This window comes from Oryza glaberrima, chromosome 1 (assembly GCF_000147395.1).
Source record: "Oryza glaberrima chromosome 1, OglaRS2, whole genome shotgun sequence".
NCBI lineage: Eukaryota > Viridiplantae > Streptophyta > Magnoliopsida > Poales > Poaceae > Oryza > Oryza glaberrima.
The window spans coordinates 22,842,832-22,901,203 of NC_068326.1; the positions used below are offsets into that span (position 1 = coordinate 22,842,832).

The 58,372-nt window shown below is 43.9% G+C and overlaps 7 protein-coding genes, 1 long non-coding RNA gene and 2 pseudogenes across 15 annotated transcripts; 7 read left to right on the forward strand and 3 right to left on the reverse strand.

The window, feature by feature from the left end:
* The first annotated feature begins 2,372 nt into the window (after positions 1-2,372).
* On the forward strand, positions 2,373-3,150 carry LOC127781461 (probable carboxylesterase 2; annotated as a pseudogene).
* Positions 3,151-5,230: 2,080 nt separating this feature from the next.
* On the reverse strand, positions 5,231-8,703 carry LOC127759950 (transcription factor bHLH144-like). 2 transcript variants are annotated; one of them, XM_052284161.1, is made up of 4 exons: positions 8,396-8,703; positions 7,736-7,856; positions 7,456-7,645; positions 5,231-6,786 (listed from the first exon to the last, which is right to left on the reverse strand). In XM_052284161.1, the coding sequence occupies exon 4, from the start codon at positions 6,502-6,504 to the stop codon at positions 5,767-5,769; it is 738 nt and encodes a 245-aa protein (XP_052140121.1). In that variant the 5' UTR covers positions 6,505-6,786; positions 7,456-7,645; positions 7,736-7,856; positions 8,396-8,703; the 3' UTR covers positions 5,231-5,766. The 2 variants fall into 2 exon arrangements, with proteins under 2 accessions (XP_052140121.1, XP_052140122.1); XM_052284162.1 differs by having other exon boundaries at positions 7,736-7,859.
* A 1,016-nt stretch (positions 8,704-9,719) lies between these two features.
* On the forward strand, positions 9,720-11,003 carry LOC127760687 (uncharacterized). 2 transcript variants are annotated; one of them, XR_008015120.1, is made up of 3 exons: positions 9,720-9,932; positions 10,055-10,184; positions 10,827-11,003. It is a non-coding gene; the product is annotated as an uncharacterized LOC127760687 (long non-coding RNA). The 2 variants fall into 2 exon arrangements; XR_008015121.1 differs by having other exon boundaries at positions 10,845-11,003.
* Positions 11,004-13,143: 2,140 nt separating this feature from the next.
* LOC127760432 (cytochrome P450 CYP72A616-like) lies at positions 13,144-17,019 on the forward strand. Of its 4 annotated transcripts, XM_052284689.1 has the most exons (7): positions 13,144-13,548; positions 13,770-13,839; positions 13,932-14,286; positions 14,494-14,717; positions 15,001-15,248; positions 15,906-16,293; positions 16,393-17,019. In XM_052284689.1, the coding sequence occupies exons 3-7, from the start codon at positions 13,947-13,949 to the stop codon at positions 16,822-16,824; spliced, it is 1,632 nt and encodes a 543-aa protein (XP_052140649.1). In that variant the 5' UTR covers positions 13,144-13,548; positions 13,770-13,839; positions 13,932-13,946; the 3' UTR covers positions 16,825-17,019. The 4 variants fall into 4 exon arrangements, with proteins under 4 accessions (XP_052140649.1, XP_052140650.1, XP_052140651.1 ...); XM_052284690.1 differs by lacking the exon at positions 13,770-13,839; XM_052284691.1 differs by lacking the exon at positions 13,770-13,839 and having other exon boundaries at positions 13,144-13,541.
* A 1,783-nt stretch (positions 17,020-18,802) lies between these two features.
* LOC127758060 (cytochrome P450 CYP72A616-like) lies at positions 18,803-22,528 on the reverse strand. The gene is made up of 5 exons (XM_052283683.1): positions 22,097-22,528; positions 21,233-21,453; positions 20,894-21,138; positions 19,867-20,245; positions 18,803-19,458 (listed from the first exon to the last, which is right to left on the reverse strand). The coding sequence occupies exons 1-5, from the start codon at positions 22,395-22,397 to the stop codon at positions 19,033-19,035; spliced, it is 1,572 nt and encodes a 523-aa protein (XP_052139643.1). The 5' UTR covers positions 22,398-22,528; the 3' UTR covers positions 18,803-19,032.
* A 6,512-nt stretch (positions 22,529-29,040) lies between these two features.
* On the reverse strand, positions 29,041-31,225 carry LOC127763882 (cytochrome P450 CYP72A616-like). The gene is made up of 4 exons (XM_052288686.1): positions 30,632-31,225; positions 30,270-30,514; positions 29,709-30,093; positions 29,041-29,575 (listed from the first exon to the last, which is right to left on the reverse strand). The coding sequence occupies exons 1-4, from the start codon at positions 31,139-31,141 to the stop codon at positions 29,150-29,152; spliced, it is 1,566 nt and encodes a 521-aa protein (XP_052144646.1). The 5' UTR covers positions 31,142-31,225; the 3' UTR covers positions 29,041-29,149.
* A 2,785-nt stretch (positions 31,226-34,010) lies between these two features.
* Positions 34,011-36,713, forward strand: LOC127786177 (cytochrome P450 CYP72A616-like). The gene is made up of 5 exons (XM_052313514.1): positions 34,011-34,341; positions 34,842-35,062; positions 35,168-35,415; positions 35,536-35,911; positions 36,023-36,713. Exons 1-5 carry the CDS (start codon positions 34,011-34,013, stop codon positions 36,449-36,451), a joined length of 1,605 nt encoding a protein of 534 aa, XP_052169474.1. The 3' UTR covers positions 36,452-36,713.
* Positions 36,714-39,343: 2,630 nt separating this feature from the next.
* Positions 39,344-41,406, forward strand: LOC127785911 (cytochrome P450 CYP72A616-like). The gene is made up of 4 exons (XM_052313256.1): positions 39,344-39,931; positions 40,037-40,281; positions 40,402-40,786; positions 40,894-41,406. The coding sequence occupies exons 1-4, from the start codon at positions 39,401-39,403 to the stop codon at positions 41,317-41,319; spliced, it is 1,587 nt and encodes a 528-aa protein (XP_052169216.1). The 5' UTR covers positions 39,344-39,400; the 3' UTR covers positions 41,320-41,406.
* Positions 41,407-43,870: 2,464 nt separating this feature from the next.
* On the forward strand, positions 43,871-51,726 carry LOC127756527 (cytochrome P450 CYP72A616-like). Of its 3 annotated transcripts, none has more exons than XM_052281888.1 (4): positions 43,871-44,420; positions 44,611-44,855; positions 50,644-51,028; positions 51,144-51,726. In XM_052281888.1, exons 1-4 carry the CDS (start codon positions 43,890-43,892, stop codon positions 51,567-51,569), a joined length of 1,587 nt encoding a protein of 528 aa, XP_052137848.1. In that variant the 5' UTR covers positions 43,871-43,889; the 3' UTR covers positions 51,570-51,726. The 3 variants fall into 3 exon arrangements, with proteins under 3 accessions (XP_052137848.1, XP_052137843.1, XP_052137835.1); XM_052281883.1 differs by lacking the exon at positions 44,611-44,855 and adding an exon at positions 50,260-50,504; XM_052281875.1 differs by lacking the exons at positions 43,871-44,420; positions 44,611-44,855 and adding exons at positions 49,576-50,166; positions 50,260-50,504.
* LOC127756546 (cytochrome P450 CYP72A616-like) lies at positions 45,020-46,042 on the forward strand (annotated as a pseudogene).
* Positions 51,727-58,372: the final 6,646 nt, after the last annotated feature.

Genomic DNA, 58,372 nt, shown 5'->3' on the forward strand with positions numbered 1-58,372 from the left:
TGGATAAAAAAGAGTCTACGTTTGACAAGGTTTTCGAACTTATAGACAGGTACTGGCATAAATTCCTCTGTTAATTAAGAAATTCTTGTTATGTTAATATTTCTACTACGAATCATATCTTTAAACTCCATGTAGGGCTTGGTATCGGTTCCGTCATTTGGTCCGCGGCAACTGGAGAGAAAGACTTAGGCGGAGGTTCAAATATCCTGTGAGTACACATGCTCTACATTTATATTTCTCCGATTCAAATTAACATACAAGTCTATATTAATTAGATCTCACGCCGTTAATTTGTCATTTATTTGTAGTGCGCAAAGCAAAAGAAGGGAACTAACTTGTGCGGCTACTACGTGTGCGAGTATTGCTACTGCCTTGCAGACCAAATCATCACCACAAGAGAGCTCGATGTACGTACAAATAAATTCAAAATTTCATTACGTAACGATTTCTTGTTTAATTACTAATCAATTTCATACATTCATATAGTTTATTCGCATGAGGAATAACCTGACCACACAAAAGGAATTTATCGCGGCGGTTCAAGAACAACTCATGGGATTCATCAACGAAGAAATCCTTGATCCCAAGGGTGAATTCTACTACGACGGAAACACAATTCACCGGTCCTTAGCTTCTGAGCTAGCAGCTAGTACTACTACTACGTCGAAATCGTAGCTAGCTAGGACATATAATGGATTGTAATTAATACATGACTACATATGTTTCTATATGCATGTGTACACATTTTCTATAATGTAAATATATTTTGGTCATATATATATATATATATATATATACACACACACACATATGCATTTGCAAAACATATATATGTATAAATACATATATATTATGCATGTACATATGTACTGAACCATATATACATATAATATAATATAATATAATATAATATAATATATATACATATATATATATATATATATATGTATGCATATATATGTATTGAAACATATATATGCATGGTTTATATATATATATATATAAAACATGCAGCAACAGGGCCATGCAAAAAAAAAAAGATCAGCTCGATCTTTAGAACACCAACCGGGACTAAAGATCGATCTTTAGTCCCGGATTGGTACTCCCGGTTTGGAAACCGGGACTAAAGGGGGTTACAAACCGGGACTACAAAGGGTTTCTCCACCAGTGCGTGTAATGTATTTCACTCCATTAATAAAAAGGTACGTTGGTTATTGATGTTGGGAGCTACTAAATATTGAGGGGTTTTGAACAAACACATACTGTATGTAACATGGTGTGGCGTGGCCGGACGGATGATATCATGGTCCTGATTGTAACACGAACATGATCCTGGCGTCATGTCATAACAGCCTCATGCTTTAAGTCCATCTACATCACACTGTGTTCTTACAAATTCTTAGTAAATCCCCTTGATTTTGGACTAGAGAAGCTAAGAAGCTACCAACGTCGAGACGAGGTGCATGTTCTTCAATATCTGCTATTTCGCCAAGCAAAGGTGTCCCAGCGACCAAGGTGTGTTTTTATCCAGAGAGAGAAAATTACAGGGAAATGTTACCCACAAAATGTTTGATCTAATTGACTACAGGAAACCTATTTGTTGACGCAGCTTTCCTCCTCCTCCTCCTCCTCCTCCTCCTTCTTCTTCTTCTTCTTCTTCTTCTTCTTCTTCTTGGTAAAAGTTCATGCTCTTCAATGTGGACCGGGCGGCCCTTTCTGAACTTCTTTTCTGATACGAAAATAGGCCATAAATGTGGGGAAAAAGTACACCGTAGGTCTCTCAACTTGTTATCGGGATATAAAAACGTCCTCGAACCGCAAAACCAGATATACGGTGTCCCTTAACTATACAAAACCGGTCACCCGAGGTCCTTCGGTGGTTTCGACCCCGGTTTTAGTCTACGTGGCGGCTAAGTCAACGTGGGACCCACGTGGGCCCCACATGTCAGACTGGTCATGTCATCTCTCTCTTTCCCATCTTCTCTCCCTTTCTCCTCTCCAACACTTTCTTGTCAGGGACTCTCGGCAGGCCGATGGTCGACCGACAGGTGCGGAGGAGGCCGGTGGGGCGAGTCAGGAGAGGAGGTCCGGTTGCCGGCGATGGCCGACGCTGTGGCGGCTGCTCCGACCGAGGGCGCAAAGGAAGGAGGCGGTGCTTTTGCGAGCTCACCGGCATGGACTCTGGCGGCGGTGAGGTGAGCGAGGATACGTGGGGTGGTGAGGGCAGAGCCGCGGGTGGAGAGGCAATGGAGGCGGCAGGCAGCGGTCAACGTCGACATCTGGAGGTGGAGGCGCGTCGTGCCGCTCCTGGATCTCGACCACCATGCCGAGCACCTCGTCGCGAGCCATATGGATTGCATGCTGCAAGAGTCATGGTGTCCAGGGACGTGCACCTCTCCGCCTCCTCCTTCGTGCGGCTCTACCTCCCACCGCCCGCCTCCGGAGACAAGAGACTCCCCGTGGTGGTCTACATCCATGGCGGGGGGTTTGTGATCGGGTCGGCTGCGGCGCCCGGATATCGCCGCTGCCTCAACGACCTCGCCGCCGCCTGCCCCTGCCGTCGCCGTCTCCGTTGCTACCGCCTCACCCTGGAGCACCCGCTCCCGGCCGCGTACGAGGACTCCACCGCAGCACTCGCCTAGGTGCTCTCCGTCACCGACCCGTGGCTCGTTGCGCACGGCCCCCTCTCCCGCGTCTTCCTCGCGGGCGACAGCGCCGGCGGCAACATCTACCATCACCTTGCCATGTGCCACGGCCTGACCAGCCAACACCTCCCGTGCCGCCTAAAGGGCATTGTGATGATCCACCTGTGGTTCTGGGGCAAGGAGCCCATCGGCGGCGAGGCGGCGGCAGGGGGAGCAGAAGGGGCTATGGGAGTTCGTGTGCCCTGACGCGGCGGACGGCGCGGATGACCCCCAGATGAACCCGACCGCGGCGGGGGCGCCGGGGCTGGAGAACCTGGTATGCGAGAAGGTGATGGTGTGCGTGGCCGAGGGGAACACGCTACGGTGGCGCGGCCGCGCGTACACGGTGGCGGTGACATCAGCTTCGCGCTGGTCACGGCGAGCGAGCAAGCGGCGGCCGACGAAGGCGGCGTGCGAGCGCGCGGAGCGGCGGTGGCGGCAGGCGGGCAAGCGCGCGGGTGGGTGATTAGCAAGGAACGAGAAGTAAAAAAAGAAGAGAAAAAAGAAAGGGGAAAGAGAGAGGTGACGTGGACACCTGAAATGTGGGGCCCACGTGGGTCCCACACTGACTCCGCCGCCACATAGACCAAAACTAGGGTCAAAACCACCGAAGGACCTCGGGTGACCGGTTTTGTATAGTTAAGGGACCCCGCATATCAGATTTTGCGGTTCGAGGACGTTTTTTATCCCGATGATAAGTTGAGGGACCTTCGGTGTACTTTTTCCTAAATGTGGCAGGTTAAGCCAGTAAGCAACGTGACAAAACTTGTGGGCCGATAAACGGGCTTGTAAGCTGTAAAACGAATTAGGATGTTAGGCTTGCTCGTCGTGTAGAAGTCTATAGGAAGCTGAAGAGTAGGCCAGCTGGGCCCGACACCAACTCAAGATTACAAATGTCAACGTCAATCATGAGGTTGCAGCGACCTTAAGCCCTTGTGAGATATAGTAATAAACCGAAATGAAATGGGTAAAGAAAGATGAGGAAGTGATGAAAAAGGGAACATGTTTCTCAGGGAACTCCAAGCAGGGCGTACAAACCAAGAGCATGGTGTGACCTCATTTTCTGATGAGAAAATTTCTTTTATGGCTCCTAAATTCCAGAAGATCTCTTATATATTTCTGAGTTTTGCTCGCTCACTTTATGGCCTCGAATTTGGTTTTGATCTACTTTATGCCCATTTCGCCAGTTGTCTATTAGCTGACTAGGTAATAGCTATGAAAAGGCTAAATTTGTCCATAGTTATGAAATGAATATAGAAATCTGTAAAGTATATTATTGGAAGTGTGCAGGAGTTTGTTCTATGAGACTACTATATTTATGATTTTGTTGTGTGGGGTTTTATTGAGAAACACCTAGGGCCTTCAGGCAGCTCTTGCGCTAGTCGATTTGGGTTTGAAGTCTCACCTTTTCTAATTATTTGATATTAGGTTATTCCCTAATATTCGCGTCTTTGTGTGGGGTTTTATTAGTGGCAAGTTTTTTTTATCTTTTATATAATGGCAAAAAAATTTCAATATTTATTATTCTACTTATTATATATTTTCGAATAGAAACTAACTGTTACGTTTACATATTGAAAAATGTCACACATGCATTTTTTTAATACATAATATTTTTTCCACATATAATAATCCGTTATACGACAAAGTTAAAGAATATTAGTCACATACTAAATTACCATAATATTTCCAACGATGGATGCCAATAAATTTCCACGTTCCTTCATGTCCAATGGTATAACCAACTTGTTCACACATTAAACGGTCAACTAATAGTCAATTGACAGAAATGGTATGAAAAAGAATAAAGTCAAAAGTGAAAGGCATACAAGAGTGAGCAAAACTCTGGAATATATCGGCTAAATATTTTAGAGATATATAAGGAATTTTCTCTTTTCTAATAGTCCATCCCTCAGTTTGTAAAACTTTGAATTAGAACCACTGGTATATGGTAACAATGGCTTCCTTCTATGATAAATAACCTTAACAAAAATTCAAGCCTCATTTTAAGGAAAAAAAAATATTATGCACGCTTACTCGACAAAAAGTTCAAAATTGAAACAAGAAGACATTCATATGAAAGCTATATCCACTTCTTTTTTTTCTTGATAGGGGCTATGTCCACTATTTTAGGAACACACACATCTTTCTTTTTTCGATTACTGAACATATGCCACTATATATGCATACACACAACACGCATACATATACTGATATACTATAAGAATATTTTCTGCATGGCAATGTTGAACAAACTTCTTCCATTTCAATAGCCAAGCCAACTGAAGGCAAAAGCATGGGAAACACCAACCTTTAGTTCAACATAATTGGCCTTTGCAAAAGATTGCACGTTTGTGCCAATGCCCGATTCGCTTTCATAGCTTTCAGAAAAAAGCACAGGGAATAAATGAATGCACAAATGTCGTGCTATCTCTTGGACACCATCATCACAATCATCTCCCTTTGCTTAATTCGATGGTGAGAACCATCATCATCATCATTTCCAAAGCAAATAAAATGAGACAGATTCCTCTTGACAAATAGTATGATAAATCCAAAGTACATTATTTCATATCGTAATTTAGTTCACAATGACATGATCTTGTTCGGTACACAATACTACAATTTAACAAGCCAAGTATGTACATTATTTAAGTAGTGCAACAAATATAAGCAGAGCTTGAAAAAGAGCAAAGCACGGTGATCTGACCATAGGATAGGTAGAGCTGAGGTGCTTAAGTCACAAAAGGCAAAGGTAAGCCTGAAAACATAATGCATCATCCAGAACTTCATCTGACGATCTAACCATAGTGCCACACCATGATGAGGGAGGGAAAGCTCACAGCGCAGCAACACCATGCTACCAGACATCAAGCATCAGAATCCCACAAACAATACCTCTTTTGAGGCCTGCAGAAAGAAGCAAAAGCTGGCTGCCTGCCTTGCCTTCCACACCCACACAAAGTCAATCAAGTAACAATGATGATAAGGGCCTTACCAAAGACCATATATACACACATTGATGCCTTCAGATTTTATTTATGTGTGAGCTTTAGTATCGCCACTGTACCAGTTGCCAGTTCTAGTTATCCGAAACCTCCACGCCAAGTTTCTTCGCCTCCATCTTGAGAAACTTCAGGTATCTAACAGCTTCTTCAATGACAGAGGCTGTATCCAATTGGTCTCCACCAGGGATTATTCCCCTAAGAACTGTGACCATATTTCTCATCCTCTCATGAGTAACAGTGTCCATGGATCCATGGAAGACTGAACTCTGGCTAGAAGAATGATGCATTTTCCTAGACCTTGGTGGTGAAGATGAATCAAGGGAATCACTCTCGAAGCGGTCCGGAGTACGCCCAGTACTCTTGACATCATCTTCATCGCTTTCTTCATCAGAGCTTAGCAGTGCATCAATCTCTCTTGTATCCTCCTTGAAAGATGAGGAAACTTCTTCCAGGTTTCCGTTATCTTGGCCGGAACTTCTGCAAATTGCCTCGGGATAGGAAGGGAAAGCATTGGTGGCTGAAGGGTTTAGCTTGCTCACCAATGCAGGATGACACATGATGCGCCCTTTGTCATCAGTTTGATCAAAGATGATGAAGTTTCTGGGGCATACCTTGGAAGGCTGAAACTCAAATCCACCGAGTGAGGTTCGGAGTTGAGGACTGGTCATGCCTGAAGGGGCACCAAAGGCAGGTGAAACAGGAACCCTGTAGTTGCACTGACCACCCAAGGGTCCATTTGCGATATAACCATCTGCTTCATGTCCATAAGCAAAGGAAGGGTTTCCAGTGAATGCTGTTGGATCCCTCTGCATGAGTCAATGGCTGATACTGGACAGAACGCACTTAAGTACAGACTCTACCTGATCTGATGTAGTAGCTACACTACCCAAAAACAACGAGAATTCTACAATATGTTTGCGACTCGCAACAACAAGAGACTAAACACCCTACCACAAGGTAGCCATCATGAATGCACTGCTTTTGTTGTTGCGACTTTATACCAGACGAAAGATAAATAGCAGATAAAGTGACTAATCTCGACTCCTGTATTTGGACTACGTGACAGGCTTAAGCAACTGACGGAAGTACTCAGCCTGCAATTTAGAATATTTTGTTAAAATACAGAAGAGACACATAGTAAAATAAGGTATACAAAGATGCCTGAATAACTTAATAAATTTATACTAAAAAATAAAGTGAACTGATAAGTATATGTATTATTTGATTCAGGTATGCATTAGCAAATCATGTAAAAAGTCTTGAGGACAAAACAACAAAATATCTATTTATGGTAATCAAATAATCATTTATCGATAACACCATTCAATTTCATGAAAAGAAATAATGATTGATCAATCAAAACTTTCTAGCATAACTCAAGAATATCAGGGTCACTGGGGGAGGGACAGGGAAGGGAAGAGACTGAAACCCCACATCATTTTAAATTTCATCTGCAATAGCACTACACGGTCCAGGATTACAGGTTAACAATGAGAACATGACCAGATCACCTATACAATATGCATTCCAAAACCCAACTAAATTAATTAGCTATGCTATAATAGAAAGATCTCAAACAGTTACATAGGTGTAGATAGTTGATGGGTGGTACTTTTCACTATACGAGATTATTGTGAAAATCCCAAACAAAGTACCAAGAATGTTTCCATGAAAAATGACACCTGATTCTCATTTTTTGTTTAGCAACAGCTATGAATCATTTTGGAAACAGGATTCTTTAGGTCAACAAATAAATATCTCACCTGGCACACTTGCATCAACTGGTAATAAGCAAAGATCCTAACATTCATTACTATTGTTCCCACCTCCTTCACAATGCGGAATCTCTTAAGTTCAACCTTAACATACATTCTCAATTTTTACACACCCAATGTCGTCAAGAACAAAGAACCACAAAGGAAAAGGATTCTCCTGTAAATGTGACCGCCTCACCTGCAATGCATGGAAAATTAAAAATTCAGTGAGAATTATGAGATTCTATTATCATGAATATGAAAGGTTTCAGGAGATCAAGAGACATACACAATCACACGGAAAAACACAGCAAGGTGAACAGACTTTCGGCTGCTGTAATAAGTCGAGTACAAAGGGGTCCAAGGCATACTGCTGCTCAGTGCTTAAATTTTGTTATATTCCTGCAATCCTGCTGATTGTGAATTTGTTATCAACACGTAAAAATACCAACAGAAGGATAGAGAAAATACAGTGCTAACTAGTATATACAACTTCAAGCATGTCATCTGTTTGGTGGTATTGGTAGACCCAATCCATTCGTGCTACCTTCAACTATATATTTGTTCTCGTGGGAAAACTAATTCCCAGAGCTGGGGAGCAGAGTTCTACACGAGATTAGATAAGTGGATCGTGATTAGTGTTTAAGTTACTGTTGAATACCAAATCGACTTCATTAAATACCAACAGAAAACATCCTTAATAAAACTCCAACACAGTTAAAAGCAAGAACCGGCTTTTAGTGTCCAATCAAGAAAACAACAGGCTTGGCTCCAACTGCCTCCTTGATTGGTAAGCACACACAAACCATGGAAAATTTTTCCAAACTTTCACTGTTCTAATACGATCCCCCTATTCCCCTAATTACAAGCCACAACCGATATATATAGAAGATTAAAACCGTAATAAGAATCATAATAAGATCAAAGATAGGTCCATGGAGCCAAGTACCAGAACCAGAAGGCTACAACCAAATCGAGCACCGTTGGGCAGGTACGGCGAGGGCGGGTCTCGACGAATTCGTCGGCGGCGGGGCGATCAAAATCGGATCTTGGAGGCGATCCCGAGGTGGCGAGGCGCTCGTGGCTTCGTGCAGCAGCAGCAGCACCAAGAAAAAGGAGGGGGATTTGGGGGGGAGGAGAGGAGACGACAGGAGCGGAGAAGACAACAGGAGCAAAAGGGCAACAGCACTAGTAGCATGGGATGTGTGTGCCTTGTATGTGTAGTGCTGTGCTGCCTGCTTGGCCTGCAGCTGCTGCACTGAATCCATACACACAATGGGGTTAAGCACTAGCTGGGTGGATGTGTGTTTACTTTTTCTCCCCTTCTTTTTCTCTCAAGTGCTATTGCTTTTGTAATTTGTACTAGCTTTGCCCCTCTTTCTCTGTTACTACTTGGAATTTGGGGGTAAAAGAATATCTGGAAATTACATAATAAGGTGCCAAATGGTTGACCTGTGACGACTAATCGGGCCATTAGGAGATCATCACTAGCGTTTTGACTGTATTTTGCAGGTGGTGAGGAGTGTATTAGATTAATACTAGGAGCAATCAAAGTATCAAACACTTGGAACAGTTATCTAGCCAAGTTACGAGCATGAGCCTTACCACACATTTTTCAACTCCTTTTTTGATACTTATATAACATGGTATTTAAAATAAAACTTTCACCACATATTATTATTACAAACTATTTAAAATCTACATATAATTTATAGCACCATAAAAGTACTATTCAAGATAAATCTACGCATATAATTTTGCACATCCAATCTAAGCCTTACTTATCGGACACAACTAAATATTTAATATAAAACACAATTCTACAATAGGATTTTTGAATTATTTTCACCATATTATAGTTTTTAGCCTTGACTTTTAAACTGATAATACACATATAAAATGTTTTACATATAAATTGTTTTTTCTTTATTTATGTATCTCCATCTTATCTATTAGAATTAAATGGGATAGGCCCAAATTAATTCTTGTAATTTCAAGGGCTCACAATTAATATTAAGAGATTAATACCACATTAAAAACCAATGAAAAATGATCTTAACTTAAATAGACTACTAGAGAAGGTTGAGATGGTGGTGGGAATGTCACACGCGTGCGCTCGAGCCAAGCCAAGCCAGCCAGGGCGTCAAAGCGGCGGGTTCGGACGGGCTGCTCGTTTTCAGCCGTTTTGTTTTTATGAGTAAAAGCATAACCGGCATGATTCATTACTTCAGTAACAGACGAGGCCTAAAGTGCAATCAATCGAGATTAACGTAGTAATGTTTCTCTTGCGTTATCTTCCACCTCTAGGTAGATAGAGAGCTCTCTCTCGGTTCTATCTACCTCAGTTTTTGGTTCTTCTTGTGTAAGACACCTCCTCTGCTTATGTGCTCCTATGGTTGTTTCCTAGTTCTGAGTACTTGCGTGTACGGGTATTTGAGACGAGTAGACCTCCGGAATTCCGTCCAACAGAGTACATGCACAGTTAGGTGGGCGATAAAATTTTTGGGAGCGTGTTCTTCGCGCGACTGCTCTACTTCTTCCTCTGCTTCACATCAGCACTACTTCCTCGGCATCAAGTCATATATGCTTCCTCTACATTAACCTCCAGATCATGTCGATCAGTATCGAAAACGACGTCAACGACAACTGTGACAGGAATAGCAATGGAGGGAACGGCAACTGCTCAACCGGAACGACAACATCAACACCACAACCTCTGAATCCAGAGCGTTCTGCGGGTATGTTCTCCTCACTCTGGTGTTAAACATATGTCTAGATGCTATTGTCTCTGTTAGCATGTTAATGTTAGCACCAGCTTTGGATTACTCGCCTGCATACATGTCATATTTATTATGCTATAATTTTTGGATTAAAATATGCTGAATAATAACTAGATTTCTAACATTGTCATCCATATTTTCACTGACCATAGCCTAGATGTTTATAAGATATTGATGTTCAGAGCTTTAAAGTTTGATTTGAGACATTTTTTCAAGACTTTCTTTTTGGGGCTTTCATGTTTATTGCTGCATATTTTATTTTAATTTGTACTCCCTTCCTCGTAAATATTTTTTTAGTTTGACTTAAACTGATTACTGTACTCAACAAAATTTTTTAGGTTATATAATTATGTAACCAAAATTACTTTCTTAATAGTCTGCAATATACTTTTAAAGCTATTTACTTCAAATATAATAGTTAAAAATACATTTGTTATATAGGAGCTCACCCCTTTTAATTTTTCTGCCGACTTTTTATCTTAAACTTAAAAAATGCTGGTTTTAGTCCAAACAAACAAATATTTGCAAACAAATGGAGTATTTGTTTTTCTTTTCTTTTATGTTGTAAACTTTCTTTTTTCACATGTACTGTTATTTAAGGTGTTATTGACATATAAGGGGGGAGGACGGTCGCCGCTGTACAGTACACAGGATGTGTTTAGACCAAAGTGTCGACATAACAGACTGAAGTGTCGACATAAGCAAGGTCATGTAACAACAAATAAGAAAGCTAAGACACCTGCATGATGTAATACTCCTATATGATACTATGATATTACCGCAGCCATATGCTGTTTTTTGTCCTCTTAAAGTTGAGATTGATCTAGAGCAAGTCCATTGATAACACAGAAAACACGCTTACCCTGCTAGAGCTGGTCTTCTCTTTTACCGGTGAGAGTACGCGAGGCGACTTTGTTGTAAAATTTCTATGAAGAAAAATTAACCTGTTCATACATGACATGCGTAGACAGCGTATAAGTCGTAGTCTAACACCTTTTTTAAAAATTGATCTCGAAGTGGCAGGCGTGCCTTCCAGGAGGCAAGCGTTTCCTTTGCCGAGAGCGACATGGCACCAAACTTTATTTCCTTTGCTGATCCGGTGTTTGACTCCGGTGAACTGAAAACCCCCCCTCTCCCGGTCTCGCCCCCGGCCGCGGTGTTTTTTCGTCAAGGAGGAGGAGAGGGGAGATCGCTGTCATCTGCAGGGAACGCATGCGCGATTCGTCGCGGATAGAAAAATGAGGCCCGGGCATGCCTAGGTTGCAGGTCAGGTCAGTAGGTGCGTATATAGGCGATGCGCATGCTGATGATGCAGACTTTTGTGATTAACAGTCCAGATAAATCCATATCAATCGCCCTTGGAGGCTGCAGGGAGAGCATATGCGTGAATAGGTTTTGGAGGCCTGATTACTGGTAAAGATGCTTTGGGTTGCTCTGATCGGTTCACGCTATCATTGATTAATTTGGAACCCCGCAAAACGTTGAAAACTGAGATTTCAACAAAATTTCGATCGAACTTACTGTTTTAAATTTGTTTTTGTTTAAAAATGCATCGAATTTGCCCTTGAGGTTGATTTTTGAACTAGGAACCTATATACTTGTTTGTGCTCATTTTCATGTGTGATTAGGACCCGAGCTCAAAACTTATATCCTAGACGAATTCATATAGGGGGAGTGCCTTGCTTCTCCTCTAGAGGAGTTTCGCACTCCGACAAACATTAAGTCTTCTAAAAGTGAAGTAATGTCCACAAGTGTACTTACAGTTATTATTGTTTTAGTCGTAGGCGATGCACACGTTGGCAGCGAGTCGCTCATGATAACTTCATTAATATCAAAATATGTAGGTCCAGAATTTCATGGGTGCTCATATAAACTATGTTTCTCAATTAAAAAAAAAGAGTGCTAGCCCCTGATATCACGTTTCTTAATGGGATAGATTATCATGACGGGTCTTTACCCCCATCAACCGCTCCCCTACACACCCACGTGTTCGCATTTCTTACCATGCATTCTCTCATGCCTACCGCATGTCCGCATCCGATCACCACGCTTGTCAGGAGCCAAAGTTGATACCTGAGGTATCAGATTCGATGCTTTGGGTACCAGACCTGGTACCTATGATACTGGTATCATACCTAATACCCACAAGGTATCGAGGCCAGTTGTTGCACATCAAGCCTGGTACCAACAAAAAAATGTACGTGAAGGTATCGCATAGAACCAAGCAAGTCATATTCTTCCGGTCCCCACACATTGTGCCTCCTCTGCCAGTTGCCCCATCCATCCATTAACCTAAGCATGAAGTTGAAGAAACAACCAAAGAAGACAAGATTATGAATAGGCATAGGCGGTGAACTCCTAAAAAAGACATAGCCTCGTCTTCCTCATGCACTCTTCTTGGGGGTGCCGCTACCTCCACTCTCTTGTTGGCTTTTCGAGGACGGCACCAGTAGCTCTTGGATAGGGTCATAGCCGACCTTTTTTTGGAGGGAAGGGTCAGATGGACGACGACTGTGAGTGCAATGAGTGAGGTGGAGGACAGTGTAATGGTGGTGGGACGGTGCCACGTAGGCGACATGCCCATCTCTGTATGTATTTTTTAAAAAAAAGTAAAATGACACAAATGTTCTTTTCTTAAAAGAAAAAAACACAATGTTCGAGCGTCAGCTTGAGAAATCAGAACGTCTGAAGCAGAAGGATTAGCCCAGAAATCAAAACTTCAGCTAAGCCTTACGTATCCATGGGCCTCGTTGGTTATAGCCTGTGTGCATCAACATGGGGTGTTTGATGGGCCGGAAGATGTTTTCCGTTCCAGGTCCACTGATGACTGAACATTTTGGGGGGTCTGTCTTTGGATCAGCTTCTCCTTCCTCCGGCCCTATCGCGCGGTGCGGTATCTCCGGGATTTGCAACCATACATCCTCTCCTCCATTCAAAGCGCCAGCCGTGTACCACCGCCCGAGGCACGTAGAACCACGCCAAGATGCGTGAACCCCCGCTTGCGTCGCGTCGACATGCGCAGGGGAAAAGGCGCCCATGCTCCCCATGTCGTTGTCCCGCTCCTGCAAGAGATACACCTATGTTAGCCACGTCTTTTCTGTTTGAGATCCTTCCAAATCCTCCCCCCATCTTAATTTCTTCCCATCTCTCCGGCGGCGCCGGCGCCATTCGCCTTTTCTCCCAAACGCTCACCGGCTGGCAGCCCCCAGCCTCCCCGCCTGCTCGTTCGGCCGGTCTCGGCCTCCCCCTGCGTTGATCTCCAACCTGAGCACCGTCGACCACGCCGACGCCGGCGACGCCTCGCCCGCGTACAAGGTACCAGGTACTGCATCTGCATGCATACTGCACACACGTGTCTTGCTGAATTCCTCCACCGTGGCAATGCGGCGGAGGTCGCGCTGTGACCTCACCTCACCTCCGGCTACGTGGCGCCGTCACGTGGAGTGATTCACTACCGTAATCAGTGACGTCAGTAGTATCAGATAGGGTTTCGGAGTTATTCTGTGGGACAGGATGGTCACTAATTTCCGGTTTTGGTTTTAGGATATCATTTTCTTTTTAGTGTTGGAGAACAGGAGAAGGCAATCATTGATTGTTACTTTGTTAGTAATTGGTTAGTATATCTTCACTGCACTCTGCACACACGTACTGATCTCTCCGTCCCGTTTGCTTCAACAACACATTTGCTTTGCTCGGTACATGCAGAGAGAAAAAGAAGCAATGGGCATCGGCATCGGCATCGGCACCGGCACCGGCACCGGCGCGGCGCTACCATTCGGCGAGGCCTCGCCGTGGAGCCTGCTCGGCGGCGCGGTGGCCGCGCTGCTGCTGGTCTGGGCCGCGCAGATGCTGGAGTGGGCCTGGCTGGCCCCGCGGCGGATGGAACGGGCCCTCAGGGCCCAGGGCCTGAGGGGCACCCAGTACCGCTTCCTCCATGGCGACCTCACCGAGGACCTGCGGCTCGTCACGGCGGCCCGCTCCAAGCCCGTGCCCATGGACCGGCCCCACGACTTCATCCCGCGCGTCGCGCCTCTGCTTCACCGTGCCTTGGAGGAACACGGTACTGTACTCGCTCTACTTCTGCAATATTTGTTTTCTTTTGTTTTGTTTTGTTTTTCGGCGAACACATCCAAGATTTGATTGTTGTTATGCAACTTTAAGTTCATCGTACAGTTGATCTAGAAATGCCACTATTTGATCATCAATTATCTTGTTTTTTTCAGTGTCTTTGTACCATGTTCTGATCTCTGTGCGCATGAAAATGCAGGTAGGGTTTCTTTTACATGGTTCGGGCCAATGCCAAGGGTTACAATCACTGATCCGGACTTGGTCCGTGAAGTTCTATCGAACAAATTTGGTCACTTTGAGAAGACAAAGCTGGCCACTCGGCTTTCTAAGTTACTCGTTGGTGGGCTTGTGATCCTTCATGGTGAAAAATGGGTCAAACATAGGAGGATTATGAATCCAGCCTTTCATGCAGAAAAGCTAAAGGTATTATTACTAGGATTTACTGAAAGAATTCGTGAATATGAGACCTGACTACTGTATTTAGTATTCAGGATTTCATGTGTAAGAATTATCATTTAGTAAGACGATCGCTTAGCCTAGCTATTTGATCAGAAGTTAAATTAATCTGATGAATGCCTGCATTCTTTGCAGTCACTAAACAGGTCGAACTAAACATATTAGAACTGGAGATCAATTTGGTTACACTTACTTTCCTGGTATTTTTCCCCTTTCCCTGACTTATATATTCCCTTGGAACTAATTGCAGCGGATGTTGCCAGCATTCTCCGCATCTTGTAGCGAACTAATTGGCAGATGGGAGAATGCGGTTGCTGCTTCTGTTGGAAAAGCCGAGCTGGACATTTGGCCAGATTTTCAGAATTTATCAGGAGATGTTATTTCAAGAGCAGCATTTGGTGTCAGACACCACGAAGGCAGACAAATTTTCCTACTTCAGGCCGAGCAAGCTGAACGCCTTGTTCAATCTTTCCGGAGTAATTACATCCCAGGCTTATCGTATGATTCTCATCACTGTCCCAACATCTTTAGTTTCAGTCCCCGTTTTCTTTTTTCAACTCATCTGTTGGATTATACTTCCTCCGTTTCATATTACTACATAAGACTTTCTAGCATTGCTCACATTCATATAGATGTTAATGCTAGAAAGCCTTATAACCTGAAACGGAAGTAGTAATTTATAACTGGATTATTTGTTTCACGCTTCTAAAAATGCTCTTAATAAACTTTCTTTTACTGCATTGTTGACACCACTTATTCTAAGTTATTTGTTAGTTTTATAATATATAATATGTAGTTTATCTTTACAAACGAGTGGATCATCCATCAACTTTTACCTGCATAGTATATATTTAAAACGCTACCTAAAGTTCAGAGTGCTCCTAATCTTTCTTTGTTTTGTTTTTGTTTTGCCGAATTTATCAATATCAAGAGAAAATTAAGTACATACAGGACAACATAATAGTTGTGAGAAAAACATGGATGGACCACCAAAGACCAAAAAGTGCTCCTTACATTTGCCATTATTTGTGTCCAACTTTCATTGTTTCGGGAATATATCCAACTTTTATGTAGAGAAAAAAACTAAATTCATTTTGTATCCACTTATTCGTTTCATCCATAGATGATAGAACTAACATAATACTCTCCCTCCAGTCTTTTACCGACAGAAAACAACAGAAGGATGAAGGCAATAGACAGAGAGATCAAGAGTATTCTAAGAGGCATAATAGAAAAGAGGCAGAAGGCCACGAAGAACGGCGAAGCCAGCAAGGACGATCTGCTCGGCTTGCTCCTACAATCCAACATGGATTATTACAGCGACGAGGACGGCAAATCCAGCAAGGGGATGACCGTCGAGGAGATCATCGACGAATGCAAGCTGTTCTACTTCGCCGGGATGGAGACAACCGCCGTGCTGCTCACCTGGACAATGGTTGCCCTGAGCATGCACCCGGAGTGGCAGGATCGCGCCAGGGAGGAGATTCTGCAGGTCTTTGGGCGAAACAAACCTGATATCAATGGCGTTAGCCGCCTGAAAGTCGTGAGTTGTGCACGTACTCTGCCCCGTAACGCAATTTTTGCACCGTTTTCTGCAAAAGATGTTCACGATTTGATGATCGATGGAGCCGATCTTTGGCAGGTGACCATGGTGCTGCACGAGGTGCTGCGCCTGTACCCGCCGGTGGTGATGATGAACCGCCGCACGTACAAGGAGATCGAGCTCGGCGGCGTCAGGTACCCGGCGGGCGTGATGCTGTCGCTGCCCGTGCTGTTCATCCACCGCGACGCCGCCGCGTGGGGGCACGACGCCGGCGAGTTCGACCCGGGGAGGTTCGCGGAGGGCGTGGCCAGGGCGTGCAAGGACCCCGGCGCCGGCGCGTTCTTCCCGTTCAGCTGGGGCCCGCGCATCTGCATCGGCCAGAACTTCGCGCTGCTGGAGGCCAAGGTGGCGCTCGGCATGATCCTGCAGCGCTTCGCGTTCGAGCTGTCGCCGGCGTACGCGCACGCGCCCTACACCGTGCTGACGCTGCACCCGCAGCACGGCGTTCCGGTTAGGCTGCGCCGACTCTGATCGTCGGGTTAGGGAAAGAAAAAAAGATGAAATGAAATGAAATCGTCTGTATAGATCCGTGCATCCGGCATTCTGAATCTCTGATATCAAAGCAGAACACATTTGCTGATAAACACTGGAAGCTCCATGTTCCGGGCATCCGGCACTCTGAAATCTCAATCTCTGATATGAAAGCAGAACACTATTTGCTGACAACCGCTGCTGCAGTTCCTTGCATAGTTGAAGTGTATGAGTATCCGTACTCCATATCACGGGTATTCAGCTGGTCTTCTTAAATCCTAAACTGTTAAGGTGTGTTCTTTCCCCGAGAATAAAATAGAATAAGAATATACATGTTCTCTATTTTTTTTAAAGGGTGTGATTTTTTTTTAAAGTTACATATAAGTTATTTAAAATATTACATTTAAACCATTCTTTTACTTAATACATTTGTTTGTACCTCGAATTATTAGGCTATTTAGTATTCCATTCAGGCAAGACAACACTCCCAAACCTACCAGAAAATGATTTGCCACTACAAGATAGAAGATGGATAAAGGACATCACCAGTGCCTTGGGGGTCTAGGCAATCCTCGAATATCTCAATCTGTGGCCTGCAATCCACTCCTTGGATGACCTCTCCAAGGAGCTCGATTCCCTCATCTGGTGGTGGGAGTCTTCAGGGGAATACTCGTCATATTCTGCCTACCTGTCTCTGTTTGTGGGAACTGGAAAGGGTGCAGTTCTAGGACAAGCCGATTTGGAGGTCGTTGGCGCCTCCTCGATATCGTTACTTCATGTGGTTGGTGGATCTCAATAGATGTTGGATGGCCGATCAGCTCCACAATCGCGGCTTGCCACACCTTGATCGATGTGTCTTTTATGATCAATGCAACGAGACTATCAATAATCTTCTGGTCGCTTGTCTGGAATCATGGCAATGGTGGTGGTTTGCCCTCAGAGCAATTAGATTGCCCAATTTCCTGCCATTCAATGAAGCATCCTTCCACTTGTGGCTTTGTGATAACCGCATGAAGGTTGACAAGGCTCACCGACGGGGATACGACACCATCGCAGCCCTGGTTGCCTGGACGATTTGGAAGGAGAGGAATAACAGGGTTTTCAATCAGCATCACAAGCCCTAGGTCGAAGTAGCAAAGGGTATGGCTGCTGATGCTGAGCTATGGCGCCTAACAAATGCGGTGATGACAGAACTAACCACGCCTAGCATGTTCCCCCGCTCGCAGAATCTGATTGGAGATTAGGCCCTAAGCTCTTTGTATCTCATGTACCCTGTCCCCTTCCTGTTTTTTTTTTCGGTTTTCCTTTTATATAAACTTTACTCTTTTTAATACAATGATGTGCTGCTTGCGTATTCCAAAAAAATATAAAATGATTTGCCAAGTACTAATTCAAAAGGGCCAAGTACTAATTCAATCGGGTACTTTAGGCCTTTAGGGTGGCACAACGGATTGTGTTGTTAGGGAAGGGGATTTTACTCTGCTTCATCTACTTATTCCATTTTCTTCATGGCCCCGAGTGGGAACGGTGTACAATAATGCACCAGCGAGATGCAAACTCTTCATGTTATTGGCCATAAGAGAGGAGCCTGCCCTACAGCTGATAAGCTGTGTCGTTACAATGGGTAACGAACAATGATCAGCTCGTAGTCTCGGTAGTTGGATGACCTTGAAAGACCGAAACACTCGCACCTTTGAGTTGTCTGTCGAAGCCCAGCGGAGTTGGTTGAAGACTTGAAGCAATCACAAAGAAGGGGTTTTGTTCTTGCGAACCGCAGATTTGGTGGAAATCCTGTGGGACATACCTGCCGGTGCCTAGAAGACCTGCTCTGTTTTCACAATGGCTGGTGTCGCTATGTAATGATTGTGTTGTGATATATTTTACTGTTTTCGAGAGGTACCAAAAGGTATTAAAATTTTTAATGCAAATTTTTCATATGTCATTGTATTAGAGAGATTAAATTTTACACTATAAAATATGGTACATCCTCAAGAGCCTAAAAATCACTCTTGTATTGTATTAAAAACTCGGAATATTATTTCACTCACCATGTTTTTATCTGCATAAAAGCTAGTATATCAATAAGTAAAATCTTTCTAGTTCGAATATGAAACCTGTAGACTACCTCTGTTTACAAAAGAGAAAGATATATAACTTATCAAATTGACTTGTTTCTCCTTGACCAATCCGAGCAAGTGAGCAGCATGGTTAGATTTTCTTCAGCTTAATTTGTGCACCATGCTGTGGGTGGAGAGTTATCACAGTGAATGGTGCGTGGATGTACGATGGTGAAAGCTCAAAGGAGAACCGCTGAAGGATTGTACAGATAGCCATCTTGGCTTCCAATAGTGCAAAGTTCTGGCCGATGCAGATTCGGGGACCCCATCCAAATGGAAAGAAAGAGGTCTGATACTTCGTTGCGTTGGAGATGCCATCAGCAAACCTCCCTGGATTGAATTCACCTGCATCTTTTCCCCAAATATCGGGATCATGGTGAATAAATAAAATGGGCAACATAAGGGTCACTTCAGCGGGATATTTGATGCCGCCGAGCTCCATTTCCTTGTATGTTCGTCTGGTCAAGAACACCACTGGCGGATACAACCTAAGAACCTCGTACAGAATCATTGTTACCTGCAGTAACAAAACAGAGATCATGACTGTTGTTAATTAATCTGAAATTAAAACGCATTTGCTTCAAATAAATCCTTGCTTAATCTAACAATCAGAATCTTTTATTCACTTACATATATTGGCAATTCAACCCCCCCTCAATTTTATTACCGGTGATAACTGATAAAGCTTTAAAATAACATCATCTGAACTGTATGGAAAAAAAAACATTCTAGAAGCATATGGAAAATACATGGCATAAGCTCCTGTTACTTTTGGTGACAAATAGTTAGCATTTCAACGCAATATTTTCAGATTTTATATAAGTAACTGATCAAAACAAATCCAGTACAAACTTAGTGTCTTAATTAATAGACTGCATTTTGCATATTTGGCAAAATAAGAGAACAGTGTTCATCTTATACTTACAATCTTCAGACGACTTAAGCTATCATAGTCTGGTGTGGTTCTTCCAAAGTGGTGTAGCACTTCTTCTCTTGCTCGCTCTTGCCACTCTGGGTGCATACTTAGCACAATTAATGTCCAAGTGAGCAATACTGATGTTGTCTCCATTCCTGCAAAATAAAATAGCTTGCATTCCTCAATAATTTCGTCCGTAGTCATTCCTAGTTCTGCTTTCCCATTTGACTCCCTCATATTTGACTCCACCAATAAGCCCAACAAGTCACCATTACTGGTTTCACCATTTTTAATAGCCCGCTCTCTCTTTCCAATTATTCCTCGTAGAAGTTTGCTGACCTCTCTTTCAATTTCTCTCAACCTTCTGTTGTTTTTAGTTGGTAAGAACCTGTAAAATTTTCAATCATGCAAGAGTAAATTCTCAATTGCTACTGTATAAATTTAGCTTAGTCTAAAAAAATGTATACGTAGACTCTTCTTGCAATCATTCAAATTGCACTGATATGTATTATTAGTTCTACTTTCCGAAGTAGTACCGAAGTACTTAGAGGATGTACCATATTTTGGTATATTCCAAGTCATAATTGTCGTACCATTGATACATTTCTAAAAGGACTGTTAAAGAACTAATTCATCAAACAAAAGAAATGAAAAACTGCATTTTGTTCTCATCAGTGTGTGTTTTCTATTATCTGAAAACTTGCATGTGCTCAGACTGCAAAATTTTCTTCTAAACCAAAGATCGAATATATCTTTTTGTCTGACTCTTGGCTCACATGTCAACTGGCAATGACTGCCATATTCTGAATGATTTTTCAGCATATTATTGTTTTCCCCTGTATCTAAAAACATGACTGAAGGTTATACTTTAATTTCACAATCCTCAGAGGAGCATTTTTGACAACGGTTTTCGGCAACTGTAATATATCACATAAGTACTAAATAAAGATATTATATTACTCATAGGATTGTTCGTAAGATATTTGATATGCATGTCCAAATGATTTCTTTTATAGTGTAAGAAGAAAGAACAAACCAATATCCTGGTATAAAAATTGTCCGAAAGGCTAGTATTATGCGTTCGGCTGACTCTGCTTGCAGCTGAAAAATTCTCCTTCCTTCCTCATAGCTGCTACCGAATGCTGTCTTTGATATGACATCTCCTGTAAGATTTTGGAACTCAGGCCAAACATCTACCTCTGACATTCCTTCAATAGACATTGAATTCTCCCATCTTGTAACCATTTCCGTGCAGCAGTTAGAAAAAACTGGCAGCATCCGCTGTGAACGAGACAACATTGTTAGCCAACTTTGGTACATTACCCAATAAGAAATATGGAATGCTGCAATCCAAAAGTGATAAAATGAATTTCACCTTTATTTTCTCGTGGTGAAAGGCAGGATTCAGAATTCTCCGGTGCTTTGCCCATTTCTCGCCTTCATAGCTTACAACTCCGGAGGCTAGCAACTTTCCGAGACGGGTAGGCTTTGGTTTGCCATAGTGGCCAAACTTATTAGACATAACTTCCCTTATTGATTCAGGGTCTGAAATCATCACTCTTGGCGTTGGGCCAAACCAAGTGAATGATGGTTTCCCTGCAGTTACGTTTTCAATCCCATTAAAAGGTGCAAGGAGACTGAAAACTATACCCAACATGTGTAGGTGACAATCTTAATCAAAGCGCACATTCCAATTAGACAGTAGCTCTTGTCAACCATATGCACATGATTATTCCACATGAACATACATCCTCAACATTTTGTTTTACATCAACTTCAAATGTTTTTCCCCCAAAATATTAAGAACATACTCCCTCCGTTTCGAAATGTTTGACGCCGTTGACTTTTTATCACATGTTTGACCGTTTGTCTTATTCAAAAAATTTAAGTAATTATTAATTATTTTTCTATCATTTGATTCATTGTTAAATATATTTTTATGTAGGCATATAATTTTACATATCTCACAAAAAAATTTTGAATAAGACGAACGGTCAAACATGTGCTAAAAAGTCAACGGTGTCAAACATTTCGAAACGAAGGGAGTATATTGGAACAAGAAGCGGTAAGATCTCTATTTGAAAATTAGAAGAACTTTACTGTTTCCTAAAAGGGTAAAATCCGAAGCTAATCTGCAAGCACGATCTCAACTCCGATTAGCCTTTTATGTACCATCAGATGTTAGCTCAGTACTGTTTCGTATTAAAACTGGAAATTCGCTGGAGGGAGAGGACTATACCGTGCTCCTCAACGGCTTTGCTGAACATCGGCAGCACGCGCGGGATGATGTCGTGGCAGCCGAGCGGCAGCGGCTTCTTCCGGGCCTCCCGGTTGAGCCGGACGTTCTCCGGCACGTCGCCGGTGAAGAGGCGGTACCGGTTGCCCCGGATGCCCTGCGCCCGGAGGGCGCGCTCCAGCCGCCGCGGCGTCCACCAGGCCCACTCCAGCGTCGACACGGCCAGCCACAGCAGCGCCGCCACGGCCGCCGCCGCGGCGGCGGCCAGGATCCACTGGGAGGCCGCCCCTAGCATCATCAGCATCAGCAGAGGCGGCGGCAGCGCCTCCTCCCTCGCGGGCCGCTCGCCGGTGGCGCGGTGGGGTGAGAGGAAAGCAGAGGCGTACGGTACGGCTGCACAGGACCACAGGTGATCCGCGAAACCGTATAGCCGATATTGTTGATGATCTCGACGGTGATGTGTGGCCTTTAAATATGTAGGATAGGTGGGATGACACGTTCCAAGATTACACAAGAAAAAAAAAATCTCCCACGACATCTGGTAGTACTTCTCCGTACTAGAGTCTACACCAGGTTTTACTAAACTGTTTTAGACTACACGGTTACCGCCAGATTTACTATGGTTTCAGAAGTTGATAAGGTTACTACATATAATAACGGTGATAACCGCACGATAATCCTATAGTTTTGCAAACCCTAGTTTAAACATGCGTTGTTTTCTCCGTAGTAGTATCAAGCATAGAGCTGAAATCAAGATGCTTAGGCTCTAAGTAAAGCATTCGTGCATAGAAAAGGATTAACACCATTTTTGTACTCCCTCCGTCTCTAAATATAAAAGATTTGGGTTGGATGTGACGTTGTACTAGGATGTGTCACATCCAACCAAAATCCCTTATATTTAGGGATGGAGGGAGTAATCAATATCAGTATAAGTTATTATCAAAATATAACATTTTTTTTACCTTTAAGATTTTTCCTAAAATATAAACAGCTCCACCAATATACTCTTTCCTACCTATTACAATCCTTCATTATGTAATTTTCTTATCTACTCCACTTTTCATCCAACATTATCTTGCTTTGGCTGTTTAAAAGAGTATCTTTAACTAAACCTAAACATAATACTTTTTAACTATGAACCTAGATAAGCTTAAAAAATTATTCTTTTAGACAAAGAGAGTAAAAAAGATAAGTTACTCTTTAAAATCAAAACTAAAAATCCAAAATTGTTAAAACTTATAATCCGTAGCTTTACGGAGAGCCAAACTAATGGTCCACAGAACTTTTTTTTTCTTTTTTTAAGTCTTTTTTTATTTTAAAACAAACTTTTTAAAGACTTATTTTTAAAATCTGAACCTTTTGGTCACACTAGCTAGGTTGCCTTACAAAACAACATTGTCATGTATGTCAAAATGGTGTGATAATATTATTTTATTAGCCGATCTTGCTGGCATGGTAGTGTTGTCTTGCCACGTTATCCTAGCTGGTGTGGGAGGATAAAACTGTTCCTATGTTTACGTAATAGTGTTATTTTACCACGTCAAGCTAGCTAACGCCACCAAAAGGTTCAGACTTTGAAAATAAATTCTAGAAGTTTTGTTTTTAAAATAAAAGGTAAAAAAGTAAAAAAATAATTGAAAACTTATCCGGGCTGTATGTACTTACAAACCTTTTTTCCTCTCAGGGTGAAAAAAAGAGCTGCTACTACTACTGTACTACTATTGCGTTTATTAGAAACGCGGTTGATTTTTTTATTCATCTCTTCAAGAAATAGACAAACATGCTACTAGTTATACTTAAATTATTTTGACGATAAATCTAGTGGTGTTTTTTATGTTTATTTAACTATAAGTAATTAATAAATGTTGTTAGTCGAGGTTTGATAAAAATAGTTAATCATGTTATATACTAAAAAAACAGAGACGGTCCTTTTTTTTTCAAAATATAGCCGTTTCTAGATTCTTTAGAAAAACTAAAATAGAGGAAAATGTTCTCTTTTAATCACTTCATTGTATTAATTATGAATTTTGAATTGCTTAGATTTCCTTCCAAGAATCTCGTCGACTAAAATTTTATAGATTTTCATAGATTGAATCAGTCTCCTAGAAATACATTACAGTATAAACTTTTTGTCATTTGATTATGTCATTGTAAATTTAATTTGATTATGTCATTGTAAACAAAATATATTAATACTGATATAAATCCCACAAGTTAGTGACACATACACGAGAAACGGAATAACTTATTAGCATATGATTAATTAATCATTAGCTAAAAAGCTTTAAAATGGATTAATACTTTTTACAACTACTTTCCTGTAGAACTTTTTTTTAAAAAAAATGTACAGTTTAACAGTTCGGGAAACGTGCATGTCAAAAATAAGAGAGTATGAGATGAGTTTGGGAAATGTGCACATGAAAAATAAGAGATGAGAAGATAGGGAGATGGAGCATAGAACACACCCTAATTAAGTGACTGAGCACTGGTTTGGGTGATGGAGCTGCAACATCATACTCGCTGCGCACAAGAGTTTCCACCAAACGCTCATTCTACAGGGTTTTTCACTTCATTACCAAATTAACCTAACCATGTTTTGGCTTGACTAAAATTTAGCAAGATAACAATCTGACAAAACTTAGCTCCCCTATTAAAGTCCGACAATTCTAAAATCTTTCACTCACAAAAATCTAGCAAATGTACTAAATATTGCCAAAATTTGATAAAATTTATTTTGGCATCAAAATGAACATGCCCTACATCAGCACGGAAGTACATGACTAATGCGTGCATGTCCAATTACAAGCTTGGTTATATCTGATCTCTTTCTTACCGTGTGTAAAAAAAATATGCACGCGCACAATGATGTGTCTGTAGAATGCGTGCATCCTACATGTAAAAAATGACATATCAAACATTTAAATTAAGTTGTTGTAAAACTTTTCGAATTTTTTCTTTGGAAAACACATTACAACACACAAGCACTCACCACACTAACCCCTACTAATTAAGGTCACACGTATATATACACTTTATTTCTATGAGCACCTCTAAAACGATGAGCTGATATATTTGAAGATTAATGAAGTCAACTTGTTATGTCAAACAAAAAATAAAGTCAACTTGCTGTCAGTGGGTACGTCATATACCAATTTCGAATTTTCATCATCAATTTAAATTTGTAACATCATGATAGTATTTTTCAAGCATAACGTTTTTTTATGAAAAATAGTACAGAAGTAAGTAGTAGCAAGAACATTGCTTGGAGGTTTAAATATCTAGATATGCAATCAAAACAAATATTTTATTAATTACCATGTTGATATCATATGTGTTTCTAGAAAATTAAATAAATGGATAGAAATAATTAATCTAAGTGTAATACACATGGGGCTATAAATAGGTTGATGTGCCATCTGGCACGCTGATTTTCTAAGTATACTATACAGGCGGCCGCTTCTTCCAGACTCAATCGGACGCAATCGTGCAAGTCGCGCGGAGACATGTAAAGATGTGGATCGGAGAAAAATACTACTACAAGATCGAGGGCACCAGGCGCTATGCCTGATAGCGATGCACCCCAATGAGCCAACCACACGAAGATTTCTCCTAGGCTACTACCAGTTTCCCCTCGAAAACGTGGATCTCTGATTTGCTAAATGGAACTATCAACGGACGATGACATCGTCAGGGCTTTAAATTAAATGAAAGCGTCGCAGCTGGTACGTGTGCTAGTCGTGCTTGTCCTCTCCCGTTTTATTCAAGAGACGATGGCATGCTCGTGTTCTTTTCGCCCAAGCAAAGAAGGAAATACTCTCTCCGTTTTAAAATGTTTGACACCGTTAATTTTTAAATACGTCTTTGACCATTAATCTTATTCAAAAAATTTAAGTAATTATTTATTCTTTTCATATTATTTAATTTATTGTTAAATATACTTTCATGTACACATATAGTTTTACATATTTCACAATTTTTTTAATAAGGCGAACAGTCAAACATATGCTTAAAAAATCAACGGTGTCAAACATTTTAAAATGGAGGGAGTATATAATAATGCCAGCTTCAATTACCCAGTAATCTCACAAGTTGAAAGCCTCACACAATCACTCCCTGTCAACAAGTGAATCGCTCGCCTGCATCATATATACTACTCCGCTTTAATGGGCGGTTTGTGTCATGCATTACGTCAGGTAGGGAAGGCTCCAAGTCTGCGTTCCACAATGCTGAGAGGATGACCCAAGCGCTTGCGTAAGAGGCTCCTTCCGTGTACATTGTCACGTGCTCACATCTAGGATGAAAACGGCTCAAAAATGAACGAAAATCATCTCCATCGTTTCCCTTTTTCACATTCTTTTTTTGGAATTGAAATTAGAATCGGAAACCAAAAGTATGAAAACATAATCAAATACTGTATCATCAAATACGAAAACGAGTGAATACGGTAACAAAATATAAAAATCCTTTAAACAGAACTTCTCAAAACAACGAAGAAATGCAACTCTTTTTTTCTAAAACAATAAATCAATATTGCTAATTTTTATCAATTAATAGCAATACAATTAGTTGTACACTTTACTTTCTTAGAAAATTTTTTGGAGAAAAAGAACTATATTTATCTATAATTGTAATTATAAGTAGTATGTCATGACCTAATAAAAATATTCATTAGGCAAAAAAATTCTAAAGCATTGGACTAAAAAAATATCTCCATTTAACTAAACACCTCAATACACAATATATATAAATGTAAATGTAAACACTAGAGCAGAGAAGGCTGAAGCCAAACAACTGTCATTTACTACTCCGAGAAAAATCATTTACTACTCCGAAAAGATCCGATTCGTTTTCAGAATATTTCCAACGGATTCCAGATTCCGAAGATAGTAGTTTATCATATTCGTTTTTGTTTCTGAGAAAAAAAATTTAAATTCGTTTTCGTTTCTGAAAGTTTTCGAAAAAATTTGACCAATACCTTCCATTTTCAAAAATATGTCCGGAATGTGAAAACTTTCTAAACCATTTTCATCCCTACGCACATGCAGACATGCAGCCGCCGGACAGCGGGGAATCGGCGCTTGTGCAGCAATGGAGTGACGCATGGATGGGCACCCTGCCACCCTGGTACATTTTAGGGAGCGTATTCATGAGACGCCATTCGTGCTAACTACTGTATGGTTCTGCTCCATCGGAGAACCGCATTGATTTGGATTACCCCACAATAATGCAATTATACATTCTAGAAGCTAGGCGTAATTAGACGTTCTAGAAGCAATGCCAGGTAATGGGCTGTCCAAGCCGTGGGCTAAATGGTCTGCAATACAAGATATTGATATCTTTGGGCCTTATACTATCTCCATCCTAAAATAAAATAATCTAGAATAGGACAGGACATAACATACCACAACAAATTTGGACATACATATGCATATGTTTAAATTCATTATACTAGATTATGTCCCATATTATCTTATGTTGTTTTATTTTGAGATGGAGGGAATACGAAAGACGTGACATATTTTCTAAAAAGATAAGGTGTTTATTTAGTTTTTATCTGTGCTAACTGGGATTGGCAACAGGTGGAGCCGATGACAGTTGGATAAGAATGGAGCTGCCGCCTAGAACTGAAATGAGAAAGGGCAAAAATAGGCCTTGGCCCCGCTAGGTCCCTAAAACCCGATCAGAGACTCGTAGGGGTTCAGACAACGAGGGGACCTGAGGTGGTCGAGGAAGGCGTTGGGTACCGGTGTCGGTGTGGTAGGGAGGCGAAGGAGGTGACGCTCGGGTGCAGGCAACGTGGAGCTAAGGGCGACACCGCTCAACATAGGTGAGGGTGTCTCGTGCCTCGCAATTGTTTACCATGATAGTTCTCATAGACTCAACTTGGTATAGTTAGGAATGGATAGGGAATTAGAGTTGAATTCATTCTATTCCTTGAGTAGTTGGGATGTTAATGACTTTGTTCATGTATTGTGATGATTGTTCCTATTAATGTACAAAATATTGAGTACCTTAAAGGTGTGAAAATATCTCATTTGGACTACTGCATACTAGGTTCTATATGGAAAAAGTCCCTAAAATAGGGATATAGTCTTAAGCAGATAATGAAGGAGTTCCCAACGAGAAAAGAAGACTTCCCCGAAGCCGACTTTTTAAGATAGTGGATAGAAATTTAGCATCTATATCCATAAGTGGATATACACAACTAACTCAAAAGCCAGCTTAGGACTACTCAAGACAATATCCTAAATGGGCCTCTAATTCTTTTTGGACAAGACAACCCTAGAATCAACACTTCCTAGGAGGGAGGGTAACCAAGGCAAGCCATCATAAGCCTATTGAGGTGTCAATACAAGACAATACAAATCGGAACCGATAAGCCAAGTCAACAACCATGGCTCACCTTACTAGAAATTTCTATCCTGAAGAGATAATCGATTAGATTTAGACTAGAGTTCCCCATCAACGCATCACGCGCACTGGCACTTTTGATGGGCTGTGCAAGTTCAGTAAAAGTGGGCATCTTGGGCCTTGGTTCATGGAGGCAAGTTTCAGCCCACTGATGCATATACTACCTGCTGATTTTTTTTTTTTGCGATTTTTGGGTATGCCGCTCTGGGTCCGCCCCTATTTGGGATTGTTTTCGGAATTTTATTAAGATTGGTCACGCTATTATTAGTTTACTATAAAATTTATACTTCATCTGTTTAATATTATAAGACTTTCTGGTATTGCCCACATTCATATATATGTTAATGAATCTAGACATATATATGAATGTGAGCAATGCTAGAAAGTCTTATAACCTGGAATGGAGGTAGTACAATTTTGATGAAGTTGCAAAATATTCGTTTTGCTATATTTTTAAAGTGTCGATTCAATCAAACCAAATATTTGACAATACCTTTTCTTTACAAACTAAATGGAGAATTAATTTATTGATATGGCTAAAATTATTTTTTGGTGGCATGGTTGATTGGTATAAACCAAACATGCCTTTTTTTTAAAAAAAAAAAAAGCCTACAATGCATGATATGAACATCACAAGATCGACGATCAGATTGCCCTAAGCTTAATTGGTGCCCCATGCATCGGACGCAGCATCAACACAATATGGGGAGCGTGAGTGTAAGACGGCGCTAGCTCGAACTCGAAGCGCTGGAGAATCATACACAGCGCCATCTTGGCCTCGAGCAGCGCGAAGTTCTGGCCCATGCAGATCCTCGGGCCCCAGCCAAACGGGAAGAACGCGCCATGATCGTTGGACGCCCTGGAGATCCCCTCGGCGAACCTCTCCGGTTTGAACTCGTTCACATCGCTCCCCCAGATGTCTGGGTCATGGTGGATGAACAACAACGGTAGCTCGATCATCACGCCTGCAGGGTACTTGACGCCACCGATCTCCATCTCCTTGTATGTTTGCCGGACAAACCCAATTCCCGGCGGGTACAAGCGGAGAACCTCGTAAAGTATCATCGTCACCTGTATGTACCAAAGGTTAATTACCTCTAGTTGCCATGTGATTTAGTAATTTCAATATCATCTCTACATCTAAAAGATAACTTAAACATGGATTTCCTAAAAAAGTTACTTAATTTCAACATTTATTACTCACGGTTTTGAGTTTGCTCAGGCCTTCATAATCAAGTTTGTTTTTCTGAAATAGGCTTAGGACCTCCTCCCTTGCACGGTGCTGCCATTCTGGGTGCATGCTTAGCACAACCATGGTCCATGTGAGGAGTATCGCTGTCGTCTCCATCCCTGCAAAATAGAACACTTTGCACTCTTCCATCACTTCTTCGATGGTCATCCCCGGGCCTGAATGTCCATTCTCGTCTGCATGCCTCGTGCTTGACTCTAGTAATATCCCGAGCAAATCATCTTTGGTTCTCTCGCCATCTTTCATAGCATGCATCCTTTTCTGGACCAGATCTCGTATAATTGATTCAACCTCGTTCTTAATTTGATACATCCTTCGGTTGTTTTTGGAAGGCAAGGACCTGAAAGGGCACATCGCTTCAGATTTTCAGTACAGAGAGGAACTACGAGTACTGAATAACAAACATTTAATTTCGATAGAAATTATGTGTAACTGTAAGGTCTGGTTAGTGTTAAATAGAGGCGTGGAGCATAAACCACTAAATCAGTGTTGATGAACAGAGAAAAACAAACTCACATGTAGCCTGGAATGGAGATCTTCTGAATGGCACCCATGAAAAGCTCCTGTTGCTCAGCCTGCAACTGAAAAATCCTTCTTCCTTCAAGGTAGCTGCTGCCGAATGCGGTGCGAGAAATGACATCTCCGGTGAGGCTCTGCATCTCCGGCCAAACATCGATCTCATTCGAACCGTCAGAACCAAGAGACGCTGCCCATCTGCCGACCAGTTCTTCGCAGCACGCAGAAAACGCCGGCAGCATGAGCTGCAGAAGCATACATGATACATTACTCAAGGAAACAGTTACACAGTCTATCACGGTAAATACTTGTGCTGTAATATATAGATATCACAAAACTGTACTGTAATTTAATTCGTGTACCTTGAGCTTCTCGAGATGGAAGGCAGGGTTGAGGATCCGCCGGTGCTTGGCCCACTTCTCGCCCTCGTAGTTGGCCACGCCGTCGGCGAGCAGCTTCGACAGCACGGGGAACTTGAGCTTCTCGAAGTGGCCCATCTTGTTGGACAGCACGTCCTTGGCTATCTCGGCGTCGGCGATGGTCACCTTGGGGATGGGGCCGAACCAGGAGAGGCACGCCTTGCCGTGCTCCGCGATGGTCCGGTGCACGAACGGCGCCACGCGCGGCGCGATGTCGTGGCACCGCAGCGGCAGCGGCCTCGCCCATGCCTCCTTGCTCAGCCGGCCGTAGTCCTTGAGGTCGCCGGTGAGGAAGCGGTAGGACGTGCCACGGACGCCCTGCGCCCGCAGCGCCCGCTCCAGCCGCCGCGGCTGCCACCACAGCCGCACCAGCAGCCGGTGGACCTGCCACAGAAGCGCGAGCCCCAGGAGACCGTACACCATGGAGCTCCATGGCACCGAGGTCGGATCCATGATCAACACCCTCGAAAATGAGTAGCAAGCTGGAGTAGAATCTCTGGTCACTGTCAGCGGGCAGTGTACTTTGACCGGAAGGGACAGTATACGGTGTTGTGTACATGTGAATTCAGCGCATTCGAATCCGATTATATAGGAGTGTCGCTGGGACAGTTGGTCTCCGTGTGCTCATTTGTTTAAGGTTATCGATGTTAATCAAGGAAGTTGCTTGCTAGCTTTCTTGGTTGCCTCTGATAGTGTATTATTGGTCAAAGCCTTGGGCGGTCTAAACCTTGATCAGAAGGAACTTGGTGGAGAAGAAAATCAAGGAAGGGGCACCCACCATGTGGTGTTGAATTATTGTTTGTGTGAGCTCAGAATATGTCTGGGGCTCGCCCACTTTAAATGTAACTATCATGAGTTGGGATAAATTTTTTTTTGAAAGGTAAGTTGGGATATGTTGACTTTGTTATAAACGTCATTTCTGGTAATAGAATTAGGAAAGGTTTTCCTCTGGGAAAAAAACAATTAGAGGTTAAGTTGGGACTTCGGACCATCTACGTACGTGCCTTATGAATGAGTGATTATTTTTATCTGTCAAACATTTTTGTAACCACTATATTAACACGTGTAACTAGTACATACTGTTTGTCCCTCCATTAGAGAAAAAAGATATACTTGTTTGTTTATTTCATGCGTGGGTAAAACAATGGATCTTATGACTTAGAATTAAAAGTTTAGTTTTTTATGCGATTATTTACCAATATACCCCAACAAGCATACTATAATAACTGTAAGCATAAAAACACAGTTATGTTTATATAAAATGCAAATCAAATTGCAAATCTCCGTGAATCTATACTACAGTGACATTTTTTTTCTACTATACAGGTTCTCCCTGATGCTATGCTATGCAAACGCAATGCCTCAGTGAACTGGAATTAGTAAGTGAAACAGAGAGATGGGTCGGGCTAAAATACATACCTAAGGTGAAACAGTCTAGTAGGCCTATCTACTTCCCAGTTCACGGGCCAGCGGAAAGGTTCAAAATAGAAATAAGTTCATCTGAGGTCTCTTAACTTGATAACGAGTTTGATTTTCCTTACTGCACCGCAAATACCAAATACAACGGGCCCCTCAATTGTCAAAACCGGTGCAGACAAGGTCCCTCGGTAGTGTGGATGGCGATTTTAGCTGACGTGACATCTATGTGGCTGGTTTGAGTTGGTCCTCGTCCTACGTGGCGGTGATGTAGCACTAGAAGCAAAATATAAAAATTAAAAACAAAAGGGCCCACATGTCAGTCAAACAAAATATAAAAAAATAGTGGTACCTATGGTTCCACCCTCCTCTCTACCTCCACAGGCGAGCGCGCGTAGAGAGCCGGAGAGGGTGGGGGGTGGCGGCCATCGTGCGTCGCGACATACCTCGCTACGAGGGCGACGCTAGCTGCCGGAGGACTGAAACCTAAGCCCCCTTCCACACCTCGCCGCATGCTCGCCCTTCCCGCTCCCCTTCACTTGGGGCAACCTCGACAGCGAGAAGGGCTGGCCGCCGCCCCTCCGCCGACCGCCGTCCTTCTCTCTCCGCTGGCAAGCCGAAGCTAGCCAAGTGTGCGGAGAGGGAGGAGGAGGGGAGGTCGGCGAGAGGGCGGGGGAGGAAGAAGGCCAGCGAGGGCGGTGGGAAGGCCGAGAGATAAGGAGGTCGGACTCCTCCACGACCGCAGCCTCCAGCCATCGATCTCGGTGAGCAGGCGGCGGGGCACATGGGTCATCATCAGGCCATTGGTGGGAGCATCAGGGATGACTCCAATGACTCTGGCATCGCGTTAAACCTCTCGAGGAAGAGGCTGCCATTGGGTTGCAAGTGCCACTCAAGAAAGCGCCGCCAGGTTGAGAAGGGCGGTGGCGGTTACTCCTACCTCTCTCAGCCTCCCCCCCCCCCTCGCCAACCTCCTCCCTTCCCTGCCCACTCGCTTGGCCTCCCTGCCTCCTCCCTATCCACGCGCTCGGCTGGCTTCGGCACATCGACCGCCACCCTTCACCCTCTCCGGGCCTCTGTGCATGCTCGTCCGTGGAGAGAGAGAGGTCTAACTTACATATAGGCCCCACATTTCTTGTTTTAATTTTTATATTTTGCTTCCAATGCCAGATCACCACCACGTAGGACGAGGACCAAGTGAAACCAGCCACGTAGGTGCCACGGCAGCCAAAACCACCATCCAAACCGTTGAGAGACCTTGTTTGTACCATTTTTGACACTTGAGGGACCCGTTGTATCTGGTATTATGGTTGATGGATGAAAATCAAACTCGTTATCAAATTAAGGGACCTCAAATGAACTTATTCCAGTGCCTAAAGGGGCAGGAGGACAGGACTCCGGATGGGCCAAAAAAGTAATGGACTGGGATGTTGGGCCCCGGTCCGTTACCCGGCACTGCCTACGTTTCTGCGCACGTCAGGATGTCGTACACTCTAGCTAGAGTCAGAACATCTTTGAGCTCTCCGGCCGTTTTATTTACTCCAGAGGAACGAAAGCAACAAATCCACATTTATTTACTAACTTTACAGCACCAAAAATCCAAAATGCTAGCAGCTTCTGCAGCAAGTTAGCAAACAACTAACTAGCAAATCACACACTGGCTATCTGCCACACTTTGTCGATGCAATCGCGCTAGCTGAAAAAAAATCCAGGCACGTATGTATGACCGTGGCCGCCAAGAAACCTCACAAAGACGGAGAAAAACATGTGACGCCAAGCAAAGCGTATGCCTATAAAACGCTCGCGCGTCTGCCACTCGTACCAACAGAAACCACTCACTGCGCGCTCTTGGCAGCTGTGGTCGCAGTCTCAACAAGTCAGCCAACTAGCTAGGGAACCGGTAATAATGGAGGAGGCCACGGGAATGGAGGTGGGAGTCTCACTGGAAGCAGGTAAGCCGGCGGCGGCGCCGTGGGGCATGCTCTACTACGGCGTCCCGGCCCTGCTCGTGCTAGGCGCGCTCTACCGGGCGGCGGAGAGGTGCTGGCTGGGGCCGCGGCGGGTCGCCGGCGCGCTCCAGGGGCAGGGGCTCCGCGGCACCGCGTACCGGTTCCCCGCCGGCGACCTACCGGAGAACGCCCGGCGCAGCAAGGAGGCGCGGGCTAAGCCCATGCCGCCGTGCCACGACATTGTCCCCCGGGTGGCCCCGCTCCTTCAGGACATCGTCAAGGAGTACGGTAAGCTCCATGCATGCGGGAAACTGTTTTAATAGGTCGAGTGGACGTCCATCCGTTTATTGCATGTCATCTAAATAGTTATAAAAAAATTAAAAATATATAAATAAGATATATCAATGTGTAATATATCAATTCACAAACATGCAAGTTAAAATTCAACTTCTACATTTTGTTATTTTTGTTACAATTTGTAGAAGTTAAATTTGAACTTGCATGTTTGTGGATTGATATATTACATATTGATCTATCTTCTCAATTGTTTTGAAAACTTTTCGTAACCATCTAGTTGACATGCAATAAACGGGTGGACGTCCACTCAAGCTATTAGAATCCATCTTGGTATGCCTCCATGCATGCCTCCATTGCTATGACTTTTCCAGTTTCGTGAATAGTGAACACAAGTTCATATATACTTCAGAAAGTATGCGCGTGCTGTTATGTTCAGTTTACGCTGTTCATCGAGCTCTATCTGACGGCACAGAACACTGAACTGAATGTAGGCAACGTGTGCATCACCTGGTTCGGCACAACGCCGAGAGTGGTCATCGCTGAGCCAGAGCTAGTGAAGGACATCCTATCCAACAAGTTTGGCCACTTCGAGAAATTCACCCTCAAAAGTCTCGGGAAATTGATCGCCCTCGGGCTCGCGAGCTACGAAGGCGAGAAATGGGCGAGGCACAGGAGGATCCTGAACCCTGCTTTCCATCTCGAAAAGCTCAAGGTACATACTGTATATGTTAGTTGTTACAATCTAGCAGTAGTGATTTATACCTCAATACCTGTGTGTGTGCGTGTATGCTTACTGAACTGAATTTGATGTTTTCAGCGCATGTTGCCGGCTTTCTCGATGTGCTGCAGCGAGATGATCGACCGTTGGGACAGTAAACTAGCTGGCTCTGATGGACCGTTCGAGCTAGACATCTGGCAGGAGTTTCAGAACCTCACCGGAGACGTGATCTCCCGGACGGCGTTCGGCAGCAGCTTCATGGAAGGGCGAAGGATCTTCCAGCTGCAGGAAGAGCAAGCTGATCGAATCATCAAGACCATCCAGTATATCTACATCCCAGGCTACTTGTGAGAACCAGCTTAATTAACCAATGCTCCCGTCCCCTGTGTGTCACTTGTCATCGTACAGTATACGTATGTCTGTATCTCTGACATTAGTTGTTGCTATCCTGTTCCTGTGTCATGCAGGTACTTTCCAACTGAAAACAACAGGAGGATGAAGGAGAACAGCCGAGAGATAGAAGGGCTCCTGAGGGGCATCATCGAGAAGAGGAGCCGCGCCGTCGAGAACGGCGAGCTCAGCGGCGACGACCTGCTCGGGCTGATGCTCAAGTCCAACATGGACAGCGGTGAGCCGTCCAACCTGAGGATGAGCACGGAGGACGTGATCGAGGAGTGCAAGCTGTTCTACTTCGCCGGCATGGAGACCACGTCGGTGCTGCTCACCTGGACGCTCGTCGTGCTATCCATGCACCCCGAATGGCAGCACCGCGCCAGGGAAGAGGTCTTGAGCGCGTTCGGCCGCGACAAACCCAACTTCGACGGCTTGAGCCGACTGAAAACGGCAAGTGCTTGTCAAAACCTGAACATATTTCTTCATCCATATTTGATCACAAGTGGTAGTACACATGTTAACTTGCTCACGATGCCTAGATACTCTGTTTATCTTTTGCAGGTGACGATGATACTGCATGAGGTGCTCAGGCTCTACCCGCCGGCGGTCACGTTGAGCCGAAGAACATTCAAGGAGATTCAGATTGGGGGCATCACGTACCCGGCTGGTGTGGGCCTTGAGCTGCCCATAATCCTGATTCACCATAACACCGATGTGTGGGGGAAGGATGCCCATGAGTTTAAGCCAGAGAGGTTCGCGGAGGGAATCTCCAAGGCGACCAAGACCAATCAGCAGGCGTTCTTCCCGTTCGGTTGGGGCCCGAGGATCTGCATTGGCCAGAACTTCGCGATGCTCGAGGCCAAGATGGCGTTATGCGTGATACTTCAGAACTTTGAGTTTCAGTTGTCGCCCTCGTACACCCATGCTCCTTACGCCAGTGTCACGCTACATCCGCAGCATGGTGCACAAATTATACTCACAAGACTATGATCATCTGGTTTTGGTAGCAGCGGCCACCCGTGAATCCGCTTATATATATATATGTCATTTTCGATTTTCCATAGGCTAATCTATGGATCGACACAGAAAAATGGTTCACAATAATCACATACATTAGTATGTAACTAGGTGCACGTATGTTGACACGGTATAGTATGTGTGGATGTCAGGGGAACTTGTATGTGCTGATGAGCGTGAAAAATAAAGCAAACAAATAATTGAATATGGTGAGGTGAAAATTTATAGAGCTAGAGAAAGCCAATTGAATATATGTTTGCGATTGTACACTTAATCACTCCACTTATTTTTACGTTTGTTGAGGATATACAACAAAATTTTATTTTATTTTTGCAAATTTTGGTTCTTTTGTTTTATTATGCAATCGTACACTTAATCACTCGGGTTATTTTGCAATCCCTGAGATTGTATCACATATTTCAATCTTAAACTTTTTTCAAACTCATTTGTGACACCTCCTAGTATCTATTCCAGGACAGGACATATAAAACATTAATCTAAAAAAGGGTTTGTTTCATAACCTCTCAATTATGGCCTAACTGATTTTCGATTGACAACTTCTAAACAATTCTCCTTTTATTCTAAACCCAAATTTAGAGATAATTTAGGTGAAGTATCATCGATGTGGTAATGTGGTGTCATTCAATGATTCAACCTATTGTACTCGATATGTAGTTAGAATTTGCACAAAAAATATTGTTTTAATCTTCTATGTTTCCTTCCAACTTTTGTTGTATTTACTGAAGTTGGTCGGTACTCCATTGTCTCAAAATAATTTTATCTTTATCCAATTCGTTTTTCTTATAAAGACTTCAACTTTAGAGTAATTATTGTATTGGAGTTTGAAAAAGTAGGTGGCAAGTTACTACTATTTGTTCCTGTTGTGAATTTGTAATTTTTATTCTACTTGATAGTTTACAAGGAACTCACATTTTATATCTCTGCCGTTCATTATGACTTGGTATATACCTCTCCGTTTTACACTCAAACTTCTTTTAGTTTGACTAATTAAGTTTATAGAAAAGTTTAACAACATCTACAATATTTAATTAGTTTCATTGAATCTAACATATATTTTGATATTATATGTTTGTTTGATGTTGAGAATGTTATTATATTTTTCCTTAAACTTGATCAAATTTTAAAAAATCGACTTAAAAAAGTCAAAATGTCCTATTGTATGAGACAGATGGAGTATATGCTAGATGGACGGGTATGTTTTTTTCCCCTAATGTGATTATGTGAGCATTTCCTCAGCGAGCAATTAGTCCAGGTATACACATTACTCCACTATACTACCTCCGTTCATAATATAATATAAAGAATTGGGGTATTCAAATTCAAATTTTTGTCACAAAATGTAAGAGATTAAGGGTATGTTCACTTTATAGCCAAAATTAACCATATCAAGTTTTAGCTTTCCCAAAATTTAGGAAGGTAACAATCCAAACATTACCAAAACTTACCTCCACTACCAAAGTTTGGTAATTCTATAATCTTCCTCAAAAACATGACAAAAGAAACAAAACATAGGGGATTCAGTTTATTGCCAAAAGAAATCTTACCAAGTTTTGGCTTCACCAAAATTTTACAAGTTAACAACCCAAACATTACCAAAAACTTGCCTCCACTATTAAATTTTGATAATTCTAGAATCTTCCTTTCACAAAAACTTAGTAAATATTGATTTAAGCATCAAAGTGAACAACCCCCATAGCTTAACACTTGTCAACTTTACCAAATGTTTTCCCTAAGTAGTATTACTTTTCCCTCCAACAACTATCATTCAAATTTCTCCACACTTTACCCCAACCTACCTCCCACTTTTCAAATAATCCTCATTTAATTATGGACATAATAGTCTTTTTCTTTTTTTTCTTTCTCTAAAACAACCTAATCCATTATGCGATGGAGGTAGTAGCCAAGGACTCCAAAATTCTGGTTGGACTACCTGCATATGGCCTGTGGCCCATTTTCAAGCGGCCCAAGTCATATTAGACTCAGTTCACAATAGTAACCCGGGATAAAAACAGAGCGGATATGGACGAACAATTCTCATACCATATTCGCTTTCATATTTTTTGCCGGGTGTAAAAACGAATACGAATGGCTTAGATACAGAAACAAATACAAATTATCTCAAATACGAATAAGGATCGAATATGATCAGATATGAATATGGCAATATTTTTTTTATCGAAACACCAAAACCACCTCAACTTCTAATAGAAACGAATATCATCATATATAATTAGCTCGCTTTATATAAAATATAGTATAATTTATAAACACATTTAAAAGTTTAAATAATATTAATAGTGTTGACTAGTGTTAAGAGATATGTTACTACTAAATTCTAAAAATGTACATTGAAAGACATAGAGTTATAAAGAAATGTGGTATGTCTTATGGCTTCAGCGGATATCTAAATAGCACCGTTCACCGGATATCCGTACCCGTCGGAAACCCTGATATTATATTCGTATTCGTATTTGGGAGAAAATATCCCTATTCGAATTATCACTGTTCACCGCATATTCGTTTTTCTCCAATGCGTAGCAGTAACCACTAATCAAGCAAAACGACCACTCGAAAAATAAAAATCAAGCAAAACGAAGCAGCCGCGAAGCACTCCTCACATGGCGGGTAGCCGTCCAGTGCGTCGCCCATCCGAGAGGACTTTGACCAATCAGAGTATCAGTTCCCCCTGGAATTTCTTCTCAACCAAGTTCCTTACCAGCAAGGTACCTCCTAGGATCGATGCTATGCTAGCAATGCTGATTGGCCCCGTCAAGCAAGTGACACCTCTATTTAACCTCACCCCCAGCACCGTACATACCATATCCACCTCCAGTAGTCAAAGCACACTTGCATCAACTCCTTTTCACTCCACTCACTTGCACTCATAGACTGACTCCAGCAATGGTTCTTGGAGCCTGGTTGATGAGTCCAGCCTCCGTGCCATGGAGCCTCCTGGCGTACGGTGTCCTGGGCCTGGTGCTCCTGTGGCAGGCCGGCCGCCTGCTGCACAGCCTGTGGTGGCGGCCGCGGCGTCTGGAGCTGGCGCTGCGCGCGCAGGGCCTCCGCGGCACGCGCTACCGCTTCCTCACCGGCGACCTCGGGGAGCACGGGCGGCTGAACAGGGAGGCCTGGGCGAGGCCGCTGCCGCTGCGGTGCCACGACATCGCGCCGCGCGTCGCGCCGTTCCTCCACAACGCCGTCAGGGAGCACGGCAGCGCGTGCTTCACCTGGTTCGGCCCGACGCCGAAGGTGACAATCACCGACCCCGACCTGGCCAAGGACGTCCTGTCCAACAAGTTCGGCCACTTTGAGAAGCCCAAGTTCCCGACTCTGACGAAGCTGTTTTCGGATAGCCTCGCCAACCACGAAGGCGAGAAGTGGGTCAAGCACAGGAGGATCCTTAACCCGGCTTTCCATCTCGAGAAACTCAAGGTACCTACCCAGACTATTTTTACTAGTAGTATTAGATAGATTTATTTTTTCTGTTTTTCTGCACCTCTCTGCATTGGAATATAATGTACGAATGATACTCTGCAGCTCATGCTTCCGGCATTTTCTGCATGCTGTGAGGAGCTGGTCAGTAAGTGGATGGAGTCCCTTGGTTCTGACGGCTCGTACGAAGTGGATGTCTGGCCGGAGATGCAGATCCTCACCGGAGATGTCATTTCTCGCACTGCATTCGGAAGTAGCTATCTTGAAGGAAGAAGGATCTTCCAGCTGCAGGCCGAGCAAACTGAGCGTCTCCTGAAATGCATGCAGAAGATTGTCATTCCTGGTTACATGTGAGAATTCAGCACTTAATATACCGAATAATTTAGTATGAGTTGAGGGTTAGTTTGGTCATCTTCTTTTTGATGATTCTCCCTGTTTATGATTGTGTTGGGATATATTCTTCATCTCAGGTCCTTGCCTACTAAAAACAACCGGAAGATGCATCAAACAAAGAAAGAGACCGATTCGATTTTACGGGGTCTAGTTGACAAAAGAATGCAAGCTATGAAAGAAGGTGAATGCACCAAAGATGATCTACTGGGTTTGTTGCTTGAGTCAAACATGAGACACACGGAAGAGGATGGCCAATCAAACCATGGATTGACAATCGAGGAGGTCATCGAGGAGTGCAAGCTGTTCTACTTCGCGGGAATGGAGACAACATCAGTGCTACTCACCTGGACTATCCTGCTCCTAAGCATGCACCCAGAGTGGCAAGACCGTGCAAGGGAAGAGATCCTTGGACTATTCGGGAAAAACAAACCTGAATACGAAGGCCTAAGCCGCCTGAAAATCGTGAGTATATTGTAGAATTCGACAATACCACTTCGTTCTCATGAGATGACTTAAACAATTTGCAGCTAGAAGTAGTACTAAAACTCACTTATATGTGCATTGTGTAGGTGACAATGATCCTCTATGAGGTTCTTCGGTTGTACCCACCAGCCGTAACCTTCACTCGAAAGACATACAAGCAAATGGAGATCGAAGGTGTCACTTACCCGGCTGGTGTGATCGTCGAGCTCCCGGTGTTACTCATACACCATGACCTAAACATCTGGGGGAGTGATGCCCACGAGTTTAAGCCAGATAGGTTCGCTGAGGGGATCTCCAAGGCATCCAAGAATCCGGGCGCATTCCTCCCATTCGGTTGGGGGCCACGTATTTGCATAGGTCAAAACTTCGCATTGCTTGAGGCCAAGATGGCATTGTGTATGATCTTACAGTGCTTCAAGCTTGAGCTCATGCCGTCGTATACTCATGCACCATATAGTATGGTAACTTTACGCCCGATGCATGGTGCGCAGATTAAGCTTAGAGCTATATGATCATTTCAGATTCATGTGTTTTAGTACAACAATTGGTTACGAGGGCATATTTGTAGTTTACAACCAAATTTGGAGTTAACTATAATAAAATTTCTTAAGCTTAATTTTTATGGGAAAAGTCCAAATAACCCTCTACAAGTCACATGTATTTTCACTCTCCCCTCTACAACTCAATAGGTAAAAAAAAAACACCACTCAATTTCTCTTCCAACTTACCCCCTTCCTTCCAGTTTTCAGTTTTCACTGATTTCTTCCATCGTTTGCTCAAATTTCTCATGACCCGTGTGAGCCTCCGGCATGGTGGTATGATGGGAACCGTAGCGCAAAGATACATCACTGCACTCGCTCTTTGGTGTAGTTATCTGTCAGCCGTGATATATCTGAAATTAGAACAGCAAAAACAATTGGCTATAACATGTTTCAGGCCCTAAAAATTCCAAATCAGCGAGTCACAGTAGTGCTGCTTTTGCTGAGGTGGGTCAGGACGCCATTGTAATTTCTCCTCGTTTTCCCTTTTTTTTGACACATTGTATTCCTTTCATGCAAAATTTGGAGTTAGCTTATCTTATAACATGAAATATGTGCAAATTAAGCGCCAGAGAGATAAGCCATGTGGCATGTCCTTATTCATGGAATTGGTCTCCATGCAAAATAACATGCGAAAGTGCTCGCTTGCATCTAGAGAGATCGAGAAAACTGCATATTTTTTCAAAAAAGGAGAGAAACGGGAGAAATATTAGGATTTCTAACCCATGATTTTTTTCTCTAAAAGCAATTAATACATGTTAAATCAAAATTCAGGCAAGTAACTCCATGATAGTAACATCCTATATGAATAGAAAATAAAACATAAATTAAATAGTGAAACCAAAGGAGTTACAGCCTTACAGATTTATCATTTGAACAAATACAATCTACTACAGACTTAATTGAAAATTAAGACTAATCAAGCGTAATTACAAGTACTTATGCAAGTAACCCCAAGAATTTTCCTACAATATTAAGAAAATATTGAGATAAATACAGTTAAGACAAATACTATTACCATGTTCATATCTTATATTCTAGAAAACCAAAACCAATTGCTAGGTAGAAATCAATAATTTAACAGCAAAACACATAGTAATACACACAGGGCTATAAATTTGTTGGTGTGCTAACAGGCACGCTCGTTTTCTAATATGACACTTAATGCTATGTGAGACGACGCGTGTATAGTCTCTTTGTTATGATTAAAAAAATTGGTAGTATTGTTTTTATTTTGTGAGAATTTTCTCGGTGAGTAATTAGTTCAGTTACAAAATACTCCAATATAGCCAGTATGACAAGGACTCCAAAATTCTGCTTAGACTACCTGTATGGGCATGTGGCCCATGGCCCGTGGCCCATTTTCATGCAGCCCAATTCATCTGATTTTCTTCACAATAGTAACCAAGCAAGCAAAAGTGCAAAACGAAGCAGCCGCGAAACAATCCTCAAATGATACTCCCTCCGGGCTGATAATACTTATCGATGATACTCTCTCTAGAGTTGATAATACTTGTCGTTTTGATAAGGATGAGGTCAAACTTGAGAATCTTTAATTATAAATCATTTTTAAAATATTTATCTTTCAAATATGATGACAACATGTATAGATTAGTCTTAAAAAATAATTTGATCATATATTTGTTAATACTTTTATACATATTATAATAAAAAATAATAGTCGAAGTTATTTTTTTTAAGACCGAGCCCTCGTCCAAAACGATCAACCCGGAAGGAGTAGCATCGGGGCGTCACTCATCACCATCCGCGAGCACTTTGACTAATCAGAATATCAGTTCCCGCTGGAATTTCTTCTCTACGAAGTTCCTTACTAGTAGCAAGGTACTACCTTCGTCTCCCGAGATATTCACTATTTTCTTATAACGTTTTACCATTCATCTTATTTAAAAAATTGATATAAATATAAAAAGGGAAAAGTTACGCTTAAAATAAGTAAGTTGCAAATAAAATAAATAATAATTTAAAATTTTTTAAATAAGATGAATGGTTAAATAGTACAATTAAAATGTTAAAATCCCTTATATTAAAGACAGAGGGAGTACTACCTACCAATGCTAGAAACTCGGATCGGCTTGAACAGATCAACACAAGTGACTAATGCAACCAAGTAGCACCTCTATTTAACACAAATTTTGACAATTTAACCTTTTAAAAAAACTAATTTTATAAATGAATCGCCGCTAAAACTTACTTTAAAAATGATTTTTTTTCCACGGCAAATCATCTGGCGCTGACCTTAGACACCTCAGCGCCACGTCAATTGGCGCTGAATACCGTGCCACCGTAAATGGGAGGCTAAGTCAGCGTGGCAACGCACCACACGATGTGACGCTAAACAGAAGGGTCATTTTTAAAATAAATTTTGGCGGTGGTTTATTTATAAAAATAGTTTTTATAAAGGGCCAAATTGTCAAAATTTGTGTTAACCTCGCCCAACACCGTACCATATCCATCTCCAGTAGTCAAAAGCTTCTTTTCACACCACTCATCTGCACACTTGCACTCGTGGACTGACCCCAGCAATGGTTCTTGGAGCCGGGTTGAGGTGTCTAGCCTCCGTGCCATGGAGCTCGCTGGCGTACGGTCTCCTGGGCCTGGTGCTCCTGTGGCAGGGCGGCCGGCTGCTGCACCGGCTGTGGTGGCGGCCGCGGCGGCTGGAGCTGGCGCTGCGCGCGCAGGGCCTCCGCGGCACGCGCTACCGCTTCCTCACCGGCGACCTCGGGGAGCACGGGCGGCTGAACAGGGAGGCCTGGGCGAGGCCACTGCCGCTGCGGTGCCACGACATCGCGCCGCGCGTCGCGCCGTTCCTCCACAGCAGCGTCAGGGAGCACGGCAAGGCGTGCTTCTCATGGTTCGGCCCGATCCCCAAGGTGACCATCGCCAACCCGGACCTGGCCAAGGACGTGCTGTCCAACAAATTCGGTCACTTGGAGAAGCACAAGTTCCAGGGTCTGACGAAGCTGCTCTCCGACGGCGTCGCCAGCCACGAGGGCGAGAAGTGGGTTAAGCACAGGAGGATCCTCAACCCGGCTTTCCATCTCGAGAAGCTCAAGGTGAACCACACAACACAGAAGTACAGAACCACACAACACTGCCCTAGTAAACTCTTGCTTTTTTTTTCTTCTTCTTCTTCTTCTTCTTCTTCTTCTCTCTCTCTCTCTCTCTCTCTCTCTCTCTCTCTCTCTCTCTCTCTCTCTCTGCTGTTTTCTGTATCTGAATATTGGAACGTGCGAGACTCTGCAGCGCATGCTGCCGGCGTTTTCTACGTGCTGCGAAGAGCTGATCAGCAGGTGGATGGAGTCCCTTGGTTCTGAAGGCTCGTACGAGGTGGATGTCTGGCCGGAGATGCAGAGCCTGACCGGAGATGTCATTTCTCGCACCGCATTCGGAAGCAGCTACCTTGAAGGGAGAAGGATCTTCCAGCTGCAGGCAGAGCAAGCTGAGCGCCTCTTGAAATGCGTTCAGAAGATTATTATTCCGGGTTACATGTGAGTTTACTACTTACAAATGACATTTGCAAACAAGAAAATAACTGTTAATTTATCTATGACTGTATGACATTAAGAAATATCACCTCCTTGTTTAATCAGTTCGCATTGTAAAAATGTGAATGGATTTTTCATTTCAGGTCCTTACCTACTAAAAACAACCGGAAGATGCATCAAATAAAGAAAGAGATTGATTCGATTCTACGGGGTCTAATTGGGAAAAGAATGCAAGCTATGAGAGAAGGTGAAAGCACCAAAGATGATCTACTGGGCCTGTGCTCGAGTCAAACATGAGACACACGGCAGAGCATGGTCAGTCAAGCCAAGGGTTGACGATCGAGGAGGTCATCGAGGAATGCAAGTTGTTCTACTTCGCAGGAATGGAGACAACATCAGTGCTACTCACATGGACCATGCTGCTGCTAAGCATGCACCCAGAGTGGCAAGACCATGCAAGGGAAGAAATCCTAGGACTATTTGGGAAAAACAAACCTGAATACGAAGGTATGAGCCGCCTCAAAATCGTGAGTATCTTGTGGGATTCGATAATACCATGAGGTTGACGTCAACAATTTCGTAGCTATGTAAAACTACTACAAATTAAAACTCGTTGATCTGTACGTATATGGTGCAGGTGACAATGATCCTCTACGAGGTTCTTCGGCTGTATCCACCGGCCGTGACCTTGACTCGGCAAACATATAAGCAGATTGAGATCGGAGGCGTCACTTACCCCGCCGGCGTGATCATCGAGCTCCCCTTGCTGCTCATCCACAGTGACCCAGACATATGGGGAAGTGATGTGCACGAGTTTAATCCAGAGAGGTTCGCTGAGGGGATTTCCAAGGCATCCAAGGATCCAGGCGCGTTCCTACCATTTAGTTGGGGCCCGAGAATCTGTATTGGCCAAAACTTCGCGTTGCTTGAGGCTAAGATGGCGTTGTGTATGATTCTTCAACCTTGGAGCTTGAGCTCGAGCCGTCATACACTCATGCACCACAAAGTATAATAACTTTGCGCCCTACGCATGGTGCACAAATTAAGCTTAGAGCTATATGATAGTTTTTTGCTGGTAGTTGTATGATCGTTTCAGTCATGTATTCATTATAGTACAACTATTGTATATGAGTTGTGATATTTGTACCTTTGAAATAAAACTAGAAGCTATCTATTATAAATGATTTCTTGTCGAGCATAAGAATTTTAACACATTGGATTACTTTCAAAAAAAAAAAAGGGGGGTCAGAAGTGCTATGAGTGGCTGCGCTGCTGATCTTTGGATTAATGAACACAAACATCAACTGGACAACAGATAAGAGATGTATAACAGTCCTCTGTTTTATTGTACTAGTTAGCGTGCAGGTGCAAGACATGTCGACATATATCGAATGGAATATCGAATGGAGTGACACTAAGTCATGAACAAAATATTGGTGCTTTGTTTATTCCAGTTGTAATGGAGTAGATTTTATGTTGGCTGTGCATTGAGAAAGATTAGTGATGTTACCGTATAAAAGACCGTACATTGAGAAAGATTAGTGATGTTACTGTATGAAAACCTTCAGGAAATGCATATATCGAATGGAATAACACTTAAGTCATGAACAAAATATTAATGCTTAGTTTATTCTAGCTGTAAGGGAGTAGATTTCATTTTGGCTGTGCATTGAGAGAGATTAGTGATGGTGCTTTATAAAAAAGCTTTAGTTTGCTGTGCATGTATGGCTTGCTGGCCTGGCGAACTGGCCATTAATATTTAGATATGATTTAACTTTTATAAAATCTGCATCCATATTAAATCTTTTTTGCCCTTTATTTTCGTAAGGTTGCTACAAATTGTGGAATACACGGTAGTAAAAGTGGAATACATATGTGCATTGTACAGACAATTCAACAGGGAGAATTCATGAAGGATGCCAGAGCAACCTCCTTAGAAACCGCATCAGCAGAAGCATAATAACAGTAGGCAAAAACATATAATTAGATCTAAATACTTCATGCATACATGATAATTCATAGAAGCAAAATGTTACCAACAAAACAAGCCTGCTGCCTGCTAGTTTGCTGTGACCTCATTACAAATCAGGTGAAAAATAGCAGTGCTTTCAGTTGGCCATGGTATAAGCAAATCAGGTGAAGGAAAGTGATTTAATCTATCCTTTTTTTTTAAACCTTAAACACTTTATTTAGAAGCATAGAGCATGCCGGATTACAAAGTTCCTGGAATTGAAATTGTCTCTAATGTCATTATCATGACATCTTCTGGTAGGATAAGCCAAATGCGATATATTTTGACAAACATAGACAGGGGCTGTATTAACACTGGATTTGGTTTCTTTTGCTAGTTGGTCAGCTAACTTGTTTATGCCCCTAGGAATCCACATGACCTGCAAAAGAGATTCAGGAATTGTGGCAACGATCTGATCCAAATAGGTCTTAAGCTCCAATGACCTGGCTCCGTTTGAAATCTTCCTTTTCTAAGGGTTTCCACAATGGTAGAATTATCAGAGAGGAGAGTCACTCCTTCAATGTTAAGAAGACAGTCACCTCCAAAGCAAGTTGAAGCGCCATTAACTCAGCCTGCAAGGAAGAGCAAGGAACCTCGGAGGAGGCTTTAAGAAAAATGGCATTATGAGTAGATGGCATATGAAAGAAAATTTCCATTCCTGTGATTCCATTTTCCCATGCTGCATCTATGTAACATCTGGTTCCGTCTGGCAGTCTTCCAGGTCCCCTCCCCCTTTGTTCTTCCTGCAAATTCTCTTGTATTGAATTATAAGAAGAGAATTTTATTTTAAGTGTTGATCATAGCTTCAGCTGCCATGCAGACTTGAGGAGGCTCCATTTTTTTCCCCTGAAATTTAAGATCATTTCTTGCCTTCCAAATTTGCAACATTATTATAAGAATCCTATTAAGCACTGAATTAGAAGAACCATTATTAATGAATTAGAAGAACCATTATTATTTGGCACTGCACGTGGGAACCTCAATGTACGATATCTAGATAGCACAGCATACATATGGCAAGGCTCATAAATTGACCTCAAAGTTGGCAGTGGTAGACTGGTAGGCAAGCATTCCGTCAAAGACATAGCAAGCATGCATATATTAATGAACCACATTGTTAATTAGCAGGTTTACCTGTTGAAAGCAGGAGATTAAAAGTTTGGGCGTTCGTCAGCGACGTGCGAGGGCATTGGGCATCGGCGTCCCCTGCTCAGTCGTGGAGCAGAGGATGGCGTTGTCCCCTGCTCCCCGCCGCCGCCACCTCCCCTGCCGCTCATCTCGCCGCGGCCGCCGCCGGTGGCGCTTCCCTCCTACGCGACTCGCCGGCCGGGGCCGAGCGGGAGGCGCCGCTGGCGGCGGCGGCGGCGCCGGCTGGGAGGGGCGTCGGGAGGGTGGGGCGCCGGCGAGGAGGTGCGTCGGGAGTCGGCCACTCGGGAGGGTGGGTGCCGCCCGGTGGCGGTTTGGAGCGAGAGGGAAGGGCGCGGCGTGGGATTTGACGACGTGGGCGGGGATTTTGCGACGGGAAGAGGCGTGGGAGCGTTAATCTAATTCTAGTTTGAGTTCTAATTCCTGTGTTAATCCAACTCACGATGTGGATCGTTGGATGAGAGGATCTAACGATTAAAAATAGGTGGGTGTACTAAAAAGAAAACTGGTGGTTTTTATATTAGTCTAGATTGTTTTGGTGTATACAAAGTTGGTAAAAGATTGTACAATCGTATTTATATAGGATAGGCTTTTTTGTCAAGAATACATAAGAATTAGGTTATTAATTGTTTATTTTTGTCGGAAACTATACGAACCTAATACATGCTTAGGTGTTGACAACAAAGATGGCTTAGCTTGTTGGGCCTAACTAAGAAGCCAATTCGATCGGCTTATTAAGTCCAACAAAAAAAAAATCTAATTCAAGCTCAAGAACTTCTTAAAAGAAGCACGTAAAATTTCATTATTGTTCTTTTATATTTTTAAATGTGTATTGGCCAAAATCGTTTTAGCTTTAAAAAACAGATTATTCTAATAGTTTTTCTTTCATAATTTTCACTTTAAAATACATAGTTTTACACATGTATTTATTTGAGTTATTTTTTTAATTTATATAAGCAGAAATACATTTTTTTGTCCAAATCAATTTTTCTATTATATAATTAATATTTTTTAAAATGTAATTATTCATACGGAATAATAGTTACCAACTTGTATGTGAAAAAAGAGTTTTAAAAAAATATAGTATATTCTGATTCAATTATAATTTCCCCATCGATCATTTTATTTTTTTTCTTATAAATAAATATACCGTCGTAATTGGACTGAGTTCCCATTAATTGAAGTTTCCATTTCTGTTATTTTTTATTTCAAATTTCATTCTTGTGGTGCTATGGACTTTAGTTCTGATACAAATCTTCTTTTCAACTCATAAATATTTTTTTTCTGAATTTCAACATTTCTGAGGTGTGTAAATGAGTTCTTTTATTTTATTAGTAGTCACAGGCTCACAGCACCTCGTGGTCGTCCCGATCGTGGCATTTCTGGGTTGGAATTTCTTCTCCACCAAGTTCATTTGGGCATAGCTGGCCCAAATGTTCGTTAGTCTTGTTTACACTCCAAGAAACCATAAACAAATTAGCACAGGAGACTAATGCAACCCAGTGACACCTCTATATAACATGGCGCGAAATCCGTACCTCATCCATCCCCACTTCTCCGGTCAAATTAAGTACTAGTCCAGTTGCATCAGCTTCTTGCTATTCAGAGTCCACAGCAATGGTTTTTGGAGAGTTGTTCAGCCGAGCCTCACTGCCACCACCATGGAGCCTCCTGGCGTACGGCCTCGTCGGGCCGGTGCTTCTGTGGCAGGCCGGCCGCCTGCTCGACCGGCTGTGGTGGCGGCCGCGGCGGCTGGAGCGCGCGCTGCGCGCGCAGGGGCTCCGCGGCACCGCGTACCGGTTCCTCCTCGGCGACCTCAGGGAGTTCGGCCGGCTCAACGAGGAGGCGTGGTCGTCGGCGCCGCTGCCGCTGGGCTGCCACGACATCGTGCCCCGGGTCACCCCGTTCGTGCACCGCAACGTGCGGGATAACGGCAGGCCGTGCTGCTTCTCCTGGTTCGGCCCCATCCCCAGCGTCACCATCACCGACCCCGCCCAGGTCAGGGACGTGCTGTCCAACAAGCTCGGCCACTTCGAGAAGCCCAAGCTCCCGGCGCTTACCAAGCTTCTCGCCGACGGCCTCACCAGCCACGACGGTGAGAAGTGGGTCAAGCACAGGAGGATCATGAACCCTGCGTTCCATCTCGAGAAGCTCAAGGTACATCACGTGAAAGCGTCTCACTCGTACAGACGTACGTACGCTAGGTTGATCGTAGGATTGTATAGTAATGCGGTATGGGTTGATTTGTAGATCATGCTGCCGGCGTTTTCTACGTGCTGTGAAGAGCTTGTCGGGAAATGGATGGATTCCCTTGGTCCCGACGGTTCGTGCGAGCTGGATGTTTGGCCGGAGATGCAGAGTCTCACCGGAGATGTCATCTCTCGCACGGCATTCGGCAGCAGCTACAGTGAAGGAAGGAGGATCTTCCAGCTGCAGACTGAGCAAGCTGAGCTCTTCATAGGAGCCATTCAGAAGATCGTCATTCCGGGTTACATGTGAGCAACAAATTCCATGGTCCCCTCGGGCATACTCTGTTTAACTCTGCTGTTACAGCAGGCTACATTTTGGTCACTGACTATTCCCTTCTTAAATCGAACTTGTTAATGTCAAGTTGAATGATTTTCTATACTGCAGGTACTTGCCTACCAAAAAGAACAGAAGGATGCGGAGGATCAACAGTGAGGTTGAATCCATTCTGCGAGGAATAATTGGAAAAAGGATGCAGGCCATCGCGGAAGGCGAAAGCACCAACGATGATCTGCTGGGCCTGCTGCTCGAGTCCAATATGAGGCACGCAGACGAGAATGGACGATCCAGCCCAGGGATGACAACTGAAGATGTTATCGAGGAGTGCAAGCTGTTCTACTTCGCAGGAATGGAGACAACGTCAGTGCTGCTCACATGGACCATGGTTGTTCTGAGCATGCACCTGGAATGGCAAGACCGTGCAAGGGAGGAGGTTCTTGGTCTGTTTGGGAGGGACAAACCTGAGTACGAAGGCCTCAGCCGACTCAAGACGGTAAGTACTCGGAGAAACAATAACACTACACTGAATATCGTATTTCCTTTCATGTTGTCAGTGTCGACAATTAATTCAGACATCGATTTATCGGTCTCTGCATTTATGCTTTCAGGTCACCATGGTTTTATACGAGGTTCTTCGGTTGTACCCGCCGGCGATCGTCTTCAGCCGGAAGACGTACAAGGAGATGGAGATCGGGGGCGTCGTGTACCCCAGAGGCGTGATCCTCGAGCTGCCTGTGCTGTTTATCCACCACGACCGCGAAATCTGGGGCAGAGACGTGCACGAGTTCAGGCCGGAGAGGTTCGCCGAGGGGATCTCCAGGGCGTCCAACGACCGCGGCGCGTTCCTCCCGTTTGGCTGGGGGCCGCGGGTCTGCATCGGCCAGAACTTCGCGCTGCTCGAGGCTAAGATGGCCTTGTGCATGATCCTCCAGCGCTTCGAGTTCGAGCTCGCTGCGTCCTACACCCACGCACCGCACACCGTCATGACGTTGCATCCCATGCACGGCGCGCAGATGAAGCTTAGGATGATCTAATCTGGTCGTGATATTCGGTCACGTAACATACTTATTGTTTCTTGTGACTTGCGTACGGTGTACCTATGGAATGCCCTATGAAATGATGCTTTCTTCACTTGTATGGATGTTGGAAATAAAAATTCAAGGAGATATGGGCTTTTGATTGGCCCAAGTATTTACTCATTGAACAATGAAATCTACCCACAGAAGGAACAAGTCCACTTTATGTCCCTCATTTTCATCGAGTTTAAAATCGTTGCCTAAACCGTAATACCAGAAATCTTGATCCCCTAACTTGCAAAAATTACGTCCTATGATAATATGGATGGCTGGTTTCATTGATGTGGCATCCTAGTCATCAAGGAGAAAATAAAAAAGTACTATGTGGGAGCACATATTTAAGTGGCTCATGCCACGAGAGATGCCGTTGTCCAAGCCACTCTCAGCACGCCATCTTGTGCCAGCACTCCTCCCGCTCGTGCATGCCGATGTAGGATTGTAAAGGGCTTTTCCCACCCCAAAAGCTAGCCATTGAGGTGAGGGACTCCCCCACTTATATGTTAGGTCCTTTGCCCTTCCACGATCAATGTGGAACTATTCAACAATCTCCCCCTTCACATATTGGTGTCCCTCAACCCTTCACCGCCCCTTCACCGTTTCACCACGGTCCCTCAGGTATACGGGCCCCGCAGGCACCCACGGTCCATCAGGCCTGCACACACTATATCTATCGGGCCAAAGATGTTAAACTAGCTAGGCTCTGATGCTAAAATTGTAGGATCGTAAAGGGTCTTTTCCACCCCAAAAGCTAGCCATTGAGGTGAGGGGCTCCCTCACTTATATGTTAGGTCCTTTGCACTTCCACGACCAATGTGGGACTTTCAACAGCCGCCGCCGCCTTGGCGATAGCCTCCCACCAAGCGCGGTGCCGCAGTGCACCCCACATCGTCGCCGCCCCCTAGCACGGTGTACCTTGTGGAGCCCCTCCCGTAACTCGCGCTCTGTGCTCCACAACAACATCCTTGCATTCATGTCCCCCTCCAAGGACGGGAGGCTGACCTCATGTACCACGCGCTCCACTCCAACTGCCACCCCCTCCTCCATCACATGTGCCACTGTCCACACCACGTTCCTCCACAAGCGCCACCTCGACGACTTCTTCATGCTCCACTGGTTCACCCTCCAAGCCGTCGTCCTGCCAACCGGATGACGTGGCGTGTTGCTACCTCATCGTTGCCAGGGAGGCCCCCTCATCACGGATCATTGAAGCCCCCATATCGCCAACATCCCACCACAGTTGTCACCTCCCGCGGACGAGCTCGCTGGCTACCCCCCCCCCCCTATCTTCGCTGGCCAAGGGCAACTGTGAAGGAGAAGAGGGAGGCGAGGGAGCCGGCATGCGAGCTCAACTTTGGTGACCTTGGGCGCTGATGCGGGAGGCCTTGTGGGCGTTGGCCTTGGCGTACTTTTCGGCATCCTCCTCTCGGCTGTGCGTGTCACAGGACATGGCCCTCCCATGTTGGTGCCACAGTGACACCCAAGGTCACTAAGGTCAGGCTTGCGCGCTATGCGCACTGCAGAGGAGGAGTATAAGCTTGTCGGCCCCTCACCTCCCTCCTTTTCTAGGACGGGCTCATCGACCGTCTCTGCATCCATAGCTGCCACCCTTGAACTGCGTGTGTAGTTGGGGAAAAAGATAGAAGAAAGAATTGTACACTGACATGTGGCCCCACATGCTTTGTTTATCTATCTTTTTTTACTAGGATGCCACATCAATGAAAACCAACTATTTATATTTCCATGAGATCTAATTTAGACTGTTTTGCCAAGATTGAACGAACCTTTCTAGTTTTACAATTAAGTATGTCGGTTAAACATAACATAAAGATGAGAGATGGTTAGTGGACTTATCCCCCACGAAAGACCAAAGACACATTTTCCATCTCGGCCCAACTAGTTAACATGATTAATGATGGACCATATCCCATTATCCATAATTGGGCCGTAAAGGAAGCACTGAACACTCACGCAGACATAGGGTTGGCAACGGGGCGGGTCGGGGACGGGTTGGGCCAGAACGCCCCCGCCCTCGCTCCCCGACTTCTCCTCCCGGCCCCGTGTAACATCCTCAAATTTTAAACTAAAATTTGATTGCATCATGCTGACTTTTGATTAAATTAGTGTGTTTAAAAATTTTTTTGATTTCTTAATTGTTCAAGTGTTACTTCCTTATAACCCTACTAATTTACCCTAAATATTCCCTTTATTCCAAACCTTAGTAAATTTGAGAAAATTCTCTCAAATTTCAAACTTTAGATTATTTCCTTAAGTTTACCTTAACATTAGTGAGGATTCGCTACACTCCAAACCCTAGTAAAACTCTTCCAAATTCATAGTTCAAATTCAATCTTTTCTAGAAAAAATACTCAAAATTACTGAATTTCACTGTTCATTGCCTTCAAGGTGTTCGGCAGAATGCCTAGCCCAACTAACTCAGCCTAATCCCTATCCAATCCTTTGCAAAGTCTATGTTGAATCCTTGGGGCCCACATCCCACTCAAAAACTATGGTTTAGTTGGCCTTCTCCTCCCCTTGGCGCGCCGCCCGGGCATCCGACTTAGCCGCGCGCCGTGTCGCCGCGCGTCGGCCTCGGGGCTGCTTGCGCGTGCCCGACCGCCTTGGCACGTCGTCGCCCGTCCGACGCCCTCAGACCGCCGCCGCCGCACAAATCTTGACGACGACAAAGCCGGGATGACGACCGCCGCAAGAAATCGCCGCTCGACGCCGTGCGCGCCCGTCCAAAGCCGCCGCCGAGTCCGATTTTGATTCTACCCGTGGTGAATCGCGCCAATTCTTGCCGCACGGTTGGATTGAAGATAGACGGTGGTATCCCCTTCTCACAATTCAAACCATTCACCCCCGAGTCGGCCGTTTTCACCCTCGCCGCCGCTGCGCATCGCGCCCGGATTGGCGCCAACACGTCGCCAGCCGATTTCGCACGCGGTCAAGCCAATCCTTCGCCGGTAAGTATTCAAACGTGGCCTCCCGCCACTCAAATTGATCTTGCCCGTCCTCTCACAGCCTCTGCCGCCCCAGCCATATCCACTCCTTGAGCTCATCCATGGCGATGACGGTGTTCGAGCTCATCCGTTCCTCCTAGCCCTATAAATAGGACCCCAATCCCTTCCTTGTCCATCATCGATCATCAACAACCATAGCCCCACAACCCCGAAGCTTTGATTCACCAATCGCCCGTCGGTTGAACACCTTGTGCGCGATCGACTCCACACCCCTCCATCCATCTTCCGCCCTAAATACCCCTTAGAACACCTTATATCAACTATGTTCTAGTATATTAGACCCTAACCCAAGCCCTGCGTCGAGTTTTACCTCGCCGCGCCAAGCCAAGCACCGCCGCCCCCGCGCTGCTCTATTCTTCGCCGCCGAGAAGTTTTTCCGGCCGCAATCCTCCGTTTCAACCGATCTCGGTGAGTTCTTCCGTTTTAACCATCTACATACTCCCTAGATTCCATTTTAGTAATCACTTTGCACTATCATGTCGCCCTCTGGGCTGCCGACGTGAGCACGACCGCTGCCAATGGAGGCGCTCGTCAGCAAGTATTCTCCGTACCTTGCCAAAGATCGGCAAGCTGCCGGAATCCATCTAAGTACCTCGTAGATGCTCTAGGAGCCCTCCCCTAGCCATGTCCAACTCACATCACCCCGATCACCTTCACGGCTTAACTATGCCACCGCCGTCCTAGCCGTTAGCTCAACCACAAACCAAATTAACCCCTCCGCCGCCGCTCGCCGTCGCCGGAGAACCCTAGCTCCCTCCCCTCCTCGGCCGCAACCACTTTCCCCCTCCATCGCCCGATTTGGGGAATGGCCGGAGGTAGAAGAAGAGAAGAGAGAGAGAGAGAGAGAGAGACTGACAGGTGGGACCCGCACACAGTGCCATTTCACATTTATTTGATTTTCAAAACTTTAGAAGCCCATATATTTTAAAATATAGATCCAATTCCAGTGAAATTTGGACGAATATTCTTCTAAAATTATTCTCTATCTTTTGAGCCCCTTTTTGCTATTTTTGCATTTTATTTCATTTTCTCCATTTTTCTTATTTTTGGATTTTATTTGAATTTCTTTTAAATTTGAATTTTTATATGTCTAACCCTAGGTCTTGAGGATTCTTCTGACTCAATAGATAATATCAATGAATCTCAGGACATCGAGCAAGGCAAGTTACCATATACCTTTTGATCATTTAAACCTATATTTTACAAATTATTTATTTATAGCCTTCTATTCAATATTCTATTTTATATGCATAAATCAATCGTAGAAACCCAGATAATTTTAGTATTGCCTACTTTGCTTACAATCTGGTTAAAATACCTTATACTTAGATTGGCACAGTACGTAAGATTTGGATGATTTCTGGGTGGCTAGTACTGTCTCGATCGATATAAGTTTTACCAGGTACTTATGTCGAACGAACGGGTACGACCGCAGTTTCTAGAATGGGGACAAACCTAGTTATTATGTTAATTAGCAATATGGCACCTCTGTATAGTGGTTCTTATTTTTAAGTCCTCACGCAGGAGGCAACTATAGCCGCGAAGGGCAACTTTAACCATTACCATGTATAGGTAAATGGTTTGTGATACTCGAGTATAAACTATATGGTATATTTCTAAACCCTGATCGAGATGACGTGGTGTCATACGATCAGTTCCCCTTAAATATCTCGGGAACGCCAGAACTCCTCTTGCTGCTGTTAACAATACGTTCAGAGCATATGAGGATATAAGTTCATGGAACAGGTGCCACAATTGTTAATGACTTAATACTGGGCCATGACTAAAGCCGACGATTATCAGCAAGTCGTGGACTGCGGGTAAAGCATACATCTGCTGCAGTAGAATATCTTTGAAACTATTTGAATAGCCGTACTCATGGAGTTGAGTACCGGGACTCATATGGTACCCTGGTTAGAAATTTAAAGTCTATATATTTATGAATTCTTGCTATAATTCTTCCAGATTGTTTATTACTGCTTTTTGCAAAGAACCCTCCTATATGCTAATGCATAACATATTTCCATGATAACTTGCTGAGCATTGTAAATACTCATCCTTGCTCTTATAACCCCTTTTCAGATTTCGGTCAAGAGGAGGACCCTTATAACTATTACTACGATGACCCCGATAATTTAGAAAACCCCTAAAGGTTATACCTCCCTAGTCAGAATGTATAGAAACTTCCGCTGTGTATTAATTCTAGTTACTCAATTAGATGAGTACCTATTATTGTAAAACCCTTAGGATTGTAAAACTTTAACGTATGCAATGAAGAACCAGGCATATTGTATGTATCAATATTTACTGATCCAGGGATTGATACATTAATTCTAGTCGGATCCAAGTGATTAGTTTCGGGCTCCGACACCCCGGCCCCGCAGAGATGGTCGGGTGAAAACCATCACCCGTCCCCGCCCCCGCAGGGGACCCATGGGTGAGCGGGGCCCGCACCACCCGGCTAACGACTGACGATTGAGTATTGACAAGCGAGGAGCCGTGCAGCAGCGGCGACGCCGACGAGGGACAGCTACCGACAGGTGGCTAGGGACTGGGCATCGCTGCCGCCACCGCCGCGGATGCGCCTCCTTGGCCGCCGCCGCCACGGATGTGCCCTCCCTAGCCGCCGCCGCCATGGATGCGATGCTAGCCCTTGCCGTCGCTGTCGCGGATGTGTCGCTGACGCCGACGCAGATGGCCGCGCCCCTGGTCGTCGACGCCGCTGCCCGCAAGAGGCCGCCGACGCCGCTGCCCGCAAGAGGCCGCCGACGCCGCCCGCGCGTGGCTGCTGCTTCCGCTGTCCACGCGTGGCCGCCGTCGCCGCCCGCGCGGGGCCGCCGTCACCGGCTCGCTGCCTGCGTGTGGCTGGTGCCGCTGCCGTCTTCCGCTATCCGCGTGACGGCTAGGTGGGGTGGTAAGGGAAATGAGGATAAGGTTAGGGAAGGGAATAGATGAGGAATTAGGGTTAGACTAGATGGGTCTTTTGGGCTCGTAATATGCTACTATTTCATAGTCCAATATACATCCTCCGGGGACCCGCGGGTGGATGTCCTCACCCGTCCCCGCCCCCGCTCATGACCGGGGCCCCGGACCCGACTTCCCGCAAGTTAAAATCCACACCCGCCCCCGCCCCCGTAGGGGCAGGTCCCCTGCGGGTCCCCGGCCCCACGGGGGAAATTGCCATCCCTACATAAACACGAGAAGAAGAAAACATGAGGTAAGACCCATGCTTATTTTTTTCTCTATAATTCCTATAGAATACTCTATTCCATAGGAATTTCAGAAAAATTAATAGAAATCATCCATCATTTCAAAGGGCTTCATAGGATTTTTCCCATAGGGTATAGATCCTTTGGAATTACTATGTTTTTGTTTATTTCAAAGAGGACCTAAACATGATGACACTCTCTCTTGTGGCCCGATCTTCTGGTGAGATGATAACTCTCGCTTTGATAGAGTGCGACGTTTACGATGTGGCTACCTACCGGAACAAGCCCAGGACGTCGTGTAATCGCTATAGCACAAATGATGCCGTACCAACCGTGACACGCGGTTGATGATCCCTGCAATGCAAACGAGATAACACTGCAAGAACAAGATAAGATGCAATCTAAATAATGCAAATAGGTAATTAAGTACAAATGAATAGTTCCGATTGAAGTGGTAGATCTAATCGACCTGGCAAATCAACACACCATCTATTGGGGGCTCTAAATCTATAGTCACCGACTAATCGAGCAA

What these genes read in the sequence shown, in the direction of transcription:
- LOC127756527 (XM_052281875.1), top strand. Translation starts at nt 49,627, where the DNA reads ATGGTTTTTGGAGAGTTGTTCAGCCGAGCCTCACTGCCACCACCATGG. An exon ending in TCCATCTCGAGAAGCTCAAG is followed by an intron (nt 50,167 to 50,259) that starts GTACATCACGTG and finishes GTTGATTTGTAG; the next exon opens with ATCATGCTGCCGGCGTTTTC. An exon ending in ATCGTCATTCCGGGTTACAT is followed by an intron (nt 50,505 to 50,643) that starts GTGAGCAACAAA and finishes TCTATACTGCAG; the next exon opens with GTACTTGCCTACCAAAAAGA.
- LOC127785911 (XM_052313256.1), top strand. Translation starts at nt 39,401, where the DNA reads ATGGTTCTTGGAGCCTGGTTGATGAGTCCAGCCTCCGTGCCATGGAGC. An exon ending in TCCATCTCGAGAAACTCAAG is followed by an intron (nt 39,932 to 40,036) that starts GTACCTACCCAG and finishes GATACTCTGCAG; the next exon opens with CTCATGCTTCCGGCATTTTC. An exon ending in ATTGTCATTCCTGGTTACAT is followed by an intron (nt 40,282 to 40,401) that starts GTGAGAATTCAG and finishes TCTTCATCTCAG; the next exon opens with GTCCTTGCCTACTAAAAACA.
- LOC127759950 (XM_052284161.1), bottom strand. Translation starts at nt 6,504, where the DNA reads ATGCAGAGGGATCCAACAGCATTCACTGGAAACCCTTCCTTTGCTTAT.
- LOC127763882 (XM_052288686.1), bottom strand. Translation starts at nt 31,141, where the DNA reads ATGGATCCGACCTCGGTGCCATGGAGCTCCATGGTGTACGGTCTCCTG. An exon ending in TCCATCTCGAGAAGCTCAAG is followed by an intron (nt 30,515 to 30,631) that starts GTACACGAATTA and finishes ATGCTTCTGCAG; the next exon opens with CTCATGCTGCCGGCGTTTTC. An exon ending in ATCTCCATTCCAGGCTACAT is followed by an intron (nt 30,094 to 30,269) that starts GTGAGTTTGTTT and finishes GTGCCCTTTCAG; the next exon opens with GTCCTTGCCTTCCAAAAACA.
- LOC127758060 (XM_052283683.1), bottom strand. Translation starts at nt 22,397, where the DNA reads ATGCTGATGATGCTAGGGGCGGCCTCCCAGTGGATCCTGGCCGCCGCC. An exon ending in TTCACCACGAGAAAATAAAG is followed by an intron (nt 21,139 to 21,232) that starts GTGAAATTCATT and finishes TCTCGTTCACAG; the next exon opens with CGGATGCTGCCAGTTTTTTC. An exon ending in ATTTTTATACCAGGATATTG is followed by an intron (nt 20,246 to 20,893) that starts GTTTGTTCTTTC and finishes AAAATTTTACAG; the next exon opens with GTTCTTACCAACTAAAAACA.
- LOC127760432 (XM_052284688.1), top strand. Translation starts at nt 13,926, where the DNA reads ATGCAGAGAGAAAAAGAAGCAATGGGCATCGGCATCGGCATCGGCACC. An exon ending in AATTACATCCCAGGCTTATC is followed by an intron (nt 15,249 to 15,905) that starts GTATGATTCTCA and finishes CTCTCCCTCCAG; the next exon opens with TCTTTTACCGACAGAAAACA. An exon ending in GCGTTAGCCGCCTGAAAGTC is followed by an intron (nt 16,294 to 16,392) that starts GTGAGTTGTGCA and finishes GATCTTTGGCAG; the next exon opens with GTGACCATGGTGCTGCACGA.
- LOC127786177 (XM_052313514.1), top strand. Translation starts at nt 34,011, where the DNA reads ATGGAGGAGGCCACGGGAATGGAGGTGGGAGTCTCACTGGAAGCAGGT. An exon ending in GGACATCGTCAAGGAGTACG is followed by an intron (nt 34,342 to 34,841) that starts GTAAGCTCCATG and finishes AACTGAATGTAG; the next exon opens with GCAACGTGTGCATCACCTGG. An exon ending in ATCTACATCCCAGGCTACTT is followed by an intron (nt 35,416 to 35,535) that starts GTGAGAACCAGC and finishes TGTGTCATGCAG; the next exon opens with GTACTTTCCAACTGAAAACA.